This window comes from Amblyraja radiata, chromosome 16 (assembly GCF_010909765.2).
Source record: "Amblyraja radiata isolate CabotCenter1 chromosome 16, sAmbRad1.1.pri, whole genome shotgun sequence".
Lineage (NCBI taxonomy): Eukaryota > Metazoa > Chordata > Chondrichthyes > Rajiformes > Rajidae > Amblyraja > Amblyraja radiata.
In genome coordinates, this window is record NC_045971.1 from 27088254 (window position 1) to 27160342 (window position 72089).

The 72089-nt window shown below is 41.9% G+C and overlaps 1 protein-coding gene across 1 annotated transcript; it reads left to right on the top strand.

The window, feature by feature from the left end:
* Nucleotides 1-20582: 20582 nt before the first annotated feature.
* Nucleotides 20583-50255, top strand: slc35b1 (solute carrier family 35 member B1). Its single transcript, XM_033035365.1, is given in 9 exon segments — nucleotides 20583-21066; nucleotides 27971-28071; nucleotides 28815-28945; nucleotides 31311-31341; nucleotides 37484-37644; nucleotides 38680-38806; nucleotides 42983-43089; nucleotides 45489-45642; nucleotides 48179-50255. Coding segments are annotated over 9 exon segments (1095 nt in total). The 5' UTR covers nucleotides 20583-20833; the 3' UTR covers nucleotides 48229-50255.
* Nucleotides 50256-72089: the final 21834 nt, after the last annotated feature.

The following is a 72089-nucleotide window of genomic DNA, read 5'->3' on the forward strand; positions in this document are numbered from 1 at the left end:
AAACATGGAAGCAAACTTAAATAAGTTCAAAACAAAAATGAAATGACAATTTGGTCCAAAAGTGTGCGCACGGTGGTGCAGTGGTAGAGTTGCTGCCTTACAGCGCCAGAGGCCTGGGTTCGATCCTGACCACGAGTGCTTGTCGGTACGGAGTTTGTACGTTCTCCCCGGACCACATGGGTTTTCTCCGGGTTCTCCAGTTTCCTCCCACACTCCAAGACGTACAGGTTGTAGGTTGATTGGCTTGGCATAAATATAAATTGTCCCTAGTGTGTGTAGGATAGTGTTAGTGTGCGGTGATCGTTGGTCGGTGTGGACTTGGTGGGCCGAAGGGCCTGTATCTCTAAACTAAATTAAACTAAACTCAAATCTATCAATGGTAGTTAGCAGTGAAGCTTCAGTGCTTAAGCCCTGCCCTCCATGTCAGCTACATACAAATATCCAATAATTTCTCTCAGCACAGATTCACCCTTGTTGCTATACACCACTTCAATGGGTTCTCTGGTTCAAAGAGGCCACATGAGTGCCATTGCTGCTTTGTGCACAAAATGTATTAACTCAATGACACTGTGAATGTACTGATTTGACAATACTCTGAATGTATAGATCGGACAACACCATGAATATAAAGACAGTCTTCTTCTCTTTGTGTATGACGTGCACAGCCTAAAGTTGTAGGTCAACTTGTTCTCTTTGATCTTTTTGTTTGTGCATGTCGGGTTGATTGCATTAGTTGAAACAGGGTGGACCACGTGAAGGTTGCAACCTCCCACCTCAAGACAGTCATGAACCATTTCCATTTATAAGTTCTAAGTTTCATGAGCAGTTAGGCCAAATGGGCCCATCAAGTCTACTCCACCATTCAATGATGGCTGATCTATCTTTCCCTCTCAAACCCCATTCTCCTGCCATCTCCCCATAATCCTTGACACTGTTGATAATCAAGAACCTATCTATCTCCACCTTAAAATTATTAATTGGCTTGGCCTCCACAGGCTTCTGTGGTATATATTTTTATGAGTAAAGTTTATTGTTTAAGTAAAAAATATTCAAATGTTCCCTGGTGGTAGCCTTGTAGTGTGGTCAGGTTTAGCTGGCTGGACAATCATGATCTCAGAGCTTCTCTCAACATGTATGGAGACCACATGTTGCTAGTTACATTACCAAACAAGCCACCGGAGATATTTGATGAGTTGATTGAAAGTACATACAACAATATGTTTGATTCCTCACATGGACTGACCTCCATAATGCTTTCAAGAGAGAGCCAGATGGAGCTCTTAAAGATAGCGGAGTAAAGGGATATGAGAAGGCAGGACGGGGTACTGATTGTGGATGATCAGCATGATCACATTGAATGGCGGTGCTGACTCAAAGGGCCAAATGGCCTACTCCTGCACCTATAGTCTATTGTCTATTGTCTATCTGAAGGTGCAGTTTATGTGGAACGATGAACTCAAAAGATTCTGTTTTATTTTTCACCATGTAGATTGCGACATATGACGAATTTCATTTGCCAAGTCAGTCATACAAATAAAAAAGCAACAGAACACACAAAATACATTTTAACATAAACATCCACCACAGTGACTTCCACATTCCTCAGTGATGGAAAGCGAAAAATAGTTCAATCTCTTCCCTTCTTTGTTCTCCCGCAGTAAGGGGCCTCGAGCCTCCCGTTGACGGGACGATCTTACTCCCGTAGCTGGCGGCGGGCCTCCTTGTCGGGTGGTGATCAGCTCCTGCATCGGGGGGATTCTCAGCTCCCCCGCGCCGGGTGATCTGACCCCGGATCGGGGCTGTTCGAACGTCTTGCGGCCTTCCGGAGCTCCCGACTCGGTCTCTCCCGAGACTGCGAGCCCTAAATCCACTGGCCGCAGTTGGAGCAATCCCAGGCAAGGAATCGGCCCCGGTGGTAAGTCCACGCCTTGCGGTGGGGCTTTAAGCAGTCCCGAGCAGGCCTCCAGCTCCATGATGTTAAGCCGCAGAGCGACTGGAGATACAATCCGAAAAACAATCGCATCTCCGGCAAGGTAAGAGACTGAAAATAAGTTTTCCCCGACCCCCTCCCCCGCCCCCACATAAACAAACCAGGGAACATTTACACAAACTTTTAAAACACACTAAAAATAACAAAAAGAAGATAAAAAAACAGACAGACTGTTGGCGAGGCTTCCAATCGTACGGCGCCCCTGGTGTTTCAATGGTTCAATAGTTCTTCATTACCACAGTTGCCGAGGTATAGTGACATTTTTTGCACACAGGTTAGTAATTTAGTACAATACATAAACACAATTGCAGATTGAGTACAAAGGTATAGAACTAGTCCACTGAGGACATATACACGAGTCGCCACCTTTTGGTGCCATTTTTGTAGTCCAAGTTGCATGTCAAAGTGCAGCTGGCCATAAAAGGCCTGTTGTCTGGCTCATTATTTTCTGCAATATATTCTTCATTCCATAACCTTGACATATTCATATAGTACTTTTAACATAGAAACATAGAAACATAAGTGCAGGAGTAGGCCATTCGGCCCTTCGAGCCTGCACCGCCATTCAATATGATCATGGCTGATCACCCAACTCAGTATCCTGTACCTGCCTTCTCTCCATACCCCCTGATCCCTTTAGCCACAAGGGCCCCATCTAACTCCCTCTTAAATATAGCCAATGAACTGGCCTCAACTACCTTCTGTGGCAGAGAATTCCAGAGATTCACCACCCTCTGTGTGAAAAATGTTTTCCTCATCTTGGTCCTAAAGATTTCCCCCTTATCCTTAACTGTGACCCCTGTTCTGGACTTCCCCAACATCGGGAACAATCTTCCTGCATCTAGCCTGTCCAACCCCTTAAGAATTTTGTAAGTTTCTATAAGATCCCCCCCTCAATCTTCTAAATTCTAGCGAGTACAAGCCGAGTCTATCCAGTCTTTCTTCATATGAAAGTCCTGAATCCCTGGAATCAGTCTGGTGAACCTTCTCTGTACTCCCTCTATGGCAAGAATGTCTTTCCTCAGATTAGGAGACTAAAACAGGTGGGGGAAATATGCCAAGATGCTTTCAGGGAGTATTTTCAAGCCAAATCTTGACATCAAGATGCGCGTGGAGATTATGGTCTAAATTGTAAACCTACCTCAGTGTCTGAACTTGGTGCCTGTCCCGCAGCACTGACCTGTCCTTCAATGCAGAGGGGCCGGCAGTGCTGCTCTTTGTCCTTGAGTGGTTTACCCATTAGGCAGAGCAGGCTCCTTACTGCAAGCAAGCTGCAGCCCCACATCTTGTGGCCCAGACCTAAGAACAACCGGGTGGTCTTTGACACCGAGCTGCCATCAACCAAATTTTGGAATTGTAAATGTCTCTGATTTTAAAATGGTACATAAACATATTTAATTATATGTGCCTTAAAACCTCAGCAGTTAATCATTGATATTTTTTAAATCTTAAAATTTGACAACTTAATAAACCCCCGGCCTTCAGCCTTTTAATAAGGTTGTTAATCCCTTTCAAATAAATGTGGTTTGCTGTTCTGCATGTTAGCCAAACTTCCATCATGTTGAACTAAGGATTGGAAATAGTTGGCATTTCTAATGGAAATATCAGCTAACGTTTAGCTCAAGCTGAACCATTAGCACAAATGAATTTCGGGGAACATACAGTATTAAGGGTGGGTAGAGAAATAGAGGGAGTTAGGTCGTGAATTACAGAGCTTAGACATTTTGAATTGAAAACATATCTAACTGGTTGTGGAGCAATTACATTTGGACAAAGCAGACATTTTTTTCTACGAGATTCAATTGTCACTGGTCGGCCCTGCTCTATTCCTCGTGCTTTAGCATTCACAGGCCAATTAAACCATAGAAATTATTTTTTTTTAAAGGAAAGATATAAATGAAAGAAGGTGATACCTTGGTGGGATGTTGTGAGTGAGATTTTAGTTTGAGTTTACTTTAAAGATAGAGCATGGAAATAGGCCCTTCGGCCCATTGAACCATGTTGATCATCGATCGCCCGTGCACACTAGTTCTGCGCTGTCCCACTTTCTCATCCAATCTCTACATACGAGGGGAAATTTTTACAGAGAGCCAATTAACCTACTAACCCTACGGAACACCAGAAGGAAACTAACATAGTCACAGGGAGAATGTGCCAACTCTACAAAGACAGCATCCGAGGTCAGGATCGAACCCGGGTCTCTCGTGCAGTGAGGCAGCAGCTATACCAGCTGTGCCACTGTGCTGCCTCAGGTGTCTGTAAAGATTTGCAACAACCACAGTGCCTGCAGTGCTCTCACAGTGGAGGTCAGAGCCACCCTCGGTTTTAGAAATCATACCTTAGAGTCTTTGCAGGCTGCCTCTACTGATTAATGCCAAATAAGTCAATTTGCTGCTCAGGTTTTAAACAGAACTGCAGAAGTCAGGAAAAGCTCTACATGTGAAATGGGGAGCCTTATATTTTTGATAAATACCACTTCTCATCCACTCAAATATAATAGGGGCAGACACAAAATACTGGAGTAACTCAGCGGGTCAGGTAACATCACATATTGTGGGAGGGTCCCCTGCCGAAACGTCACCACCGGTGGCACATTAGCGTAGCGGTAGAGTTGCTGCCTTACAGCACCAGAGACCCGGGTTCGATCCTGACTACGGGTGCTGCCTGTACGGCGTTTGTACGTTTTCCACGTGACTGCGTGGGGTTTCCCCGGGTGCTCTGGTCTCCTCCCATCCTCCAAAGACGTACAGGTTTGTAGGTTAATTTGTATCGGTAAGAATTGCAAATTGTCCCTAGTGTGTAGGATAGTGTTAAGGGGCTGTCCCACTGTACGAGCTAATTCAAGAGCTCTCCCGAGTTAAAAAAAAAATCAAACTCGTGGTAAGCACGTAGATGTACGTAGGGGGTACGTCGGAGCTCGGGACGTCTCTTAGCGGCTCGTAATGCTAACGGCAGGTACTCGGGAAACGCGGTAAGCTCGTGAAGACTCGTGAAGATTTTTCAACATGTACCGAGTACCTACGAGCGGCTATTACGTAATTCTCCGAGTTCGAATCAGGGGAACTCGGGAGAACTCTTGAATTAGCTCGAGCAGTGGGACAGCCCCTTTAGTCTACAGGGTGATCACTGGTCGGTGTGAACTCGAAGGTGGAAGAGTCTGTTTTTGTGCTGTATCTCTAAACTAAACTAAACTATCCATGGGCGCCAGAGATGCCGCCTGACTTGCTGCGTTACTAAATAAAAATTTCTTTATTTATATAGCACATTTTTAATCAACTTGCATTGACCCCAAAGTGCTTCACATAATTACATTCACACACACAGGCAAAGGTGGGTGAAGTGTCTTGCCCAAGGACACACACAGGCAAAGGTGGGTGAAGTGTCTTGCCCAAGGACACAACGACAGTATGCACTCCAAGCGGGATTCGAACCAGCTACCTTCCGGTTGCCAGCCGAACACTTAGCCCATTGTGCCATCTGTCATCCCGTACTATAGCATTTTATGTCTCTCATCGGTATAAAGCAGCATCTGCTGTTTCTTGTTATTACATTCAAACATGATAGGGGTTTTTGGTTGTTGTTCCAAGGCTTCCCAAAATGCTGGTATGGATAAGGACACTCATGTCCTGACAACCATCTTCTCTGCCACTGTCTGACATCCAATGGAGGATGTCAGCCACATGCATTGTCCTCCAGATGTCAGTGCAGGCTCTTCTGCTACTCCTCCCTTCACCTTCACAGACACTGAGACCCTCCCTCTCGTTACTGTGTAGGAAGGAATTGCAGATGTTGGTTTAAACTGAAGATAGACGCAAAAAGCTGTGAAACTCAGTGGGACAGGCAGCATCTCTGGAGAGAAGGAATGGGTGACGTTTCGGGTCGAGACCCTTCTTCATTACTGTGCTAGGAGCTCATTCATTGCCTCCTCTCTCCATGGGGGTGAAACAACACTGGTTGTGATAATTCCTTCTGAAGTCCGAGCACTGAAGGAGCTGCTGCTCATACTGGAAACTCAACCACTAATGCCTGAATTACTGAAGTTAATGTTACACAATAGAGCTCGTTAGAACTGTTTTGGATTTGCTTGTTATTAATTTTTTGCTTTTTTTTACAGCTTCCTGAAATGAAGAATGTCGCCATTTAAAATGATCACTTTTAAGTTGGGGGGGGGGGGGAAGATTTAATAGCAACCTGAGGGGCAACATTTTTACACATATGATGGTTGGTGTCTGGAACGATGGTTGGTGTCTGGAGGAGGTAGTTGTGGCAGGTAGTATTGCAACATTTAAGAAACATTTAGATAGGTACATGTATAGGATAGGTTTAGAAGGAAATGGGCCGAACACAGCAGGTGGGACTGGTGTGGATGGGACAGGTTGGTCGGCATGGGCAAGATGGGCTAAAGGGCCTGTTTCCACACTGTTTGACTCTATGACACTAAGAAACCTGTGCGTTTTAATGCAGTGAAAATGACAGCAATAAGCTCTTAGTGTCATTGCCACCAGTTACAATTTTTGCTAGCAGTCCACTGACAGTGACTTTTTAATTTTATTAGCATAAAACTCAGCTAATTCTTTCTCTTGTTGTGCAGCCACCGAGATAAGGAGACATTTGCAAGCGCAGTGGACTTGTAAGTATAAGACACAAACATGTGCAGCATTTTCAGTTTTAATGTAACATACATCAAGTGCTACAGTTTTAAACTAATATTTAATTTCTCTGAATTTCAATTGGTAGATATGCTCCCACCAAATATAAGTTAGTTCTGAAAGTTTGAACTTGCTGCTTTTGAAATGATGGCAGACTGCTGTTTCTTGCAATGGTACAGCTAGAATTTTCCATTGAAGGAAACTGTACCTTCCAATAAATTAAATTTTTATCCATTCTTCGTGCACATAACCCTGCCTGAAAATGGTGACAATACACTGAACCAACAAATTCCAAGTCTTAGGAGAAACAATGTTTGATGAACAAGGTTTTCGAGGAGATGTTTTAAACCTGAGATTTTCAGCAAGGTATTTCCAAGAAGCTGTTGAGAATAAAACCGTAGCTTGCATGGTGGGCATGAATTAAGTATATGAGGGGGAAAAGCTTTGGTTTGCGACTGGGTGGCGCAGCGGTAGAGTTGCTGCCTTACAGCACCGGAGACCCGGGTTCGATCCTGACTACGGGTGCTGCCTGTAAGGAGTTTGTACATTCTCCCCGTGACCTGCGTGAGTTTTCTCCAGGATCTCCAGTTTCCTTCCACACACGAAAGATGTACAGGTTTGTAGGTTAATTGACGGTATAAATGTAAATTGTCCCTAGTGTGTGTAGGATCGTGTTAATGGGCGGGGATCACTGGTTGGTACAGACTCGGTGGGCCAAAGGGCCTGTTTCCACGCTAAACTAAACCAGACTGATGGTGGAAAAATGTTACGGCAAGAATGAAATTCAGAAAAATTTAGAATTTGAAGATGTATAAATATGTATGTAAACATTTATAATAAACTATTCTGTGAATGGTTGGGTGATGAATATTCATGTCCAGGTTTGTTGGTTTGTTTGTAAGGCAAGATCATCAATTGAGACTGAGTGCGATCTGCCATGCTGCATGCTGGATCACACCTGATAGTTGGATAATCGCTATCTAACAGCCACAGCTACAATGTTTCTTACAGTTGAAACTGGCTCCTCCCTGCTGTAAACAACTCCCTGGTTAATCCAACATTTACATTCAACTAGCTCCTGGTGGGCAGAATTCCTTACCATCAATAAGACAGGTACTGCTACACATAGACACAAGGGACTGCAGATGCTGGTATCTTGAGCAAAAATACAAAGTGTTGGGGCAACTCAGCAGGTCAGACAGCATCTGTGGAAGGAATTAACAGATAACATTTCAGACTAAGGGTCCCGACCCAAAATGTTGTCTGAACATCCCCTCCACAGAAGCTGCCTGGCCAGCTAAATTCTTCCAGCACTTGTTTTTTACTGATACATTTAGTCAGCCTTAAGTCAGGGTCTCTCTGAACATCCCCACTACAGCTCATTGCAACAGCGCTAATCCTGCTACTCAAATGATCTGTGGTTACAAGAAGTAAAGATGGTTAATAACTGTGTTGTGATTGTCCACACTCACAGGCAAGACCTCCCTGCTCAGTCTCCAACATCTGAACCTTTCTTTAGACTTTAGACTAGAGATACAATGTGGAAACAGGCCCTTCAGCCCACTCACTCTGCACCGACCACCAATCATCCCATACACCTGCACTATCCTACACACACACTAGGGACAATTTACAATTTTACAGAAGCCAATTAACCTACAAACCTATATGTCTTTGGATTGTGGGAGAAAATAACCCAAAAAAACCCACGCGGTTACGGGGAGAACGTACAAACTCTGTACAGACAGCACCCATAGTCAGAATCGAACCCAGGTTTCTGGGGTCATTAGGCAGCAACTCTACTGCTGCACCACAGTGTATTTCAAACTACATCAGAAATACTATATAACTTTGCAATAGCTTTGTCATCCAATTGAGCAATAACTCTGGAAATAAGCTGTAAAGAGTCATCAAAATTATTTCACTTCCAGCGATGCTGTTTTATTTATCTTGTAGGTGGCAGCACCAACAACAGCAACAGATTGAATCTCTGGAGCTAATTGGATATTTCAAATCTAAAGCCTCCAATTACAATTATATGTTTTATCTCTAGATTCCTTACAAGCTAGTTGAAATTAACCAGTCAAGTGTCAAGAATGTTTCAGCTTTATTTGAATTTTAAATCTCTCTGTTATTGCAAAGCAACTTTTATTATTTACTGGCTTTGCAGTTTGTTTTTGAGTCGGAATAATCATTGTGCTGCTTCATAATTCACAGTAGGAGGTACTCACGGAATAAAATATCTCTGGACATTTATTTGACTCACTTTCCTCTGAATACGTTCATGATAAGACAGTTTTTTTGCAGCCTCTGGAAACACCTTCATGACACCTCCTGCAAGAAACTAATCTCCATTAGGTATGCAACCATTTAACAAAAAAATATTTTTAATATTTTTATTCGAAGCAAACATATTACGGTAAAGTATAGTTACATATTATAGTAAAAAACTTTTCATATACATCAATCATACATTATTAAAATTTTCAATTGTCGATTAATTCTGCTTCTAGTGTTTTTTTTATATAGATAGAAAGAGAGAGAAAGAGAAAGAAAGAATTACACATATCAAAAAAGAGAAAAGATGGAATGAATTACTTATAATACGTCATTGGAGATAGGTTCGTAGATTATAAAGTATAACTTTTCATCTAATCCTGAGTTCAAGCTTCAGTTGGGTTTTCGCGCTGGCCAAATCTATCCCTTCAAATAATTAATGAATGGAGCCCATATTTTATCAAAAAGTTCTTGTTTGTCCATTAAGAGAAGTCTAATTCTTTCTAGATGTAAGGTTTCCGACATTTCCACAATCCACATTTTAATTGTGGGGGTTATAGGGACTTTCCAATTTTTAATATTAATTTTTTCCCAGTATTATACTGTAATCGAGGAAGTTTCTTTGGCTTGTTGTGAGTGTTAAACTTTGTTCTGATATTCCAAGTATTATTAATTTTGAGTCTGGATCCAATTTAGTATTAACAACTTCAGAGATTGTATTCAACCATTTTGTCAACCATTTTCAGGCCTTGCGAATGGTTCAATTTATTGCCGCATGTGAGAAGTCCTAATGCAGTGAAATTACTTTTCATACAAGTCATATCCCTCCATTCACTATATCTATATGGCTATCTAAAAAGCTCTTAAATGCCACTCTCGTTTTTCCCTCCACCACCACCCCGAAAAACAAATTCACCCTATCTATGCCTCCCATAATTTTACATACTTTTATATACTTCTCTCAGGTTTCCCCACACTCCAGTGTTCCAGCGAAACCAATCCAAGTCTGCCAAACCTCTCCCTGCAACTGATACCCCTAAACCTTTCCAAAGCCTCCACATCCTTCCTGTATTGGAGTGACCAGAACGGCAAGGCCTTTTCTGCAATCTCTAAACGTTTCTGATGATCAGAGATATTTAGGAACGGTGAATATATATATTTTTTAATTATTGAAAATAAATTAAAAACATTTTAAATTTAATCCACAGTCAACTTACCTAAATTAATTGAAACAATTGCATTAATTAAAATAGACAAAGACAAAACCTGTTAATGAAGCTGAGCAATCTCATTCAATGAGGAGGTCTTTCCTCAAGGCTGTGGCTGATGTAGGATGAGGAGCCAGATATGGACTGCAGCTGCAACTTTGCTCAGTAAGGTTAGGAAACACATTTACAGTAATTAAGATCAATAATCTAGGAACCACATCTGGATTCAGCGGTGAGTCCAGAGACAGGGGGGAAGTCAAAAGGACCAACATCCAAACTCCAGTGCGTGTTGTACTTCTGGATGACCAGGTAAAATCGATGTATGTAACATTAGGCTTGTGGCCACACCTAGCCCATTTGACTCTTCTTCTGGCCGGCCTCAGGAAAGTGAGTGTGATCAGGGGTGATGAAATGAATGTGAATAAAAATACATTTATTGTTTATAACGGTGTGTATTTTGTCAGTGTTTTTATTTTTTGTGGATTCTTGGGCACCATTGCTCTTTACTGAAGGGCAAAATCACTTGCTTTATTTGTGAGCATTATTGTAGTCCAATGTGATTTTCTGCTGATTGTGATGTCAAAACAGCGCCATTTGTTCATGTGGAATCAATATTAGGAAAATCACCATCTCCAATTTTTAGAAATGTGTTACTACTCCTTTGCTAATAGTTCTCCAACTTGAAGTTAATTATTGACAACTAATTTGAGATGTCATTTTGCAACAATGTCTTGGATGACATTTATAAGTTGTATGAAGTCTAAAATGTAGAGCTCTGCCTTCATTTGAATGAAACCTTCTCATACAATAATTGCTCCCGTTTTGATGATTGGTGGAGGCAACCTTGTGACTCTGATGTCTAATTTTAATTGGAATCAATAGCTCCACGAAGAGCATAAGAATTAACATTATTCATATTTGCATTTTTCAAGCTCTTTATCACAACTCTCAGAACAATGTAGAGATGTTTGCATTGCCATGATTTTATGTTGACAAAGATGTTTCTCAACTTGTAGAGCTGGCATTTGAACTGAGTAAATTGACTGGTAACAGACCACTTGACTTCTATGTTCTAAAGTGCACTGCATTACTGACCAGCTCCTCTGACATTGTTTGTTCCAAACATCTCCGTAAATCTACACCTTGTGCCTGCGAGTTCCACTTGATCAACTACTTTTTTTAAACTAATGTTAAAGACTCTTTTTGGGTCTGAAGGTTGTTCTAGGCATGTAATAAATGTTTAACCCAGGTGCAGCCGTTTAAGTTACATGCATGTCCCATGGTACTGTACAGAAATATTTATGTTATAAGACATGCTGAAGAAGCAATTAGACAGGTACATGGATAGGACAGGTTTAGAGTGATATGGGCCAAATACAGGCAAATGGGACTAATGTAGATGGGACCTGTTGGCTGGTGTTGGCAAGTTGGCAGAAGGACCTGTTTCCACACTGTATGACTCAATGACATTCATGTGAAGTTTAGGGTCTCATTAGATAGAGGTCCAAAATTTGAAAACTTGATTGTGAAATATGATAATTCTGGAATCCAGCTTTAGAGTTGTACAGTACAAGAACTGGCATTTCAGCCCAACTTGCCAACCAATATTGCCAGCGTTTTACCCACACCTCTCAATAGTTATGGTGTCTAACAGATTTTTTTAATCAGTCTTCATAAAGCTGTAACATGGTTGTAGGGCTACACATTGAACATAGAACAGTACAGCACACAAACAGATCCGTTCGCTGAACAGTGTGCTAAATTATACTAACCCTTTCTGCCAGCACATGATCCATATCCCTCCACTCTCTGCATATTCATGTGCCTGTCAAAAAGTGCCTCAGATGCCACTATTGTATCTGGTTCCCACCACCACCCTGGAAATATATTTCAGACACTTACCACTTTCTGTGTGAAAAGGTTGTCTCACACATCTCCACCCTCGGAAAAAGATTCTGACTCTCTACAGTATCTATGCCTTTCATAATTGTATAAACTTCTATCAGGTCTCCCCTTAACCTCCAGAGAAAAAAATCAGGTTTGTCCAACTTCTCCTTCTAGCTACTACCCTCTGATCCAGGCAGCGTGCTGGTAAACCTCCTCTGTACATTCTCCAGAACTGCACACTAAACTCCAGAATCTTTTTTACAGGATATTATTTGAAGATCGCAAATTCAGCTGAGTTGTAATGAGAGCAGAATGCCATCACTGGAGAAGGTTGTATTGCATCCAATTACTTGCTGACAAATAAGTTCTCTTTGGCATAATCAGGATCCTTTCCCAGCCAAGACAAATCCAAACATTGAAAGAAATGCATGGAAGACAACAATTTGTTGACGTATTGTAACACAGAACGGCTAAGCACAGGAACTGATCCTTTGGCCCACATGATGCCAAGTTAAACTGATCTCATCTGCCTCTACATGACCTCACATCCCTCTATTCCCTGCACTTGTGTCTATCGAAAAGCCTCAAACACCTCCATCGTATTGCCTTCACCACCGTTACCTCCTGAATTAGAAGGATTCGAAAAAATGTATAATCAGAAAGTAGATGGATGGGACAGGGATTCTGGACTCTCATCTACTCTTGGCAACCTTGCAATTCCTTATTGATCAAGAATCTAAATATTTATGTCTTAAAAATACCCAAACACCCAGTTGCCTTTGATGAAGAGAGTTTCCAAAGATCCATGACACTCAAGAACTCACTCGTCACCACATTAAAACTGGTGATTTAAAATAGTGCCAGTTCTAGGCACTGTCAAGACCCCACAGAATCTTAATGTTCAATAAAGTTAAGGGCCTGTCCCACTTTCACGAGGTAATTCATGAATCCTCCCAGTTTTCCCCTTGATTCAAATTCGCAGAATGTTCGTAACGAGTCCATAGGAGGTCGTAGGAGTTCGTAGATATATCGTAGCGGCTCGTTATGCTAGCCGTAGGTACCCGTGGCATCAGGTAAATCGGGAAGTTTTTTCAAGCCCGATAAAAAATGTCCACGAGTAAAAAAATGGTTGGATGAAAGAATTTGCAACTATTTACTCGTAAGGAGGACATCGAAATAGTCATGGGAATTCATAGACATACTCGTATGAGTTTGTAGGAGTTCGTGAACATAGTCGTGGAAGGTCGTAGGAGTTTGGAGATTACCACGATCTTGATTTTATTTTAGGTCCTTTAAACTCGGCAGAGGTTTTGAATTTAATCGTGAAAGTGGGACAGGCCCTTTACAGCGCCAAAGACCCTGGTTTGATCCTGACAACGGCGCTGTCTGTACGAAGTTTGTACGCTCTCTGTGTGACCACATCGGATTTCTCTGTGTGTTCTGGCTTCCCCCACACTCCAAAAACGCACAGGTTTGTAGATTAATAGGCTGCAGCAAAAATTATAAATTGGCCCTAGTGTGATTGCTGGTTCGGTGCGGTCTCGGTGGGCCAAAGGACCTGTTTCCGTGCTGCATCTAAACTAAACTATACTAAATTACAGATGCTGTTATAGACGCACAACGCTGGAGTAACTCAATGGGTCAGGCAGCAAATCTGGAGAAAAGGGAGACGTGACAATTCAGGTCAGAACTCTCCTTCAGAGTCCGACCCGAAACGTCACCTATTCCCTCTTCTCCAAGATGCTGCCTGACCCGCTGATTATTCCAGCACTTTCTTTGAGGCTACCTCCAGATGGTTTCTGTCCGTCTTAAGCTAAATATTAGAGTTCTGTGCAATGAGTTGGTCAACAATCTTTACATCCTTTGAGAAGGTGCATTATGCCACTGTTGTCGCAGGCTTCATCAGCAAGTGTGTAGAGGACAGTATACCAAAATAGATGATAATTTCAAGCCCGATAAAAAATGTCCACGAGTAAAAAAATGGTCGGATGAAAGATATTGCAACGTTTTACTCGTAAGGAGGGCATCGAAAATAGTCATGGGAATTCGTAGACATACTCGTATGAGTTTGTAGGAGTTCGTGAACATAGTCGTGGAAGGTCGTAGGAGTTTGTAGATTACCACGATATTGATTTATTTTTAGGTCCTTTAAACTCGGCTAGAGGTTTGAATTAAGTCTGTGAAAGTGGGACAGGCTTCTTTACCTCTACCTCTCTCTCTCTCTCTCTCTCTCTCTCTCTCCTCTCTCTCTCTCTCTCTCTCTCTCTCTCTCTCTCTTCTCAAGACGAGCGATACAAAGTTAGCCTGTCTAACCTTTTCTCAGGCTACATACTGTAAATGTGCGGTGTTTCCCTCAGAGAACTGGCACATCATCCCTAGGCATATTGCAAACTACTCACCGACAGATAAATCTGCAAGTGCCTGTGCTTCCCTCTAACCTGGTTAACTTGCTCAACCCCATCAAGGCTCGTTTCCAAACTGGTGTCAGGTCCCGTTACAAGGTGTCCCCTGCCACCCCCACCCCACCCCCCCCCCCCCCCTCGCTGTGATGCTTTGTGCAGGTAAAGCACTAGAGTATGGACTCATAGAGCATACAGGGTGGAAACAGACCTTTCAGTCCAACTTGCCCACACCAACCAACATGTCCTAGCTACACTAATCCCACCAGCCTGCATTTGGCCCACATCCCACTAAACCTGTCATATCAATGTACCTGTCTAAATGTTTCTTAAAGGTTGCGATACTAAACCGTCTCAACTACCTCTTCTGGCAGCTTGTTCCATACACCCACCACCCTCTGTGTGAAAAAGTTACCCCTTGGATCAATGAATGGAGAAAGCACATGGTGAAGAGCCCAAATAACTATTTATTCACGCAAAATACAAGTAAAACGCAGAAAAAAGTATCGACCATCAATGAAGCAGTACAAAATAACAGGTTTCACGCCCCTCTGCGTATTCGAGCCTCCTGTCTGCTCTGGCTGGTGCCAACACACACCACTGTCCAAGCGCTCTCTCTCCCTCGCTCATTGGTGAAGCTCTTTTCTCTCCCCAAGATGAAGCTCATGCTCTCCATGGTAGAAGCATGTATTTATATAATAATTTTTATCTCTAAGAACAGTAGGTGATTATGTGTCACCTCCTTGGTACTTAAATGGCATGAGTTACAATATGTGTCCTATCAGACACCGAGCTAGTCTGGGATGTCTCTGGGAAAGCAAAGCTTATTTCAAGGACCTCGCAGGTGTCCTCATGATCCACTGGTCCCTTTGAATTAGTCCAAACATTCTTCGACAACATCGACTTGTTTTTTCCTAAGCAGGGTTTGAAATGTGGTGCTGCCAATTTAGCTGACAACTCCATTTTAGCTCACATAGTCTGTTTAAACCCCCTCACCTTAAACCTATGTCTTCTGGCTCTTGATTCCCCATCTCTGGGCACGAGACTATGTGTGTCCTACCCAATCTATTCCCTTCATTATTTGTCATTCCTCTCATGATTTTGTACGACAAATATTTGGCAAATACTTCCTGAGATTCTTCAGTGTTGTTTTGTGGTGGGGCAGCCAGAATATATAAAAATATTTATAGATGGACCATTTTGTTGTTCTGTAGGAATATGTATCTTCAAGGCTCCGCGGATAACCAGCATACTTTTATTCAATAATTCCCCAGGCATAGCAAGGTTCCTGGCCTGATGACCACAAGGTCAATAAGCATCTTTCAGCTTTTGAGACTTTGAAGAGCTGGTTTAGTGAGGTACTTGACAGTATTTAACATTGATTTTCTTGTTTCTTGTCATTAGACACAAAATGCTGGAGGAACTCAGCGGGACAGGCAGCAACTCTGGAGAGGAGGAATGGGTGACGTTTGGGTCAAGACCCTTCTTCAATCTGAGAGTCGGGGGAAAGGGAAACAAGAGATATAGATGGTGATGTAGAGAGATATAGCACAAGTGAATGAAAGATAAGCAAATAAGTAACAATGTTAAAGGAAACAGGCCATTGTTAGCTTTGCTTGGTGAGAACGAGAAGCTAGTGCGACTTGGGTGGGGGAGGGATGGAGAGGAAATGCAGGGGCTACTTGAAGTAAGAGAAATCAATATTAATACCATTGGCTTGTAAGCTGCCCAAGTGAAATACGAGATGCATTTAGCCTCACTCTGACAATGGAGGAGGCATAGGACCAAAAGGTCAGTGTGTATGGGAAGGGGAATTAAAGTGTTTGGCAACCGGGAGATCAGGTAGGTCTAGGCGGACTGAGCGAAGGTGTTCAGCGAAACGATCGCCCAGTCTTTCATTTGGTCTCGCCGACGTTAAGAGTCCACATCTTGAGCAACGGATGCAGTTGATGAGGTTGCAGGAGGTGCAAATGAAACCTGCCTAACCTGAAAGGAGTTAGGAGTCCCTGACAGAGTCGAGGGAGGAGGTATGGGAACAGATGTTGCATCTCCTGCGGTTGCAGGGGAAGGTACCTGGGGAGGAGGTGGTTTGGGTGGAAGGGATGAGTTAACCAGGGACTTGCAGAGGAAACAGTGTTTAAGAAGGAACTGCAGATGCTGGAAAATCGAAGGTACACAAAAATGCTGGAGAAACTCAGCGGGTACGCAGCATCTATGGAGCGAAGGAGATAGGCAACGTTTCAGGGCCGAAACCCTTCTTCAGAGGAAACAGTCTCTGCAGAAGGCGGACAGAGATGTAGACGGGAAGATTGACTAGTGGTGGGATCCTGTTGGAGGTGGTAAAATGTCGGAGGATTATGTGTTGTGTGCGACTACGGGGCAGGGGAGCAAGGGCGGAGCTGCGGAATATCGAGGAGACACGTGTGAGGGCCTCATCTATGATGGAAGAGGGGAACCACCGTTCCCTAAAAAATGAGGACATCTCGGATGTTGCAGTTGCAGCGTAGATAGAGGAACTGGGAGTCGGGGACGAATCTTTGCAGGAAGCAGGGTTTGAGGAAGTGGTCAAGATAGTTGTGAGAGTCATTGGGTTTGTAATAGACATCAGTCGATAGTCTATCTCCTGTGATGGGGAGACGATGAGATCAAGAAAGGGGAGGGAGTTGTCGAGATGGTTTCTTCGGTAAAATGGTTTCTTCGGTAAAAACCAGCATCTGCAGTTCCTTCCTCCATATTTCTATTGTCCTTTACCTCCCCCCTCGACTCCGTTCAAGGACCCAAGCAGTCGTTCCAGGTGCGACAAGAGGTTTACCTGCATCTCCTTCAACTCATCTATGGCATCCGCTGCTCTAGATGTCAGCAGATCTATATCGGTGAGACCAAGCGGAGGTTGGGCGATCGTTTCGCCGAACACCTCCGCTCGGTCCGCAATAACCAAGCTGACCTCCCGGTGGCTCAGCATTTCAACTCCCCCCTCCCACTCCGTCTCCTCCATGGCCACAGCGAGCAACACCGGAAATTGGAGGAACAGCACCTCATATTCCGCTTGGGGAGTCTGCATCCTGGGGGCATGAACATTGAATTCTCCCAATTTTGTTAGTCCTTGCTGTCTCTTCCCCTTCCACAGTCCCCCTGCTGTCTCCCTCCCATCTCCCAGCCTTCGGGCTCCTCCTCCTTTTCCTTTCTTGTCCCCGCCCCCCCACCACCCGATCAGTCTGAAGAAGGGTTCGGCCCAAAACGTTGCCTATTTCCTTCGCTCCATAGATGCTGCTGCACCCCGCTGAGTTTCTCCAGCTTTTTGGTCTACTTTCTATTGTCATTATTGGGTGCAAGGGTTGATGTAGATGATAGAGTTGATTTGCAGTGATTAGTCCAACAGTCATTTCATAGCAACAGTCATTTCATAGCATGGAAACAGGCCTTTCAGCACACCATGTCCATGTCGATTATCAATCACCTGTTCACATGAGTTCTATGTAATCCCGCTTTCTTATCCACTCCCTACACACCAGGGCCAATTTGCAGAGGCCAATTCAAATACAAACCCGAACGTCTTTGAAATGTGGGAGGAAACCGGAGTACCCGGAGGAAAACCCATGTGGTCACAGGGAGATCGTGCAAACTCCATACAGACAGCACACGGGTCAGGTTCGAAAGGGGTCTTTGTTGCTGTGATGCAGTATCTCTACCAGCTGTGCCACTCATTTGCCTATAATATGCTTGTGACCAATTACTTGGGACACAAATATCTGTTCTGGGGATGTGGCCAGGAGATTGGTGCCACAGTGGCACAGGGGTAGAGTTGATGCCTTACTGCGTAAGAGACCCTGGTGCGATCCTGACTTCGGGTGCTGTCTGTATGGAGTTTGCACGTTCCACCTGTGACCGGGTGGGTTTTCTCTGGGTGCTCCGGTTTCCACGATCCAAAGACGGCAGGTTTATAGGTTAATTGGCTTCTGTAAATCACCCCTAGTGCCAGTATAGAACTAGACTGTATGGGTGTTTAAGAAGGAACTGCAGATGCTGGAAAAATCGAAGGTAGACAAAAGTGCTGGAGAAACTCAGCGGGTGCAGCAGCATCTAAGGAGCGAAGGAAATAGGCAACGTTTCGGGCGGAAACCCTTCTTCAGACCCTGTATAGGGTGATTGTTGATCAGCACCTTCTCAAGGCAGCACAAGTAGGTGCTTTCAGAGGTGGGGAGGGCTATTTAGGTGATGCACAAGGCTAAGTCCACCATTCTCTGCAGGCTCTTGTATTTTAGTGTATTGGAAATGCCACTCCAGGCCATGATGTAAGCAGTCAGGAGTAGGGGGTAAGCCATTTGGTGTGGAGACGGGGAGACACTTTTTCTCACAGAGAGTTGTGAGTCTTTGGAATTCTCTGCCTCGGAGGGCGGTGGAGGCCATTTGAATGGATGCTTTCAAAAGAGAGCTAGATAGGGCTCTTAAAGATAGTCGAGTCGGGGGATATGGGGAGAGGGCAGGAGCGGGGTGCTGGTTGTGGATGGTCAGCCATGATCACGGTGGGTGGCGGTGCTGGCTCGAGGGGCCGAATGGCCTACTCCTGTACCTATTGTCTAGTGTCTATTGACTCGGTAGGCCGAAATGCCTGCCCCATACAACACGATCCCACGTATTGTGTACCAATCTTATTTAAATAAGAAAGTGTTGTTGAGTGAATTGTGTAAAACAAGCAGAATTACCCTACACACTTTCTACAGTTTCAGGAGAAGATTTTCCAGTAAAACCTCTCTTCTCTCAGCTCGAGCAGTTTGATAAAAGTTCCCTGCCAACTAATTTCTTAGAACCAGCTCCCCACACACCGAGACACTTTCTATACCTGGCCCCCTCTGCTTGTCTATTCCTTTCACCTCACTGAACCTGAGAGACTGGTCCACCTCTTTGTTTCACTCCACCACTCTCTGCACCCACTCTCAGCTACACCTGGCCTCCTGAAAGCACAGCTTCCTGGAGACACAAGGAGAAACAACTAACGTTACTTTCAAGAGTCAGCAGAAATACAGCACAAACATTTCTCTCCGTTTCACTCTCTCCATCACCTCTGGTGCTCTCTACCCATCTTGCCTTCTCAGGTAGACACAAAATGCTGGAGTAACTCAATGGGACAGGCAGCATCTGTGTAGAGAAGTAATGGGTGACGTTTCAAGACGAGACCCTTCTTATAGACAATGGACAATAGGTGCAGGAGTGGGCCATTCGACGCTTCGAGTCAGCACAGCCATTCAGTGTGATCATGGCTGATCGTCCCCGGTCGGTTCCCCGCTCCTGCCTTCTCCCCATATCCCCTGACTCCCAATCTGGCTCTCTCTTGAAAGTATCCAGGGAACCGGCCTCCACCGCCCTCTGAGGCAGAGAGTTCCACAGGCTCACAACTCTCTTTCAAGAGAGAGCTAAATAGGGCTCTTAAAAATAGCCGAGTCAGGGGATATGGGGAGAAGGCAGGAATGGGGTACTGATGGGGCTGATCAGCCATGATCATATTGAATGGCGGTGCTGGCTCGAGGGGCCGAATGGCCTACTCCTGCACCTATTGTCTATTGTCTATTGTCTATTCTGTAGAACATGCGCAAATGTTTTGAGAGAGTACTCAATGATATGCCAAACCTCTAAGAAACTAGAGGCACTGGCATAGCTTCTTTGTGATTACATCTACGTGCTAGCACAGGTTTTCTGGGAAGCAAACAGAAGCAAAGATCTTATAGCTCCACTCAATGTACACATGACAATAACAGGGCCGCCTCCCCTGCCACGTGATGTCCCATTCCACCCACCACCCCCCCACCCCCCGGCCCGCCCGCCACCACGTGACACTGCCGGCCTTCCGTCACCACCTCATCGCCTCCCCCTCCCCCCCCGTCACGTAACACCGCCTGCCCTCACCACGTCTCTCCGGCGCCTCCCCCCGCACCACGTGGCGCCACCTCCCCGTGCCACGTGATTTCCCCAGGCGTTCGCGCGCACGCCGCCTCCCGGCACCACGTGACTCTGCCTCCTCCCCTCCTCCCCTCCCCCGCTCCACGTGACCCCCAGGGGCACACTCGTCGCTGGGAGTACGTGGCCACTCCGCGCGCGCCTGCCTATCACCGCGCACCACGACAACCCCGGGCGGGCACGCGCACCACGACAACCCCGGGCGGGCACGCGCACGCCGCAGCGCGAACGCACCTCAACCGCCACCCGAGGACCCCACGCCCTGCACTTTGAAGTCCTGAGCGGCGCCGGTTTATTTATATCTCCTCTGTCTCAGGTTTAAGATCCTCCTAGCAGTGCCTCCCGCCCACCCTTTCCGCAAAACGTTTGTTTGTTGATAGTGGAAGGCGAAGGGGAAGAGGGGGGAGGTGAGTGGGCGGGTCGGATGCAGCGGGCAGACAGGCAGGCGGCGGGGCTGGGTCCTGGCGGCTGATGAGGCCGCTGCTGCCGGTTGCCGGGGAGCGGGAGCGGGAGCGGCCGGTGCTGCCGCCACCGCCACCGCCGGGCCCGGGCTCCGTGTCGCTGCTGCTGCCGCCGCCATTGTCGGGGAAGCCCAGCGCCGCCGGCTCCATGGACACCGTTCCCAGCGACCGCATGCGCCTCATCTTCTGCTTCCTCGCCGTCTTCGTCTGCTACTTCTACTACGGCATTCTGCAGGAGTCCATGTGAGTGGCGCCGGCAGGGACGGGGAGGGAGGGAGGTTTACACCGCTGGCTGGTTTGCTCACAACAACAGCAACTTTTCACTGTGCCTCCGTGCATGTGACAATAAACACACTGAAGATGCTGGAGTATCTCAGCGGGAGAGGCAGACTCTCCGTCTGAAGAAGGGTCTTGACCTGAAACGTCACCCATTCCTTCTCTCATAAGTTATAGGAGTCGAATTAGGCCGTTCGGCCCATCAAGCCTACTCCGCCACTCAATCATGGCTGATCTATGCTCCCTCCTAACCCCTGCCTTCTCCCTGTAACATCTGACACCCGTACTAAGATGCTGCCTGTCACGCTGAGTTACTCCAGCTTTCTGTGTCCATCTTCGGTGTCAACCAGCACCTGCAGTTCATCCTTAGAGAGGGAGGTTTCCTCATACGGATGGTGGGGTTGTCCGTTGTGCAGAGCTGCTGTCGTGCGGGGATGCTCCCCTCTCTACAGGCCCAATGGGGGAATGTATCTTCCCGTGAAATCCTATGTTGCACTATGTAGTAATCACAGGGCTATCGTGACATTGGGATCTAACTCGTAAGTGATAGGAGCAGAATTAGCCCATTTGGCCTATCGAGTCTACTTTGCCATTCAATTATTGCTGATCTATCTTTCCCTCTCAACGTCATTGCCCTGCTTTCTCCCCATAACCCCTGATCAAGAATCTGTCGATCTCTGTCTTACCATTGACTTGGCATCCACAGCTGCCTGTGGCAATGTATTCCACAGATTCACCACCCTCTGAATAAAGAAATTCCTCTTCATTTCCTTTCTAACGGTACGTCCTTTTATTCTGGCGCAATGGCCTCTCGTCCTAGACTCTTCCACGTGGAAACATCCTCTCTATATCCACACTATCAGGCCTTTCACAATTTGGTACGTTTCAATGAGGTCTCCCCTCGTCCTTCTAAACTCCAGCGAGTACAGGCCCAGTGCCACCAAACGCTCATCATATGCTAACTCAGTTATTCCTGGGATCATTCTTGTAAACATCCCGACCCTCTCCAATGGCAGCACATCCTTTGTCAGATATGGGGTCCAAAACTGCTTCTCTCTGCAAAGGCCCAATAGAGGAATGTATCTTTCCATGTAATCCTATGTTGCATCATGTAGCAATTACAGCATTGTCGTGGCATTACAGCGTAAATATAATTCAAATCTTTCAACAATGCTTTATTGTCACGTGTAGCTAGGTAAAGTGAAATTCTTTGTTTTGCAAAGTAAATAGGTCATACAAAGGAGAGTCAGTGGATGTTGTTTAACTAGATTTTCACAAAGCCGTTGATATGGTGTTGCACGTGAGGCTGCTAAGGAAGATGAGAGCCCATGGTATCAATGGGCAGATACACTAGCATGGATAGCAGGTTGGCTGCATGGCAGAAGACAAAGAGTGGCAATAAAGGGGGCATTTTCTGGTTGGCTGCCAGTGACTAGTTCAAGTGAGTTTATTGTGGACTAGTGGAGTTCCGCAGGGTTTGGTGCTGTTGCCGCTATTCTTCACCTTGTATATTAATGATTTGGATGAGAGGATTGAAGGCTTTGTGGCCAGGTTTGCGGATGATACGAAAATAGGTGGAGGGGAAGGTAGTGCAGAGAAGGTAAGGACTCTGCAGAAGGACTTGGACGGGAGAGGGTTGGGAGAGTGGGCAGAGAAGGAGCCGATGGAAATAGAGTAGCGAAGTGTGGAGTCATGCATTTTGGTAGTAGGTATAAAGGCGTAGTTTATTTTCTAAATGAGGAGATAATCCAGAATCGAAGGTACAAAGGGACAAATGTTAATCTGCAAGTCAAATAGATAGTAAAGAAGGCAAAAGCAATGCTAGCATTTATTTCAAGTGGACTGGAATAGGGTGATTTCACGAAAGGTCACTGGAGCATAGATCCGCACCCACGTGACCGAAAATTTAATGGAGTACATGCTTCAACTTCCGGTACATGTTAGTGAAGGGAAAACACGCACTTTCACGCCTGTTAAAAACATAGAAACGGCCCGTTTTTGAGCTGCAATTAACTGTACAACGTCGGGGTGACCGTGAGGAACAGCTACCTAAATTACAGTCCAAAAAAAGATAGAAACTAAGGTAAATTCAAGAGGGAGCTGAAGGTGTCAAAACAGCGGAAGTGCTAGCGGACATTTGCTGTGGAGATTTAAAGATCGAAAATATCGGGAATTTATCGCGTTTGCTCGCTGCATTTCATCAAAAGTAAGGCATTATTGACTTTTTATCTTTATTCATTTGTTATATGAAAAGTATTAAAAGTTAAAAATCTGTCAGTAAAATTGCAAAATCGCCCATGGTTTCTCCAGGTGGGTTTTAACATGCAAAATGAAAACGCTTCTGAAGCTCCATTTACCATTTAAATAATCGTAAACTATCAATGCGTTTTAAATAAATTGATAAATGGATAATTGTCAGCTGTAGTTGGACAAAAGCAGGACATTTTATTATTTAGCCAAAATATATTTCTCAATATTTCTGTTTAAAGCCTGCACAATCACCCAAACTACTTATTATTTATTTATCATCTAATAACAGACAAGCCTGCAGCATGGAATGATGTCAACAATCCTGCTTGGGCACCCACTGTGAGCAGGATAGACAATGTGCACAAGAACGCCATCAACTGCAGAGCTATAGATGCTTGAGCTGCAACCAAATCTGCTTTAATACTCTCTTCTTGTTGCACGTGCATGGCGTTCCCATTCCTTAGCTTGCATCTCAGTAAAATTTATTTCAAAACGCATTGATAGTTTACGATTATTTAAATGGTAAATGGAGCTCAGAAGCGTTTTCATTTTGCATGTTAAAACCCACCTGAGAACCATGGGCGATTTTGCAATTTTACTGACGGATTTTTAACTTTTAAATACTTTTCATATAACAAATGAATAAAGATAAAAAGTCAATAACGCCTTACTTTTGATGAAATGCAGCGAGCAACGCGATAATTCCCGATATTTTCGATCTTTAAATCTCCACGGCAAATGTCCGCTAGCACTTCGGCTGTATTTACACCTTCAGCTCCTCTTGAATTTACCTTAGTTTCTATCTTTTTTTGGACTGTAAATTAGGTAGCTGTTCCTCACGGTCACCCCGACTGGTACAGTTAATTGCAGCTCAAAAACGGGCCCAGTTTCGATGTATTTAACGGTGTGAAAGTGCGTGTTTTCCCATTCACTAACATGTACCGGAAGTGAAGCATGACTCAAGTTCAATTTCGGTTCACGTTGGGTGCGATCTACTCTCCGTGACCTTTAGTGAAATCACCCTATACAAACACAGGGATGGAATGCTGAGGCTCTATAAGGCGCTGGTCAAGCTGCATTTGATGTATTGTGAGCAATTTTGGGTAACGTAATGAGGAAGGATTTGCTGGCCCTGGAGAGGATCCAGAGGAGGTTTACACGAATGATCCCAGGAATGAGTGGGTTAATATGATGAGTGTTTGATGGCACTGGGCCTGTACTCGCTGGAGTTTAGAAGAATGAGGGGGGACCTGATTGATACGTACCAAATAGTTAAAAGGCTTAGATAGTGTGGATGTGGAGTAGGATGTTCCTACCAGTGGAGAGTCTAGGAGTAAAGGTCATAGCCTCAGAATTAAAGAACATTCTTTAGGAAGGAGATGAGGAAGAATTTATTTAGTCAAATGGTAGTGAATCTGTGCAACTCTTTGTCACAGAATGCTGTGGAGGCCAATCAATGGCAGAGATTTTATTACAAATTTTTTTTTAAATTCACTTTAGGGAAGGAGACCTGGTGGGGGAAAAAAACATGTACGGATAGTGCTATGATTACATATCTATTGTGCTGCTACAAATAAAAATGTAATTGTTCATTTCAGGACATTTGACAATAAAATGCTCTTGATTTGAACAAAACCACTCGAAAACAATATTTGCAAATATACACCATTGTTCAATTGATTATATTAAAACATTTTGATGAAATTCTGCCTGATGTGAGGAAGCATTGAAAAGCTCTTTTGAAAATGTAAATCTCTGGATAATATGCAAACTCCTGTCCTGGAATAAGTCCTTCTTCCACGTTACTTAATCTGTATGTTCAAAGTTGCATTTGGGCTTTGGCCCTGCATTTGCTGTGGTATCTCCATAATTCGTATTTATTTGCATGAATATTATTTGATGGTTTAGTCCCCACTAAAATTATTGCAAATCGACCAATTTCAAGCATTTTAATGTTCTGTAGCTGATGCGTATGACAGTTAAACACTTGATCCTTAATTGCACTCTCTTTATCCTTGTATTTGTGGGACACAACTTGGATGATTAAACGGGTGGGCCAACTAGATTAGCTGTTTACTGTCAGACATGGATCACACAAAACACTATCAAGCACTACTCTGCTAACTCATTCTCAGCCTGAAGAAGGGTCCCGACCCGAAACGTCACCCATCCTTTTTCTCCAGAGATGCGCCTGACCCACTTTTTTTTTTTTCCCAGAGAGGCTGCCTGATCCAGCATTTTGTGTCCATGTTTGGTATAAATCAGCATCTGCAGTTCTTTGTTTCTAAGTCAAACGGTTTTCTTCTTCCGCGATCATCCTGAAATGTAAATAACTCCTCGAAAGACTTGATAGCAACCATTCTTGAAAAGTTAGCTCATATCTCTCCAATTCTTCCCCATTGATGTAACAAAATGTCCTAAGCTTCATGCTATTGGCTTATTTCTTATTTTCCTAAAGTGCCAACTTTACCAACACTACCAACCTAGCCATCATTCCCTCATGCTTTTACAACTCCTGCCCCACCATGTGATGTGTTAAGACTTTGGTTGTTGTATGCTGAATATGGTAGAAAACCACTTATCACTCGTACCCACATATGTTACTGATCCTTCTACATGCAGACGGGCTGAGTCATTATCCAAAAATGTAAAACAATCCTTAGTAAATGCCTAACTCATCTTTTGCCTTGAAAAGGGTGGTTTTGTCATCGGGGTAATGGGAGGAGCCTGAGAAATCTTGCAAAAGGTTTTTTTGCTGTATATTTCTGATTACTTTTACCCTTCATTAGCTTAGCTCTGAACTTGCAACACTCTGGTTTTACTCCTCCTTTCCTCAACTCTGCTTCAACCTCATCTTGTCTTGAGTTCCACCATTTGATCTCACAATCCTACGTCCTAGACAACCATGGTAATCAGTTTTTTTTTTTTGTTTAACACGTGACGTAATTGCCCGCATATCTGGGCCCCATCCTTTTCACATTCCTATTTAAAAACTTTGCAAACAGGTTGTCATTCTCGCAGCAGTACTGAACGGCTTCTAATCAAAATTATGGAAGACTTGTTCTGCGAATGTCTGTGGTGTACCATCTCTCATCGTCATCCTCAATTTGTCCCAAAACTGGTTAGGCCGCAGGCCGCTACGGAGATGTCACTAGCTTTAAGACAAAGGTCTTGATAACATAATTCAACATGTGTTTTGTTGGACATGATGGGATGAGAGTAGATTTAGAACCTGCTGCCAGGTAGAGGGGAGGGAACAGATTTATAGTTAGAAGTACACCTAACTCCTTCATCAAAACACACAGTGGCATCTGAGAACTTTTGAACTTAATCAACCAACATGCCCAAGCCATTGATATGTTTATTCAGTATCTTGTTGCCTTTGGTAATGAGTTGGTGGTGAATTGATGCCATGATAATAAATTAAGAGACCCACCAGAATTTTGCCTGTCTGGTCAATTTTCTCTGGTTTAACTGCAGCCTTTCTTCAACTCTGTTTCTGTTAATTGTTTATTGACAGTTGTTATTCCAACAACAGATAAAATCTTCCTCCTCCAACACAATGTGTGGGTCACAACAAAATAAACTTGGTACTGAGTAATTCCAGGTTTCTGAGATTTAGCCTTTAAGGCAGTAGTCAATCTATGCTCTGTTGATGTGCATTTTGGGTGCGAGTCCAACTTGGACAGGGAATTGTGGTAGTTGCTCAGTCATTGTTATACTGGAGGCCTTTTGCTGGCTGTGTGGAAGCATCTGGCAGGTTGAATGTGGGAACCACAGATTTGGAGAAATTTTTGGAGGATTCGATATTTGAGGAAAGTTGAGGAAAACATTTTTACTTGAATTAGTTGGAGATCAGAAACTTTTAAACACATTTAAAGGACAGCTGAATGAGCAGTTAATGTCTTTACAAGAAAGGTTACAAGCCAAGAAGGGGAATATGGGCTTAATCGCTATTGCCTCGGTTTCAAATTGTGTGGAAATTTGATGAAAGGGATGTCTTCAGTTGGTGAGTAATATAATATAATTATAAGATTATTAGGATTAATTATATGATTATAGATACATTTGCTAAATGTAAGCTTTACGACAATCAATTCTTTCCTGTAGCCATAAATTATTTATGTAAGTAAATTCCCCCTAGTGTGTGCAAGGAGTGGATGAGAAAATGGGATGACATAGAACTAGTGTGAATGGGTAATCAATTATTGATGTGGGCTGTGGGCCTGTTTCCATGCTGTATCTCTAAACTAAAACTAATTCTGATTTATTTTTCTCGGGTTTGATTAGTTTAAGATGCAAGGAATATAAATGAATTTGATTTGTTCGGTTAGAGCTAGAAAGTCTTATGTATTGAACCCACAGTGAATGTGCTTGCGATGCACATGACAAATTGGTTCACTTTACATACTTCCCCAATCAATTTGATATCAAGTATGTTAGTGAAAGCAAATAAGGTGGATGGTACTAATCTGTTAGAACAAACAAAATACTGGAAATAGTACATCAGAGAGAATCTTTGGAGAATCTGCTGAAGAAAAATTCTGCGTATTACAAGCGTTTTCTGTTTTCATGTGGAATTGGTTAACTTTGCGTACTTAACCAACCTTCTTTGTTCCAGAACAAGAAGCAAATATGGAGACCAAGAAGAATCATTCGTATATGCAAAATCGCTTGTATTTGTCCAGTGTGTTATTAATGCTATTTTTGCCAACTAAGTAAGTAATTTCAAGTTGCATCAAAAAATTACATGAGTTCACTAGATGTTCTGTAGTGGATAATGGGCAACATCCTTTACCTGTAGTCATTAACTGAGCGATAAGAAAATAAAAGAGTTACAACTGTTTTAGATCAAAGACTGAAATTGTATTTTTGACATGTGCAACAAGGCATAGGAATGGGATATTGCTTGATGGCAATCAGGGAACAATTACAATTTAAATCAAATGTTCTGGAAGTACATTGGGTCCAGAACCTGAAACGTCACCGATCCTTTTTATCTGAGATGCTGCCTGACCCTCTAGCACTTTGTGTCTATTTTTGGTATAAACCAGCATCTACAGTTCTTTTTTTCTACATCTTAATATTATTATAACCCTGAGGTTGGTTTCTTTTCAATTGTTCCTGACAAATAAGAATCTCATAGTGGCAAATAGATTGGTTTTAATGCTAGGTCTGATTCACAAAGTTTGAATGTTATCGAAATCATCAGAGAAACAATAAATAGCTATTTCAGGCCTATTTATAGATATACTCTAGTGAATCTGAACTATTTTTGGTAGACGTTTAAAATGATATATTTGTTATATATAAGTTTTATGACTATCAAGTGTCTTCTAGCCATAAATAATTTCTAGATATATAAATATGTTTGCCCAATGATTGCACAATTGACAGAATTTAATATTTTGAAAGACTGTACTCTTTGAATTGTTTTAATAAAATATTTGTGTATCTTGTTCTAGTAATACAATTATTTGAAAAGCCATCAATTGAACGGACGCCACACTGGCTGTATGCAGTTTGTTCAATGTCTTATTTAGGGGCCATGGTCTCCAGTAACTCTGCGCTCCAGTATGTCAACTATCCAACACAGGTTGGTATTGGATGTTATGTGCAATTTGAAAGAAAATATAACCTTGAACCCCATAGATATATTTAGTTTTTTAGTTTAGAGATACAGCGTAGAAACAGGCCCATCGGCCCACCAAGTCTGCATCGACCAGCGATCCCCGTACACTAAGGGGGCTGTCCCACTGTACAAGCTAATTCAAGAACTCCTGAGTTTAAAAAAAAATCAAACTCGTGGTAAGCACGTAGAATGTACGTAGCAGGTACGTCGTAGCTCGGGACGTCCCTTAGCAGCTCGTAACGCTAACAGCAGGTACCCAGGAAATGCGGTAAGCTTGGGAAGACTCGTGAAGATTTTCAACATGTTGAAAAATGTCCACGAGAGCCCCGAGTACCCACGACCGGCTATTACCGTAATTCTCCGAAATCGAATCAGGGGAAACTCGGGAGAACTCTTGAATTAGCTCATACAGTGGGACAGCCCCTTAACACTATCCTACACACATTAGGGATAATTTACAATTTTACCAAGCCAATTAACCTTCAACCTGTACGTCTTTGGAGTGTGGGAGGAAACCGGAGCACTTGGAGAAAATCCTTGCAGGTCACGGGGAGAACATGCAAACTCCATACAAGCAGCACCCGTAGTCGGGATCAAACTCGGTCTCTGGCGCTGTAAGGTAGCAACTCTACCGCTATATCACCCATACTTGAAAAGAAATTCCTGAAATATTTTCCCAAGAGCTGTTTTCTAGGATGAAGGATATATAGTGATTCATCGATTAGAAATATTCAATGTATGAAATTTTATCTAACAAAGCACAGCCCTTTGTACATTCAGAATTTACCGTATTTGAAGTTTGTGGATGTAAATTTAGCGAGCAAATTGACACTCACAACATCAGGTATCTTAAGTATAAAAAATTCTAATAATTGATTTGAATTTCCATGCCCCCACCACTCTCCACACACCTTTTAAAGTTTGCATTTCTCTGAATAATATTTTTTCCAATATTCTGACAGTGATTGGTTGCATTTCTTTTCTTATAAATTTGCTATGAAGAACAAAGTATCTGGTTTACCAGGGGGTAAAATGTATTCTAAGTAATCCATTAACCAATTCTACTAAAATGGATTACTATTTATGGGTTCGCGAGCCATTGGTTCAAAAGTGTATGATTCCAGAAATGCTATTGTGCTTTAAAGTGAAATTGTTGATCTTTTGTAATTTATTGTTCAAATGTGTGCATTCTAGTCGCAAGTTCAATGCAAACACTTTTATAAGGAGAGGTGTAGAGAACATGGAGTTACTTGGCATTTGGAGCAAATAACCTTCAGCAATAAATTGGATAAGCAGTGCAAGATTGTTGTTTGATGCAATTCCTTTTTTCCCCTTTCTTTGACTTGCTGTATACAATAATGTAACACCAACAATTGGAAAATCTCATTGCTCTTCCTTTTTTTAAAGATGCCTCAGTGGAGCATCAGGTAGTGCTGCCGTCATAGTTCCAGTAACCTGAGTTCAGCCCTGATCTTTGGTGCTGCCTGTGTTCAATTTGCACATTCTCCTTGTTAACATCTTGACATCCTACAAAGCTGATGGTGGTTTGCCAGTTATAAAAATCGTAATTGATTTCAATAGGTTTTAAGTGTCTGAGATTCAGCGATATTCCCCGTACTTAAGTAATTTTCAATAAGACTAACTAAAATGCAAATAACTTTTATTTAAAAGCATTTTTTTAAAGTGCTCCTTACTGTTTCATTTGCCTCCTAATCTTGGCCTCTCAGCTGATCCTGAATGTGGAGGAATTCTTCCTGTCTTCTGACCCAATATAATGCTGGAGAATACGTCAGAATCCACCTTTCACAACACATCCCCATACGGAGTCCCACAGCTGAGAAAATGGACAAATTGTCCACCAGAATATGTTGGATGGAGGGTTGTGAATCTGTGGAATTCTCTGCCTCAGAAGGCAGTGGAGGCTGATTCTCTGGATGCTTTCAAGAGATATTTAGATTGGGCTCTTAAAGATAGCGGAGTCAAGGAATATGGGGAGAAGGCATGAACGGAGTACTGATTGTGGATGATCACAGTGAATGGCTCGAATGGCCGATTCCTGTTGTCTATTGTTACTCTATTCAGCCCTGGATTCGCTTCAGTTGCAATGACTGAACATTGACAATCTTGTTCTGTGCCTATTCCTCTGATTTTTGTTTTTAACATATTACTTGAATTGGAAACATTCTGCCAAATAAGACATTTTCTAAAGTGCAAATTGTGATAATTCATGTTTAATGTATGCTTCATAATTTATTTAATTTTTAAATGCACCCAAAACATTTTTTTTTACATTTTGTTATCAACTAATGGGTATTTTTTTCTATTTTAGGTTCTAGGAAAATCATGCAAGCCCATTCCAGGTAAGTTAAAATGAAGCGAATGCAAGAACCTGAACTGATTAAGTCCTCTTTTGATGACAATTTGCATGATGTACATGGTATTTAGCTGTATGGCAATATTTGTACCGTGCAACATTGCCAAGCGGTTTTCAACATGATTAACCAAACCAAATAATCTTATAATGGGAGTGGGTGCATGGGAATAGAACAACTGCAAGTTTCCTCCAAGTCACACATACATCTTGAAAAACAGTTTTGCCATTCCTTCTTTATCACTGGGTCAGATTACCCGAACACTAACCATTAGCAGTGTGCAAATATCTTCATCCTAAATACTGCAGCTGTTCAATGTGGCCATTGAGTCATAGTTGTTTAGTTGAGTCATCGTTGTTCAGAACAGAAACAGACCCTTTGGCTCTTTAATGTTTGGGACAAAAACCCATCATTCACATGTGTTTGTAATTGCTAGGGAGTGTTTAATTGCCTCCTTAATGCAGGTATAAGAGAGCTTTCGGCACCTAGTCTTTCCTCCAGTCTTTCCATCACCTTTGGAAACTTTTATTGCTGTTTATCAACACGAGGTCCAAAGTTGTGCCAATGAAAGTCAAATAAACCATTATGAGACTGAAAACAAGAATAAAACTGTTAGAGACATCAGCCAAACCTTAGGCTTACCAAAATCAACTGTTCAGAACATCATTAAGAAGAAAGAGCGCTGGTGAGCTTACTAATCTACAACCTCTACAACATATGACAGAAGAATTCTCTATAATAAAGAAAAATCCCCAAACACCTGTCTGACAGATCAGAAACACTCTTCAGGAGTCGGGTGTGGATTTGTCAAAGACCACTGTCCACAGAAAACTTCATGAACAGAAATAGAGACTACACTGCAAGATGCAAACCACTGGTTAGCCGCAAAAATAGGATGGCCAGGTTAGTTTGCCAAGAAATACTTAAAAGAGCAAGCACAGTTCTAAAAAGGTCTTGTGGACAGCTGAGACGAAGATTAACTTATATCAGAGTGATGGCAAGAGCAAAGTATGGAGGAGAGAAGGAACTGCCCAAGATCCAAAGCATACCACCTCATCTGTGAAACACTGTGGTGGGTGTGTTGTGGCCTGGGCATGTATAGCTGCTGAAGGCACTGGCTCACTGATCTTCATTTATGATACAACTGCTGATGGTAGTAGCATAATGAATTCTGAAGTGTATAGACACATCCCATCTGCTCAAGTTCAAACAAATGCCTCGTAGCTTTTTTCGCTGATAAAATCAGCACCATCTATCAATCTTTATCCCCTGTACCCGAATCCCCAGCATCTACTCCACCACCTACCAAGGCCCCTCCTTTCAACATCTCCACTGACCTCCTTACCCCTCCTCCACACTGCTTCCTCTCCCAGTTTGACCTGGTCGCCCCATTGAAATCTCCAAACTCATCAGCTCTTCCAAACCCACTACCTGCTCCTTCGACCCTCTCCCCACTCCCCTGCTGAAGTCCTGCCTCCCCGTTCTCTGCCCCTACCTCACTAATCTCTTCAACTCCTCATTGTCCCAAAGAATTGTCCCCTCCGCTTTCAAAACTGCTGCTGTCACACCTGGTCTTGATCCCTCCTCTCTCATTAACTACCGCCCAATCTCAAACCTCCCCTTTCTTTCAAAAACCCTGGAGCGTATCGTTGCATCGCAACTTCATTTCCACCTCCTTGCGTATAACCTACTTGAACCCCTCCAATCTGGCTTTCGCCCCCTCCATAGCACAAACTGCTCTCCTCAAAGTCCTCAACGACCTCCTCACCTCTGCTGACACTGGTTCCCTCAACATCCTCATCCTCCTCGACCTGAGCGCAGCCTTCGATACAGTGAACCACAACATCCTGCTCACCAGACTCAAAGATCTCGGCATTGAAGGCTCTGCACTCAGCTGGCTCCGTTCCTACCTTTCCAACAGATCCCACTTCATCTCTCTCCACAACCACACCTCTGCTACAGCCACAGTCACTCAAGGCGTTCCCCAAGGCTCCGTACTCGGCCCCCTCCTCTTCATCATCTACATCCTCCCCCTTGGTCAGATACTCCGCCACTTCAACCTGGACTTCCACTGTTACGCCGATGACACCCAGATCTACCTCGGCACCAAATCCCCCCCCTCTCCCATATCAACTCCTGTTTGTCAGCTATAAAAACCTGGATGCAACATAACTTCCTCAAACTCAACAGCGATAAGACAGAATTCCTCCTCATAGGCTCCAAAGCCACACTCAGCAAAATCAATAACTCCACTCTCACCATCGACGGCACCACTGTCTCCCCATCTCCCAAGGCCCGCAACCTTGTCGTGATCTTTGATTCCACCCTCTCCCTTGAGCCTCACATCCGCCATGTCATTAAAACCTCCTTCTTTCATCTCCGCAACATCGCCAAACTCAGACCCTCTCTCACACCTCCCGCTGCTGAAAGACTCATCCATGCCTTCATTTCCTCCCGACTGGACTATTGCAACTCACTTCTCCTTGGCATCAGCTCCACCTACATCAACCGACTCCAACTGGTCCAGAACGCAGCCGCCCGACTCATCACCCACACCAAATCCTGGCATCACATCACTCCAGTCCTCACACAACTTCACTGGCTTGCCATCTCCCACCGGATCACCTACAAAATCCTGATCCTCACCTACAAAGCCCTCCACCATCTGGCCCCCCCATATCTCACTGACCTCCTCTCCCGCTACCAACCCTCACGGTCCCTCAGATCCACATCAGCCGGTCTCCTCTCCATCCACAAGTCCAACCTCCGCAGTTTTGGGGACAGAGCCTTCTCCAGGGCAGCTCCCAGGCTCTGGAACTCCCTCCCCCAACTGATCCGCAATTCCAGTGTCCCTCAGCCATCTTCCAGTCCCGCCTCAAGACCCATCTCTTCACCTCTGCCTATCCTTAGCCCCACGTCCCCCTCCCTTTTCATCTGTGCATTAATTGCCTCATATTGTGTTTTGTATTGAATTCTGTCTTTACTTTGTGTACTAGTCATGTCTCTACTATTTATTTCATTCCCCTTACATGTTTTTCCTCTACCTGCTAAATTTTTGTAAGGTGTCCTTGAGACTCTTGAAAGGCGCCCATAAATAAAATGTATTATATTATTATAGCTCATTGGCCTGCGGTTCATTCTACAGCAAGACAATGATCCCAAACATGCTGCTAAAGCAACAAAGGAGTTTTTCAAAGCTAATAAAATGGTCAATTCCTGAGTCGCCTAGTCAATTACCCGATTTGAACCCATTTGAGCATGCCTTTTATATGCTGAAGAGAAAACTGAAGGGGACTAGCCTCCAAACCAACCATAAGCTAAAGATGTCTGCAATACAGGCCTGCCAGAGCATCACCTGAGAAGACACCCAGCAACTGGTGATGTCTATGAATCACAGACTCCAAGCAGTCATTGCATGCAAAGGATATGCAACAAAATACTAAACATGACTACTTTCATTTACATGACATTGCTGTAGCAATGTTACAAAATTTTGAGATTTAAAAAATCAAGTCTGCAATTTATCCCATCAGATAAAGCATAAAAATAAGTTTAATTTGACACCTAATTCACTTTCATATCTCAAGTATTTAAAAAGCTATGGTCATTTTCATACTGGGAAATGAGCATCTTGTTCCCTATTGAATTTCTATGGACATAACAAAAAAGCTGTGATCGTGTGCAGTCAAAAGCCCATAACTTTCTTAAAAATTAAGAGAACTGAATGAAATTTTCAGTTATCATAGATTGAAGCATTCTGAAACAAATATAAAATAATCTTACTTGGATGACCTGAAATTAAAGCATATAATCAGTTAGTTACCTAATTGTAGCTAATTTCAGACTTCAATTACTAGATCTAAACATCTATCCATTTCTTAATAAATGATTAACATTTTTAAATAGCATAAATGTCCAAATAATATTCACAAATAATTCACAATAAAACATGATTTTTAAATCACATTTACATTAATTTATAGACCAAATGGAAGGAATTCAGTGTTCAATTGCTGTAAATAAATGCCCATTTAAATCAGCTTTCCAGTGGGTCCCTGTGGAACGCGCTGGTTTAGAACGTTCACATTGCGGTAGATTTGTGCCCCAAATGCCAGGAAAAATACTGCGGGATATAATGGGCCCAAAATGAGCTACTCGCAATATTAAACTTTGTATAAAGGGATCTTTAGAAGCCCTTTTTAATGTAAAAATATACAGCATACCTTCAGTTATTTGCTTTATGAGACCCTGCGGTTGCTGGTGGTCGCGGGTTTAGAGATTGATTTTTAAACTACTATAACTATTTTACGAGGCCTTTAAAACTAATAATAGCTTTTGCGACGGGGTCTTTCAGCGATTTTTCGTTAATAATTAACTAGGCTGAACATCTTCGATTTGAACAGCCTAGAGAAAATCGCGTTTTAAACCCGCCCCCTCTAAACGGCGCCAAAATCGCGCACACCCGCAGCGACAGATTTTCAGCGACGCTTCAGGTAGGCTTTGCAACATACCTACATTGCTGTATCCCAAACATTATGGTGCCCTGAAATTTCTACATGGTGAAACCAAAATGTGTAAAAATGGCCTTTATTAAAATCTGACAATGCATTTTAACCACATATGATTTTTTTTCTATTACAAATCTCAAATTGTGGAGTACAAAGGCAAATAAATAAATGATGGGTCTTTGTCCCAAACATTATGGAGAGCACTGTACATGTTGCCATTTTTGTTCGTCTATTTTAATTCCATTTGCCTAGCTTTCCTATTTTTTGTGTTTATCTATATGCCTCTGAAACTTGCCTTTATCAAGAGTCAAGAGTATTTTATTGTCATATGTTCCAGATAGTACAATTAAATTTTTACTTGCAGCAGCACGACAGAATGTCAGAATGCTGAGTATAAGTGTCAGGAAGTCGCATTGCAGCTGTATACAACTTTAATTAAGCTACGTTTAGAGTATTGTGTGCAGTTCCTGTTGCAGCTCTACAGGAAGTATGTGAAGGCATTGGATAGGGTACAAAAGACGTTTTTTCAGGATGTTGTCTGGTTTAGAGAGTATTAGATGGAGAAGTTGAATAAACCTCAAGACCGTTGGAAGCTGAGGAGGAACATGACGGAATAACTAAAATCCTCCAAACCAGGCAGCATTCTAGTGAATCTTCTCTGCATTCTTCACATCCTTCCTCAAGGGCATTTGAGGGGATGATGATGAATGCTAGTTCTACCAGCATTAACAAAGTCTTATGTATGTATATTTTAAAAAATCCACTTTACAGATGATGTAGTATTTTAGTGAAGTAAATGAATGCATCCCATTCTGAGAGGAGCGTCTTAGAATGGAATGCAGAGCGATTTTGAAGGGAGATGGGATCCAGGAAGACACAACTGCCATATTGAGACAAAGAGAGAGGAATATTTCATAGACTGGATTTTCAGGGACAGATGACCTGGAGTGTGTGGGCTCAGAGGTAGTGGAATGCTATGATAATATAACATTTTCTGGGTTTATAGAGAATGGGGATGGCTGGAGATCATTGAAGTAACTGTGGAAATGGAAGAGACATGGAGAAGGGTTTAAGTGGCTAATAGACAACAAAACTGAGTTTCTTTTGTCCATGTGGACATGAACCTGCCAGTTCCATTTAATTCTTGAAGGCAGGCTGGATCAGCATTTATTCTCTTTGTTTAATTGCCCTTGAGAAGTGAGCAGTGTGCATACGTTCATGATTTTAACAGAATACCCAAATTGACAATGCTACTTGTGGGTTTAAAGCAAAATCCAATGACAAATTTTGCACCCAGTAGGATGAAGATGTAGGTAGTTTTCAAAATTGCCCTGTCAAATAATATTAACCCAACATTATGCTCCTGTTCTCTAAATGCACATTTTCTATATGCTGATTAAAGATTAAAGTAAATGTGTTGACGCCATATTTGGTTACAGAAACTCTGTTTTGAGACTTGAAAACTTTTCATCCTAATCCTATTAACTGTTTTCCTCTCCATTGATGCTAGCTGACCTGTTGATTATAGCAAGTTTTATTTTTTAATTGCGAATGCTGCAAGTTTTAAATACTCGAGGGTGGATTTTCTTTTAAACCTTTACTTATTTTAATTTATATTACAGTGATGCTTTTAGGAGTCATTATTGGAAGGAAAAGGTACCCCTTGGCCAAGTATCTTTGTGTGTTGCTCATAGTTCTGGGAGTGGCTTTATTTATGTATAAACCCAAAAAAGGGACGGACAGTGCAAATGACCATATATTTGGATTTGGGGAAATACTATTAGTAAGTATATGCCTTTTTCTATTGCATTTAAAAAAAGAATGCTTGTTTATATTATGCATTAACTTTCATTGTTAGCAAATACTTCCCTGCTGAATAAGCGAGCCTTAAGTTAATAATGACAAAGGAAAGAGTTTGGGAAGGATAATATGGAATTAAAATATGTTTAAAATATATTTTTAATAAAAGTTAATATTTAAAATCTAATTTACTAATTTCACATGTTTTTCCTCTTCCCATTCTTTAACTGTCAGTTATTTCTACTCATTATTTTTGGAACAATGAAAATCCAAAAATAATTCTTATTTCTTTATTCATAGTCCATTTTAGATAGGACTAGCTTTCAAAAATCACTGCTCCAAATTCATTTTTAGAGCCTTTCTGATGTGATATTCGGCAAGCATGTTCAAATTTCAAAGGCCTATACAAAATAAAAATCAGCTGTGATGTCTTGCATCTATACGGATAAAAATATTCAATTAAAATTAATAGCATGTTAATTAGCCATTAATCGCCACAGCTCAGAATACAACTGCAATTCTGCTGATCTCAATTGCTTCTGTAGAATTCCTAAAGAACTGGGTACATATTAGTTTAGAGATACAGTTTGGAAACAGGCCCTTCAGCCCACCAAATCCATGCTGACCATTGATCACACATTCCCACTTGTTCAATGTTATCCTACTTTCCCACTTCCTACATACTAAGGGCAATTTGCAGAGGCCACTTAACCTACAAACCTGTCTGCCAGTTTCATTTAAAATCTTGCTGTCCGTATGTAAAATCCTACCCTCAGGAGTAATATTTTGTGTGGCCCAAAGTTGCCATTTGTCTCTTGTGTCTATTCAACCATTCTAGTTGGGTATTCTTCCTCAAGTATTCTGCTGATAATACCATTAATCGAGCTGGTGGTATGTATATATTTTCCAATTAGAATTTCGCAATATTAAGTATCACTTCCTGTAATTTGCTTATTTGTATATTTTTATTTGTATATTTCATTTATTTATTCAATGGATGTTCCATTCTTTTTTCTAGTTGGCCTCCTTAACTTTGGACGGATTGACTGGAGTAGCACAAGAACATATGAGAGCTAATTTCCAGACTGGTTCAAACCAGATGATGCTAAATATTAATGTTTGGTCCAGTTTGTTGCTGGGAATAGGTAAAAATATTATTTTTCTTAAGACCTTATTGAAGTGTATCATTCAACCAAGTAACATGGAAATATATGGAGCATAGAAATTGTAAATCGAGAGCATGTGAGGATGAGTAAGCTGACAAATGGAATGGATGCCCCAGATGGTCCCTTAGGCAATAATTAAATTTTTAAATTATTTTTAACAATTGTAATGCCTTGAATCAGCAACTGATCAGCCATGATCATATTGAATGGCGGTGCAGGCTCGAAGGGCTGAATGGCCTACTCCTGCACCTATTTTCTATGTTTCTATGAACCTGCTATTCTGTGAACGGTTTAATCTACTTAACATTTGTCACAGGTGTCCCACACAGATTCTCACCCTGGTTGAATGAACTAAATGAAAGAGTTAAAGCCTCTATTGACTTCAATGCATTTAACTTATTTTCAGAATTGTTCATGGTAGCTATTTTCAAATGTCCCAGTGCTTTGGTTACATTAATTTCTATAATTGTAAGCTAGCTCAATAAATGTTAGCAGCTCAAATACAAGCCTTGAGAATTATCTGTGCTTTGCATTCATCTGATAAATATTTATTTCTTGAAATTTCCGCACATTTTTATTTTTGACATTCCATGTATAAATAGGTAAAATCGACAATGTTATGGAATCATTTTAAAGGCCTTCTGTGAAGGTCATTCTCTCCACACACCTGACCAACCAGTAATGCCTTATCTTAAATTTTGTGTTGCTATATATTACCTGCTACTGGATATGTGAAAAAAACTTAAGGATGCAAGTTTTCAGTGCTACCACTTCAATTCATGTATTAAGGCACTTAAAATTGGCAATATCTCTTTCAGAGTATGATTTTAGTTTGTAATAGAAAGCTACAACACCTGTGATATAGTTTGCCATTGCACTCTTGCGACTGGTTTTCAGGTTTGTTCTATGTCTGAGCTTTGCCGTATGTGCACAAGGTTCTTCCTTGAGAGTGAATGTTTAATGTAATGAGAGAGCAGGTCAGAGGCGCACACAGTATTCAAACATTGTGCTGAAGCTGTATTACACTGTACTCTGCATCTCTATTGAATGGAGTGAGATCAGTTTCCAGAGTGGTATTTTTATTCTGACTTGGGTGCCCTCAGATTAGATAAGGACTTTGTTTCCAGCTTTGGGGGAAAAGATGTCCATTTAGTAATGGAGAAATACACCTGTTATACATTTTATAGCTTGTAGAATTATGCCATAATTCAGTTGCAATTGGTACGGTTACAGATTAAAAGAACCAGTTTGATGTTATTTAATTTTTTTTGCAAAATGTAGTTCGATAGTTTTCAGTAACCTGTCTTGATGGATAGATATGTGCTCCTCTAATCCAGAAGAGGGTGCTGAATCAAGGGTTCTGAATTCTGAAGGTTTTTTCGAACCGAGCTTCAAATTTGAACTCTAATTCTGTGTGGTACATAGTGAACTTTTTTTTAAATCTTAATTTGTTGCATGAGCTGTGGCTCATTCTTGTATGATTTCATTTTTTGGATTTTTGTTCCAATCTGGGGAGTTGAACATGAAGTGTAGGTTGGCAATCCGGTGCAGAAGCAGTGCTGCACAATGGGAGGTGCTGCCCTTCAGATGAAATGTTATATTGAGGCAATGTGTGCTTTCTTGGATAGACATAAGATTACATGTGTTATTTTAAAAAGATACTATTTAAAATATCCTACTGTTTTTTTAAACTCTCAATCAACATCAACATGTATGATTTAAATATATCTTGCTATAATAATATAACTTGTGTGCAGATTGGCTGCTGAAATTCCTGCATTGCAATTTCTGCATTTAAAATAGTAAATTTCTTGGCTATAACGAAAAGGGATCTTTTAAGATTGTGAAAAGCACTATTTGAGCAGAGTAGAAAAATAAGCATTTGTTAACTGGAAGAAGATTTACGATTTGTATTAAACCAGTTAAAACATTATTGCGAGCATTCTGGCATTACTTTGTAGCCGAATCCCTTCACTGCAGGTTTTTGCTCTCACAGATGATCATTTTGAGTGCAAAACCAGTTTGTGCTTAACCAGTTCTCAAACATGCGATGATTATGGGACAGCAGCCCCATTTAACATGGCATGGGAGTGCTTTATCTTTAGCCTTTCAAATATGCCAAATGGCAGAATGGGCAGGAGTGGAGGTGTTCTCCCAGATTCAACAGCGCAGTGACCTCAAACTTCCAGCAGTATTCAGTTTATTGATAGTCATGCTCAAAACATTTTAAAATATTCTTTCAGAGAAGGGAGTTCAAAACATAATGTCATCATGTGAAACATTGCTGCAGTTTGTTGTATAATTTAATTTATATGTTAGTGAATGATATTGACAATTCAAAATATCTTTAGCAATCTTTTGTATTGGAAGGAAAGTAGACCATTCCAGCAGGGATGTTGAAGATAAAATAGTTGCTCTGAAATAATTTAGCTAAATATATTTGTATTAACATAAGTTGTTGAAAATATTTCATTTCCCACATGAAGTGCAGTAGGGTCTGTAAATAATCGCTCCTTAGGAGCATACTCTTCGCCAATGATTTTATTATCTTCCGAAGCAGAGTCTTTCCAGGTGTCTGCTTCCTCCGGGTGCTCCGATCTCCTCCCACATCCCAAAGACGTGTGAGTTTGAAGGTTAATTGGCCTCTCTCAATTGCCCGGAGTGTAGGGAGTGATGCGAATGTAGGATAATATAAAATAAGTGTGAAAGGGTGATTGATGGTGGGCATCGACTCGGTGGGCTGAAGGACATGTTTCTATGCTGTATCTCTTAACTGAACAATGTTCACCCGCACAGAGTGAAAAATCAGCAAAGGATCTGGGGAAGCTTGGCTTTGCTGAACTATTACCTGATTCCACACTGTATCTCAATCAATTCATCAATCAATTTATTAAACACATGTAGATTTTATAGCTATCCTGATTCGTGAGGGGGAAATAAACAGCTTGTGCTGGTATTTATGGCACACAGTTAGCATGCTATCAAATAAATTATAAAGAAAAGTATATTTTCTATCTACATTAAATTTGTAACTGTGAAGGCTTGAGATATTTTACATTATTTGGTACTTCAGTTTTATTAAATGTAAACATTTGAAGTATTAAAATAATTTAGCACTTGTGAGAAAAAAGGAGAGGCTCATCAAACATCCTATGTTTTGACCTGCAGGTTGAAGCAGGGTATTAGAAATCTGAACATGGAAATTATTATTTTTGTCAAAACTATCAGTTTTCAAACAAGCGTATTATTTTCTAATTGAGTATTTTCATCCTACGTTAATTTGTTATAAATGTTAAATGGAAATTCCCATTCAATTAAATTGGCTTTGTAAGGACCCCCATGGATTTTAATTTCCCTTATTGGAAATCTATTTAGGTGACCTACAGGATATACTTGTCAAAAAATGACAAGTGCTCGAGTAATTTATTGGGTCAGGCAGCATCTCTGGAGTACATGGATAGGTGACGTTTCAGGTTGGGACCCTTCTTCAGGTTGATTGTGAGGTGGGGAAAGAAAGCTGGAATAGAGTAGGGACAGGACAAGGCTTGGCATGCAATAGCAATAGGTGGATATGGGTGAGCGGGAGGGCTGTTGAATGGCATATAATTGGACAACGGCCAGAGACAAGGTTGGAAATTGTACCCCTACGCCCACACCTCAGCAAGTTCCAGGTCACGTTTCCAGGGGATGCCATCTGCCTCACTGAACAGCTCTAGCAGTAATCTGGCAATTGATGTCTTTTTGTAACCCATCATCTGCTGTTCGTTGTTTCTCCAATATCCTTGTTTAGTTTAGAGATACAGCTTGGAAATGGGTCCTCCTTTGGCAGACTGAGTCCGCGCCGATCAACGTTCCCTTGTACACTAGTTCTATCCTGCACACTAGGGACAATTTACAAAAGCCAATTAACCAACAAACCTGCATGTCTTGGAAATGTGGGAGGAAACGGAGCACCCAGAGAAAACCCACGCTGTCATAGGGAGAACGTACAACTCCGTATGGCAGCACCAGTCAGGATCGAACCCGGACCTCTGGCGATGTTAGGCAGCAAGTCTATGAGCTTATGTAGTATTATTTTAAAATTTATTCTTTCATATTCTACTTGACGTTACAATTCGATAATTGTTTCTTTAACATTTTGTTTTAATCTTTCAGGAGTACTTTTCACTGGAGAAATATGGGAATTTCTGAATTTCACTGAACGCCATCCCAGTATTCTCTACAAGATACTTCTGTTTAGTTTAACTAGTGCTCTGGGCCAGGTCAGTATCAGTTACATTATACCAAAGGTGTCCAAAATTAAATTACTTTCTGAACTTGTTTTCATACTACAAGTGGCTTGTGGTTGTAAAAAAAACATTTGAATGAGCTTATGGAATTTGGCATTTATTCTTTGGCCTGATGACTCCTGAGAAGCTGGTGGTGAACCATCTTCTCTAGCTATTGTAATCTATTTTGAGAACTGTTGGTAGGTAAGAGTTCCCGAATGTTGCGTTATGATGTATTTCTAATGGGGAAACAAAGTCCTACAGAGGGGAATTTGCATGTGATTTTTAAAATTTCAGTTGCTCTCTGCCTTTGTCATGTGATAGTGGTCATATGTTTCATAAATTATGTCAAAGAACTTTAGTTGGTGTGCTACACTGTACCGTCCTGTGTCATTATTGGATTAAGTGAATGGCGGACTCAAGCAAAGCTGTTCTTATATGGATGTTGATGAGTTGCTTGAATGGTAGAACTGCATTCATCCACACAGGTTACACTTGTCCATCGCATTCCTAAAGTGTGCACTGACACAGAGAAAGGAAAATGTGGAGTGAAGATGATTTGCTTACTGACATGCTTTAACCATTATTTTTGCAGCTGGCAGATTCTGGTTAATTGTGACTCTTCTGACTCAAGAAGAGGATGTCAAGGAGTTGTTGTCGTTTATGTTAGATAATCTTTATGCCAGGCTTGGGTTCAATCTAAATTTTTTACCATCTGGCACAATTTTCTGCAAAATTCCAAATTGTCAGTGGTCCAAATTGTTAGAATAGTGGCAAAGGTGGAGCTGCTGCCTCTCGGCACTAGAGACCCGGGATTGATCCTGACCTCGGGTGCTGTCTCTGTGGAGTTTACACTTTCTCCCTATAGCTGCATGGGTTTCCATCTGGTGCTCCAATTTCCTACCATATCTTAAAGAAATGCAGCTTTGTAGGTTATTTGGCCTCCGTAAAATGCCAAGTCCATGCCGGTTGTGGGCGACGGAAGAGATCGGGAGCCTCGTGGGTAGAACGAGCACTTGGGAATCTGGACTTTGAACTTGATAAAATGGCTCCAAACATGGCGGCGCAGGCATTATATGCAAAATCAATTTCACAACGTAATGTTTAATTGCATATGTGACGTTATACAGCCATTGAACCCCTAGTATGTAGGGAGTGAATGAAAAGTAGTCTAACATAGTGTAAACAGGTGGTCAGCATGGAGTTAGTGGGCCTGTTGCCATGTTATATCTCTAGGCTCTGAAGCTGCAGTTTATGAACAAAGATCTCCCATTTCTGACATTGTTGGATAATGAAGATAGTTATGTCAAATCCTCTGAGGAACAAAATTTAGGTTCTCTCTCAAAGGCTCTACCAAGACATTCCTAGATACATGGAACCCTTTCTTGGAACTTGTTAACTCTCTCAACTTGTCCCCGGACTCGAAAGAGGACTGAGTGCTCTCCACCATTGTTCTGCTCTACTGCAGCTGCTCTCCCCTTAACCCCACTCCCCACACTTATTTATTTAATTACTTACTTATTTACTGTTATTAGTGGTCCCTTTTTTCTTTTTTTTTTTTCTTTAGTACTTTTTGTTTCGTTTATCTTACCGTATTTGTGTGGATGTGTGCGTATGTGAGTGTTGTTTGTCCCCGTTTGGTTCCGACCTGATTCGGGTAGGTTGAAGGTGGGTAAGGGTAAGGGCTTTGAGGATCGCTTACATACTGCTGCACAATTATGCCTTGACTGTCACTGTCTGTTATCATTGTATGTATGCAAATTGCTGTGAAATTCAAATAAAAAGATTTAAATGAAATCCTCTGAGGAACACCTGTGGCAAAGTCATTGGAGGAGTGGGGGGGAGGGGAGAAGGTGATTAGCTTTCAGCAACCAGAACTATCTGGTGAACAGTGTTTTATATTCCCAGTTGATATTCAACGACTTCAACCTTATCAGAACTCCATGATGTCAAGTGTAGTGAACCGTGTCTCAACCCTTCTTCATTCTAGACCGAGACTGTTGGTGAAAGTCTGGTGTTGAATATTCTCGGTAAAACACAAATTTCAGAAACAGTGATCAAATTAATGGTGATTAGGTGTTCATTACAGCAGTGTTCACCAAGACGTACATAATTTCAAAAATTAATAATGTACTGATGTGGTTGTCGACAATATGTGTGTACGATACTGGTGTGAAGTTATGAGAATATAAATTATCTTTTTAAAATGATATCCCCTTCATGATGTGTTATTCTACAAAATGTACCTGATATCAGCCTTTATTATTCAGCATTGGCCAGGGTAGGGGACTATTGGTACCAATGAATTAAAACTCCAGTAGTATTGTTTACAGAAATGCTGTATGATTTGGGAACAGAAAAAAACAACTTTATTCCATTTTATTCCCTTCCAGAGTTTCATCTTCATGACTGTTGTTTACTTTGGACCCCTGACTTGTTCAATCATTACTACAACCAGAAAGTTCTTTACCATCCTTGGTTCAGTGCTTATTTTTGGTAATCCCATTACCTCATTGCAATGGGCGGGAACGGTTTTTGTATTCTTAGGTAAGTATTCTTAGTAGTCTTAGGTAAGTGACACAAACTTTTGCTAGAAGTCTGCAAAACCCACCTCCCTTTCCCTGGCTGGTTTTACTAAGGAGATGCTCCAAGTGGAGGGTTAAAATATTTGGCTCTGGCAGCAATACCAATGCTGTGGTTTAGCCATTGTAATGGAATGTACACAACAAAAGTTTTTGATTCCAAACAAATTCATTTGTTGAGGGATATGCATATCTTGGAGATTTGAAAATGTATTTGCTCATCTTTTTTAGACATGGTTTAAACATGGATTTAACTAGTATATATATAGCTGAAACATTGATTCAACATGATGTATAATTTTTATTCATTTATTACAATGGGTTCTAGTTGTGGGTCCAAGTCCATAACCATGTGTTGTCTTTGTGAATTTCAGTTTGGAAGTTTTTGCATGCTCATTTGTTTAAGGGTGAAGAAGAGGTCTGCTGAAAATGCTGTCTGGATTACAGGGTATTAGCTATAAGGAAAGGATGTACACACTCAGATTGTTTTCTCTGGAGTGTCAGAGGCTAAGCAGAGACCTGATAGAAGTATATAAAATCACGTGACGCGTAGATATGGTAGGCAGTAAGAACCTTTTTTTCCAGGGTGTAAATGTCAAAGACAGGCGGGCATAGGTTTAAAATGGGAGGCTCAAAGTTTAAAGGAGATGTTGGGGAGGTTTAAAGTCATAGAGTGATACGGTGTGGAAACAGGCCCTTCGGCCCAACTCGCCCACAGCAGCCAGCAATGTCCCAGCTACACTAGTCCCACTTGCTTGCCTTGGTCCATATCCCTCCAAACCTGTCCTATTCATGTACCTGTCTAATTGTTTCTTAACCGATGGGATAGTCCCAGCCTCAACGACCTCCTCTGGCAGCTTGTTGCATACACCCACCACCCTTTGTGTGAAAATGTTACCCCTCTGATTCCTATTAAATCTTTTCCCCTTCATCTTGAACCCATGTCCTCTTGTCCTCGATTCCCCTGCTCTGGGCAAAAGACTCTGTGCATCTACCCGATCCATTCCTCTCATGATTTTGTATACCTCGATAAGATCTCCCCTCATCATCCTGCACTCCATGGAATAGAGACCCAGCCTACTCAACCTCTCCCTATAGCTCACACCTTCTAGTCCTGGCAACATCCTTTAAAATCTTTTCTGAACCCTTTCAAGCTTGACAATATTTTTCCTATAACATGGTGCCCAGAACTTAACACAATATTCCAAATGCGGTCTCACCAACGTCTTATACAACTGCAACATGACCTCTCAACATCTATACAATACTCTGACTGATGAAGGCCAAAGTGCCAAAAGCCTTTTTGATCACCTTATCTACCTGCCACTTGACCTTCAAAGAACCATGTACCTGTACTCCTAGATCCCTATGCTCTACAACACTACCCAGAGGCTTACCATTTACTTGTTTGACGCCCCAATATGCAACGCCTCACACCTTTCTGTATTAAATTCCATCAACCATTCCTCTGCCCACCTGGCCAATTGACCCAGATGCTGCTGCAATCTTTCACAACCATCTTCACTATTAGCAAAACCACTAATGTTTGTACCATCAGCAAACTTACTAATCTTGCCCTGTATGTTCTCATCCAAATCATTGATATAGATTACAAACAGTAACGGGCCCAGCACCGAACCCTGAGTCACAGGCCTCCAGTCTGAGAAGCAACCTTCCACCATCACCCTCTGCTTTCTTCCATGGAGCCAATTTGCTATCCATTCAGCTATCTCTCCATGGATCCCATGCGATCTAACCTTCCAGAGCAGCCTACCAAATGCCTTACTGAAGTCCATGAATACAACATCTACAGCTCTGCCCTCCTGAACCTTTTTGGTCATGTCTTCAAAAAAAATCTATCAGATTTGTGAGGCACGACCTCCCATGTACAAAACCATGCTGACTATCCTTAATCGGCCCTTGCCCATCCGAATGCATGTATAACCTATCCCTCAGAAAACACTCCAGTAACTTCCCAATTACAGATGTTAAGCTCACCGGCCTATAGTTCCCAGCATTTTCCCTGCAGCCCTTCTTGGAAAGAAGCACAACATTTGCCACCGTCCAGTCTTCATGCACCTCTCCTGAATTTATGGACAACTCGTAAATTTCAACTAGGGCTCCTGCAATTTCCTCTTTGTTTCCCGCAACGACCTTGGATATATACACAGCATGCTGGATGCCTGGAATGTGCTGCTAGGGATGTAGTGGAGGCAGATACAATATATGCAAGGAATGGAGGGATATGGACCATGAGGAGGCAGAGAAGATTACTTTAACGCAAGGTCATGTTCGGCATGGAGCTTGTGGGCCAAAATTCTTGTGTTGTACTGTTCTATGTTAACTTTGATTATATGCTTAGATATTCATTTGACAAGTAAATTATTTTTAAATGAAGGGAAATGCCTCTTATTAAACCAACAATGCACAAAGACAGTAGCAAGGGCAGTTCGTGTTTTATGAGACTGCATTCTAATTTTTATTTTCTCTTCTCTATTTAGGTCTTGGTTTAGATGCAAAATATGGAAAAACAACCAAAAAAAATCAATAGATACTGAAGAAATTATTCACTCGAAGATTTTGATCGCCAAAAATGCTGCCTGAATTATGTTCATTGACATTTTTCAAAGTTACATGCTCCAGTTGTAAATTGGTTTAAATATTTAGCTCGTTTTACTTTTTAAAATAAGCATTTACTGACAAGCTCCATGTGTCTGTTTATTTCATGATGTTGCACTTCATGCAATACAAAACGTGGTGTGAGGCTCCGTTAGTGCTATCATCAGAACTTTAGAACTAGTTATTCTACAAATTTTGTCTGATTCATAACTGAGAAAAAAACAAATTTCTAAACTGACATTGTTAAATTTTGAAGTGTAAAAATAAAACTACAGATGCTGGAATTCTGGAAATGGCCTCAAAATGGCCAACAGGTCACAGAGTATCTGCAGAGAGAGAGAGAGAGAGAGAGGTACAATTTCAGGGCAATAACTTGGTGAAAGGTCATCCTGAAATATTAACTCAGTTTCTCTCTTCATGGATATTATTGTATTTGCTAAGGTTTCCCAGCATATTCTGCAATTGTGTATATAGTCCACATACAATCATTTTACTGAGATTAGTTTTTTTTAATAGTCCTTTGAAAATAAGTCAGAAACGGCTCTTGGGTTTTAAAATTACATTTATATACTTCCATAAGAAATAATGATTCTGCACAATGTATATATGAAAAATTATAGTTCAAACTAATTATTTAAATGCCTTTTTTTTAACAGTCTTTAAATGTTTATTTCAATGTAACGCCCAAGTATTTTAACAGCTTCAATCTTAAAAAAAGATTTGCCAAAATCTAATAAGGGGTAACACAATTAAGAACTGTTAGATTAAAATACAATCACCCAATTGAAAAAAGAATTGATATACATTTCTCAAAGTGTTCATGTTATTTAGATAACTTATCTCTCCTCTGATGTACAAGTAGTTGTAAATTGCTATGTGACTCTAAATATGAGCATAGATGAGCAGATCTATCATATATGAACATGTTTATCATGTATTCTTAAATGCACTATATGCAAAATGATCTTCAGTTTTAGCTACTGTGTTGGTGAATGGAAGTACAGTACATGTTAGGAAATTAGTCTGTTATTATATTTAATTCAGGTCATCCCATGTTAGTGAGCCATCTTTTCTTTGCCCACTTCCCACTTGACTTACGGAAGTATTACAAAAGCAATTTAATATCTATTTTCAAAATAAAAACTTAAAATTAGTGCATCTGTTGCAATCTACTGTGTACATTGTGGAAAGAAGGAACTGCAGATGCTGGTTTACAAAAAAAAGACAAAGTGCTGAGGTAACTCAATGGGTCAGGCACTATCCCTGGAGAATATGGGTTGGGACCCTTCTCAGACATGAGTTTAATTGTTTGTATCATTGAAAATACACAAGTAACTTGGTTTCTTATTGTTAGGTTATGCTTACAGAATACTTGCAATGTAGCTTTTAGTATGGAAACTAAATTGCTGCCCAATGTTGAATATGGATTTGTTTCATGCTGTGGTGTCCACTTTGGCTTCATCCTCCATGTGAACAGCAGCACTAATCCAATGTATCCAAATTAATTCTGGGAACTGCAGATAAATAAAGTGAAAGCTTTTCATGAAAAAGAATTGTAGCAGCAACTGACTCAAAATCACTCTCAGGTAGCATTCCGACTTTGAAATAAGGGATACACTGAATCAATATTTTCTTTTAACAGCATTTTTGCCTTGTGTCAGAAGATGTAACTAATTTATGATTCACCAAGTACCTACTGAAGTGGAATTATATTCTGCTGTTTTTTTAATTCCTAGAAACAAATGATTGAAGCACTTTTGGTTTATGGTATTTTTAAGTCACTGATGTAAGTAGCTGCGGTTAAAATTGCATTAATTTTATATTTTAATTTGGCATGAGCTGTATTGAATCCAATGTTTTCTGGCAGTTTTAGTGATGCAGCATGTTTAAAATCAAAATATATTGGCATTTTGTGTTTTGGGGTCTCAGTCTAACAAATAAACTGATTTAGATAAGAGACTTCTGTAGTAGAGAATGTTCTTTCATCTCTTACACAAGGACCAGTCAGCACTTCACTGGGACCCATAGATCCCGATTCTATTGTGTAAAGAAATAGCTCATTAAATTCTGATGAACTAGGCTGATGATTATACACTTTGTCACAATATTGAGTGTGATAATCATTACAGTCTAACCTTCTTGTAGTGTACTGCATCTGTCTAATACTCTGACCACATTCACATATAACATCTGGCTGTTAATCTATCTGGAATTCAAACTCTATAGATCCTTGCATTTCAGTTTACCCACATTTGTCGGTGCAAGCTACATCCCAAATTTATACTTTGAATTCAGAATATATTTACGACTGAGTTATTTATAATCTATCTCTGATGATCAGCCATGATCAATGATCAGCCATGATCAATGATCAGCCATGATCATATTGAATGGCAGTGCAGGCTCGAAGGGCCGAATGGCCTACTCCTGCACCTAATTTCTATGTTCTGATCTACAATTAAAATGCAAATAATTAAAATTTTACAACTTAGAATCATGTTGGTTTCTTACCTTATTTATAATTTATTTTGCTTTCAGACTGAGTGCAGTTTAAGGTTGCACCTGTAACGTCTGAAGTTTCTGTTCCTTGAGAAATGTTCTCAAGGCCAAAACTAATTCCCAGAAGCAGTGATAGACTTTGCAATAAGTGAAGTGACACTTTCAGTTCACGGCTTAAAATCTATTGAACTGGATTTCAGTAAATAACTTTGTTAACATGCAAGTAGTTAGACCTTATGCAATCTCAACTGGACGGTCTCAAATGTAATACCAAAAGGAAATGTGTATAGTAACAACTGCACTAAAAACAACAAATGTCACTGCTTTTACAAAACATAAATCTTAATTTTAGGCTCATTCATGACTTTGAACAATAAGCATTTTAAATTTATTTCTGCCACACCCACACCTCAATGTAAGTCTCAGCTATAAGGATGCGAGACTGGGATAAGAACCTAGGCTGCCAGATGTCCAGATGGGAACAAGATAGTTTAAAGATCTGTAACGACTTGTGCTTTATTGCTATACTTTCTCTGTCCCTTGATATCATTGTGGCGTTTAAAAATCGATCAAGTTCAAGCCTACAAGATGACCAGTAACTTTCACAGATTAGAAATCTTTATGCAATACATCACATGCAAATGAGGACTCCTTCCATATTACATTGCCCCAGATACTCCCCTGGCTCTCAGTATTTGGACTAAAATGAATTGGAACTTGCCATAGAGCAAGGAGATCATCAGAGCTCGGACAATGCTGTTTGGTTTTATAGATGACTATAATATTGCGTGTGTGAATTGTTTCTCCCAAACCACCATCAGTCATGCTCAATAGACCAAAACTTCCAGGAGTAGTTTGGGAACCATGATACACATGAATACAAAGTAGCAACTGAATTAGCTAAACAATGAGCCCATCATAATTTAGCTATCGTAGATGTGATAGGAACAATATATCTATATAATTAAAAGCGTCATCTTGACCACTTCCTGTTTGTGCTGTGTATTGATTTTAGAAAAAAAAACGCTACCACGTATGGCTGTAATTTTTGGCCATCTTACAGTCCTCAGCTGATCAGATCCCTCGCCAGGAATCCCTGGAGAGGAGCTATGACCGCCTGCCCTGCAGTCTGCGGTGCTTCTGGCTGCGGCCCGGCGCGGACTTTAAATCTTCGACCGCCGGCCTGCGGCCTACACCATCTTGAAGCCGCGGTCTCCGGTGGAGAGGCAACGATTCAGGACTTATTCAGGACTTACCTGGACTTACCCTGTCTGTACATCTGGACGCCCGCAGCGGTGACTGTGGAGGGTTGAGGTCCCGACCACGGGGGAAAATGGAGGAGGACTGGCCAAATTTTGTGCCTTCCACCACAGTGATGAATGCTGTGGTGGATGTTTGTGTACATTTTTTTTATTGTGTATTGTGTGTTCTTTTTTATTGTATCTCTGCTGGCAAATTCATTTCATTTGCACACGTGCAAGTGACGAATATAACTTGACTGATTGAATGAGGATTTTCCCACCAATGAAAAATAAAAGTTATTAGTGTTTAAAAAATCTTGAGATCCTGTCGCCTGTCAATCACCGCCATGAAGGTCACGCCCCTTCTGGGGTGGGGGCGGGGCTATAAAAGCCCAGATGTTGAACGTGGCTCAGTCTCTGCAAGATGGTGAGGAGAGGCCATGACTCTCATTCTGCTGTGAATCAACTCAACTCAACTGTGAGTGCAATGTACTTGAATAAATGATTTGTTAGCCCTTGGTGACAATGAAAAGAGTTGTTTGGCCTGCTGCCCTGCCTGTACTTGAAATGTTTTATTTATTAAATCCGAGTGTGTTTAGTTCAAAAGTCCTGCTCAAGAAAGTTTACTGTTGTGTGTGTGTGTGTGGTGTCTGTGTGAGGGTGTCTGTGTGAGTGTGGTGGAGGGTGTGTGTGTGAGGTCGATGGTGTGTGTGAGGTGGAGAGTGTGAATGTGGGGGGGTGACTGAGTGAACTGCCACCACAACAGCCGTGAATGACTGGACTGCCAGCCTACCAGCCATGAGAAAGTGAACTGCCAGCCCACCAACTGTAAGTGACTGAAGTGCCAGTCCACCAGCCATGACTTAGTGAACTGCCAGCCCACTGCCATGACTCACTTAGCTGCAAGTCCAATAATCCATTCAGTCCACAATGTCCATATTAGCCCTCTGAAACCAGTCCCTTCAGCCCACAACACCTATACTAGTGCTCCAGAGATCCACGCAAGGATAGACTTTCCTCCTTCATTGCTGTGATCTGTAAAAAAAGATGAAAATGTCTAAAATTGATTGTCCACCCTCTCCCCTTCTCTCACAGAGTCTGTAACCTGTTTTCAGCAGAATTTCTAGCTGTTTCTGAGCTGCCAGCCCGCCAGGCCTGAATGACTGAGCTGCCAGCCCAAGAATCCATTTGGCCCACAGTCCATACTAGCCCTCTGGAAACCAGCCCCTTCAGCCCACAACACCCATGCTAACACTCCAGAAAGCCTCCTCCCCCCTATCCCCCCCCTCACTTCGCACTGGCCAGGAATATTGGCATTGGTGGAGAGGTGGAATATTGCATTAGGGGACCAGCCCTCCCATGTGAAGCTGGGACCCAACGGGTCCCACTTAGTCTAGTATATAACTAAAACTTTCATCTTGTGTATATATATTTGTTTGTAGGTATGTTCCAGAAATACAGCTAAAACAGCTTAGACAGCCGCGGGACTTGCTAGCGCCCGCCGGGGGCTTTGACTGACTTCGGGAGAAGAATGGAGAGCAGGGGAGAGACAAGACTTTGCCTTCCATCACAGTGAGGAGGAGATTCACTGTGATGGGTGTTTGTGTAAATCGTGTTGGTGTGTGTCGTGGTTCTTTTCTCTTGTATGACTGCAGAAACCAAATTTCGTTTGAACTTCATGTGAGGTTCAAATGACAAATAAACAGTATTGTATTGTAACAGTACACGATGGCGCAACAATTTTAGACTCACCATTCACCTGGGGTGTGCAGTAGCAAGTTTTGTTCGATTTGACAAAGTAATTCCCATTAAAAACTTTAATTTTCTACCCCCTGGGCCTGTTGCGCTACCACTTGTTGGCCCCGTCAGCCGTGTGTGCGCAGTTGAGGGAGGGTTGCTGGGTCCGCCTCCATTTTCAGATCGCCATTTTGACTGGCATCACAATGGGGACCCAACGGGTCCACGGGTCGTTTAGTTCCTTCTAAAATCATGTTGCGATCTCTAAGATTAACTGGCATTAGCCAGGGCAGCTGTTAAATTGATGCATGTGGTCTCACTGTGCGCTGATTATAGAGATGCAAAATAATCAAATGGCTCTTGTTCTTGTTAATTACTAGATCTTGGAAAATGAATATGCATTACTATGAAGTGCAAAATTGGGCGCAGCTGTGACGCATCAGTAGTTGAAAAGGTTTTGGACAATCGCTATGTGCTTCTGCATAATGTTGGTAATTGAATGAGGTATGGGAAGGTCACTAGTGTCTTGAAGCTGTAGTCTGGGAGGTAATGCGAAGGGAATCCACAAATAAGTGTAACTCTGGATGGGAACTAAATCCACCACTTTTACTGGTTTTAAGTGATGTCGCAATGAAATAAAATAAATTTTTGTTTTTATGTAATTAGTCAGCCAACTAAAAATTCCACTGTAGTTATTTCATATTGTGAATTATTTAATGCCCTTATCATTTCTGGTGCAGTGCATTTTAAAAGACTCCAGGTTTGTTATGTTTCTTTCAAAATTGGTTGAAGCCAATTAATCTGCATAATGTTATCCACTCAATTTGCTTTGCAGCGTTGAAATTCTGATAGAAGAAAGTGAACAGTGGAAAATTCTTCATTTGTGCAGCTTTCCCTCAAATATTTTCTGTCCTTCAAGTTGGGCAGTAACCTTTCATGTGAAATCTACAAGATAGAATTAAATGGCAGTCTGAAGAAGGGTTCTGACCTGAAACGCCACCTGTTCCTTTTCTCCAGAAATGCTGCCTGACCCGTTGAGTTACACCAGTACTTGTGTTTATCTTCAGCATGTTTGTCAGAAATGAAATTCCTAAAAATATTTTGAATTTATTGCTGGTTACTTGAGGTTCGAAACATAAAAGATGCATTTTCTATTTGCACATTATACAAGCATGCATTTCCTGATGCACGGTTACTTTTTTCCTGTAAAATGCTATGTAAGCTTGATGAAATTGACTCAAGTAATATCATCTAGCCTTCAAGTGAACTTGCATCAGTACATATAAAATGCACAACGTACAAACAGGCTATGCTGTGTTTATGTTACTTTCTCAGCCCCTTCTGCGATGATTTCAGTCTCAACTCGCAAAGGGAGTTCAATTTCCTTAAGTCAATTTTTCAGGATCTGGGTATTTTCATGCACCTGAAACCCATATTATCCTTGGTGATACCAAAGGTGGACATATTGTCTGGTTTGAGAGGCGCGCTCGAAGTGGACCAGCTGATTGCAGGTTGTACATACAGCACTCACTGTTCACTGACGGTGGAAGGAGTGAAGGTTTAATGTGAGGGAAAGGATACCAATCAAGAGAGCTATTTTATACAGAGTGGCATTGAGATCCTTGAATGTTGTTAGAGCTACACATATCCAAGCCAGTGAAGACTATGCCTGATTTTTGCCTTGTAAATGGGGGAGATCTTTTGGGATATCAGATGCTGAATTACAAGCCATCCAGCTTCTGACCTGCTCTCGTACCCACAATATTTATGGGTCTCAAGAAGGGTCTCGACCAAAATTATTATCTACCCATGTCCTCCAAAGATGCTGCCTGACCTGCTGGTTTACTCCAGCATTTTGTGTCATTTTTGCAAACCGGCATGTGCAGTTCCTTGTGTCTAAATTAATGGGGCTGGTCCAGCTGAGTTACTGATTGATGGTGATTCCTTGAATGTTGATGGTGAGTGTTCCATGTTGGTAATGCCACTGCATGTCAAAAACAGCTTGTTTGGTGATGATGGTCTTTGCTTGCCAGGGCTTGTATACTCTGGAGTTTAGAAGGATGAGAGGGTATCTTATCGAAATATATAAGATTGTTAAGGGTTTGGACACGCTGAAAGCAGGAAACATGTTCCCGATGTTCGGGGAGTCCAGGATCAGGGTCCACAGTTTAAGAATAAGGGGTAAACCATTTAGAACAGAGACAAGGAAACACTTTTTCTCACAGAGTTGTGAGTCTGTGGAATTCTCTGCTTCAGAGGGCGGTGGAGGCAGGTTCTCTGGATGCTTTCAAGAGAGCTGGATAGGGCTCTTAAAGATAGCGGAGTCAGGGGCAGGAACGGAGTACTGATTGGGGATGATCAGCCATGATTACATTGAATGGCGGTGCTGGCTCGAAGGGCCGAATGGCCTACTCCTGCACCTATTGTCGATTGTCGATTTCTGCGATGTGCAATTTGCCACATATCAGTGCACGCCTGAATATTGACAAAGTCTTTGCTGCATTCTGCATGAGCTGTAAATGGAAATGAAACTGAAACTGAATTTGCAATCACTAGCAAACATCAGCGTTTCTAACCTTATGATGGTAAACAATGTCATTAATGAAGCAGTTGATGTTGGTTGAATGAAGAATGGGTGACGTTTATGGTCGAGACCCTTCTTCAGACTGATGAAAGGTCCCGACCAGAAACGTCACCCATTCCTTTTCTCCAGAGATTCTGCCTGGCCTGCTGAGTTACTCCACCATTTTGTGTCTATCTTTGGTTTAAACCAGCATCTGCAGTTCCTTCCTCCCCTAGATTCATACAGCAAGGAAATATACTCTTCGGCCATGTCGACCAAGTTGTCTATCTGATCTAGTCCAGTTTGGCTGCGTTTGGCCTATTTCCCTCTAAACCTTCCATATATGTGTTTTTAATATAGTTGTCTTAATGTCTTTTAAATGTTATCATCATACCCACCTTTGGCAGCTTGTTCCACATACCCACCACCTTTTATGTGAAAAAGTTGCCCCTTAGACCCTCTCACCTTAAATCTCGCCCCTAGTTCTAGACTCACCTATCATGGGGGAAAAAAATATCTATGCCACTCGTGATTTTATACACCTCCATAAGATCTCACCTCAGTCTCCTATGCTGCAGGGGGGAAAGCCCTGGCCCCTAGTTATAACTCATGCCCTCTAATCTCAGTTATATCCTTATGAATAATTTCTGCAATTTTCTTCACTGACTACTGCACTGCCAGTCTTGGTGTCATCTCTAATACAAAGCATGAATTCACCCTCCACATTGTATTAATCAATACCTTTTCTTTGTCTCGACATTAAAAACAAACTTTTAAAAAAGTGGATGACCTCATTTTTTCACACTGTGTTCCATTTTCACATCTTTGTGCAGATGCTGCTTGGAGTTGTTCTGCATCCTCCATGCCAACCAGCCCCGCATCATCTGCGAACTTGAGCATGTTATACATGTTATCCCTTCATACAAACAACTTGTGAAGAACTGGAGCTGCAAAAAGTATTTAGGCAGTTTAAGGGAGTGAGTAAGAAGTTGGCAGCAAGGGTATGATGCTGGAAGAGATGAGGTTACCCACATTGGATGAAGAATAAGAAAGCAAATTAGTTACTTAGAGTAACGAGACACTGACTGGCTGAATCCTGGACCACTTTCGTATATTCTCATGCTAAGGGGAGTAGATTAATGACCCAAATACTCTCTTGGTTCCTCACAATTTTATACATATTAGTTATATCTCACATCAGCCTCTTTTGTTCGGAAAAAAATTCTAAACCCAGTCTCTTTAGAGCGGTGCTGTGGTGCAGTGGTAGAGTTGCTGCCTTACAGCACCAGAGACCCGGGTTAAATCCTGACTATGGCTGCTGTCTGTACGGAGTTTATACGTACTTCCTGTGATTACATAAGTTTTCTCTGGGTGCTCTGGGTTCCTCCTACATTCCAAAGATGTACAAGTTTGTAGGTTAATTGGCTTCTGTAAATTGTAAATTGTCCCTTATGCGCGGGATAGTGTTGGTGTACAGGCTGGTCGGCGCTGACTCGATGAGGCCAAAGGGCCTGTTTCCACGTTCTATCTCGAAAGTGTAAAGTCTCAGGAGAGTCTGTCCACAGAACTATAAATTTCCAGTCCTGTAAATCTCTTCTGCTCACTTTCTAATGCAACTCATCTTTATGGCATTATAATGGCAAGAGCTGTAGGCAGCATTGGAGTAATTGCCTATACTAGCATTATCTTCCAACTCTTATATTCCATATCTTGGCTAATAAGGGAAAGCATCCCAAATGCATTTGTAACCATCTCATTAAAGCTACCCTGTTGTATTTAATGATCTGTCAACATACATTCCCTTAATGTGTTTAGTGGGAATAAAAAGATTGCAGAATGCTATCTTGGTCAGTAAAGTTAAAGTTAATAATGCTGTTTGGTTTTAAGGAAAATGTGAGACCTGATTATGTCATTATGATGCAGTTGCTCAAGATATACCATGTTCAGCAACCATGATGTTCTCCTGGGATTAGACATTGTTTAAGGTGAGGGATAACTTTTTTACACAAAAGGTGGTGGGTGGATGGAACGAGCCCCTGGAGAAAAAAGTAAACTCGTTATTGCTGTCTATATCTCTTGGTCTGAAGAAGGGTTTTGACCCAAAATGTCACCTATTCCTTTTCTGCAGAGATGCTGCCCGACCCGTTGAGTTACTTCAAGTTTTTGTGTCTATCTTAGGTTTAGAGGGTGTGGGCAGGTGGGATTATTGTGGATGGGGCACGTTGGTCTGCATAGGCAAATTGGGCTGAAGGACCTGTTTCCATGCTGTATGACTATTATTTTCTGATTCACATCTGCAGGAACCACTAAGATTGGCTGCTTGGGTTTGGGATCAGCATGGAGTTAGTTACAGATCTGGGCCATCACGCTGACAATCAGAACTTCATCAACATAATTGCTTCCATCTGCTAACATGATGTTTATTTCCCATTTAACAGATGCACTGGCTAGATATTGCAAACACGCAATGCTTTACGGATCAGATGGGCTGTACTTACTTTTAGTTTAGTTTAGAGATACAGCATGGAAACAGCCTCCTCAGCCCTTTTAGTCCACGTCGACCATCGATCACTCGTTCACACTGGTTCAATGTTATCCCATGGTCTCGTCCACATTGGGGCCAATTTACACAAGCCAACTAACCTACAAACCCACATGTCTTTGGGATGTGGGAAGAAACCGGAGCATCCGGAGGAAAGTCATGTGGTCACAGGGAGAATGTGCAAACTCCACACAGACAGCATCCAAAGTCAGCATCAAGTCTGGGTCTGTGAGGCAGTGGCTTTATTACCTGCGCCACTATGCTGCTCTACAAATGAGCTGTAACTCTAGTATTCTTACTGCAGAATAAAAAACAACAGCATTAAATTGTCACCCCATTGACATCTCTGCTTTAGAAAATCCAGAGCTAATGACAGCCAAGTAGCCTCCCGCAATGTCAGTGCCTGACAGTGCATCATATCTTGCAATACATTATGACATGAAGCCTTTTGAAGATGTGATTATGACAAGCTTTTGATTACAGATCAGATACCAGGGCAGCACAGTGGAAGAACGGTAGTGTTGCTGCCTTACAGCGCCAGAGACCCGGGTTCGATCTTGACTCCAGGTTCTGTCTGACGGAGTTTGTACATTTTCCCTGTGACCATGTGTGTTTTCTCTGGGTGCTCTGGTTTCCTCCCACATTCCAAAAAGGTGCAGATTTGTAGATTAATTGACCTCTGTAAATTGCCCTTAGTGTGTAGGATAGAACGGGTGATTGCTGGTCGGCACAGAAGCGGAGGCCTGGTTCGGCAACTTTAATGCCCAGGAGCGAAGAAGACTGCAAAAAGTTATGACCACTGCCCAGTCCATCACCGGCTCTGACCTCCCCACCATCGAAGGGACTTACCGGAATCGCTGCTTCAAAAAGGCAGGCTGCATCATCATAGACCACACCACCCTGGTCACACACTCATTTCAGCCCTGCCATTGTGAAGAAGGTACAGGAGCCTGAAAACTGTAACGACCAGGTTCAGGAACAGCTTCTTCCCTACAGCCACTCAGCTATTAAACACCACAACATATAGTAGCAATGTTACAACATTTTGAGATTTAAAAAATCAAGTCTGCAATTTATCCCATCAGATAAAGCATAAAAATAAGTTTAATTTGACACCTAATTCTCTTTCATGTCTTCAGTATTAAAAAAGTTATGGCCATTTTCATACTCGGAAATTAGCATCTTGTTCCCTATTGCTTTTCCATTGATTTAACACAAAAGCTGTGATCGAGGACAGTCAAAAGCCCATAATTTTCTTAAAAATTAAGAGAAGTGAAAGAAATGTTCAGTTATTATAGATTGAAGCATTCTGAAACAAATATGAAACAATCTTACTTAGATGACTTGAAATTAAAGCATATAATTAGTTAGTTACCTAATTGTAGCTAATTACAATATTCAATTACTAGATCTAAACATCTATCAATTTCTTAAGAATAGATGAACATTTTTAAATAGCCTAAGTGTCCAAATTACATTCACACAAGAATTCACAATACAACATAATTTTTAAATCTCATTGTCATGGATTTATAGGCCAAATGGAAGGAATTTAATGTTTAATACCTGTAAATTAATGGCCATTTTAAATCATCTTGCGAGTGGGTTTTTCTGGAACACGATGATTTGGAACGTTGCGGTTGCCGTGAATTTAAACTCCATATCGGCAGGAAAAATACTGCCGGTTCGTATGGGGAAAAATCACCGTTTCGCAACGTAAAATGTGAATTAAAGGCATCTTAAGGAGCACTTTTATACATAAAATAATCGGCTTCCATTTACCTGTCCCGTACGTGAAATCCGTCCCAGTTGTCGGCGTTGACGGCTTTAGAAGCTGATTTTAAAATTACTCCAGCGCTGAACCTGTCGGGCAATTAAACAAAAAAAACAGAGAACTCCCGTCGGAATGATTCTTCAGCAAAAGCTTGCACTCCAACGAAATATAATCCAGGACAAGGTAGGAGAAACCCGCATTTTAACCCCGCCCCCCTCCTCAAAGGCGCCAAAATCGCGCACACGAACAGTGGCAGAATTGCAGCGCCGCTGAAGTTAAGTATTGTAACATACCTACATATAAGCTCTGAACTACATTGACTATTATTGTTATTGCACTATTATTGCTTTTTGTTGTTGTGTACGTGTATGTGCATATATAAATATTTGTGTGTATTTGTGAGTATATGTGTGTGTGTGTGTATATATAAAGACACACAAAACTTTTTTTTTCTCTCGTTTATTATATTGATACTATGTTCGCATATTCTGTTGTGCTGCTGCAAGTGAGAATTTCATTGTTCTATCTGGGACATATGACAATAAAACACTCTTGACTCTTACTGAAGTACCTTCACTTCACTTCACCCGCTATCACTGATATTGATGCACAATCGTGAGTATTGACTTGGTCCATGAATATCTGCTTCCTCACCTTGAGTTTGCCAACACTTATTTTGACCCATGCGGTACAGTATTTGGAGCTATATTTTAAGTACAACTTTGAAAAGTTGCAAGTGTTTATCTTTTGTTTGGATGCAGCTTTTTAATTCCAGCCATTACCCTTTCAAGGATGCTTATTTCCCAGTACTGTCCTCATGTGCTCAAGCTACAGTCTTTGTAATTTGGAAGCAGCAACCTTGCACAAATAGCAATGTGATAATGATAAAATAATCTATTTTAATGATGTTGATTGAAGAATAAGTTAGAGAACATTATCCTAATCGGAATTCTAAATATATATGATGTTCTTGTTCCTGTTGATTTTAAGGGCTAATTCTGTGGTCTCATCTGGGAGCTAAACTCAATGGGAGCTCAATGAGGCAAATTAAGAATGCACTTAACCATGCTCTGCAGACTATTAAAATAAATTGATAGAAAATCATAGACTGTACTCCTGCACTTCACCCACTATGAACACGGGATATTCAAGCAACATCGCATCAACCTACCCTTGCAATGATTGAACATGCACTTGATAAATACTGTGAAATTAATCAAATCTGTTCATGAAATGACCCTTCACCAACCTTTACAGAGGTGATATCACCTGGGAATTTTGACGTATCCATTGTGTGAACAGGAGTCTCCGTTGATGCAATGATACTGTACTGTTGCATGTACCTGGGTACAGAGACATTCTTTTGTTTTTGCTTACAATCCAATAAGATTATACAGCAGACTTTGCCCAGGCAGTACAAAAAGAGTCGCCATGTTTCTGCCACCGACAAAGTCTCAAAAGTTCTTAGTGCAGACTTATTTTCTTGTGGCGGACTCCCACAGGACTCCACCGTGGCGGACTCCACCGCTGGGGCCCACCTTGCTCCTGGTGGCCCCCTGTTGGGTCCCTCCTTGCTCCTGGTGCCCCTCCCCTACTGCCGGGTCCCTCCTAGCTCCCGGCGTTCCCCCCACCCCCTCCCCCGCTGGGCCCCTCCTTGCTCTCGGCCCCCTGCCCCCCAAACCACTGTAGAATTGTGCTGTTATAAAATAAATAAATATCAACACAAGTCTATAGGAAGACACGAAGTGCGGGAGTAACTCAGCGGATCCGGCAGCATCTCCGGAGAACAAGGATATGTGACATTTTGGGTCGGGACCCTTCTTCAGACACACTTGGAGGATTGTGTTCAGTTTGGTCACCCTGTTATATAGTCCCGATCTGAAACTTCACCTATCCGTGTTCTTCAGAGATGTTGCCTGACCCACTGAGCTACTCCAGCGCTTTGTGTCTTCTTTTGTAAACCCGCATCTGCAGTTCCTCGTTTCACACATCTGGGTTTTGTTCCAAAACCACGAATCAATGTGAATCAAATACATTAAAACAGCCTGAATCAAATACATTTTATTTATTAGTTCATGGTATACGGGCACAGCTGGCAAAGCAAGCAGTAACTGTTCACCCCCATTGCCCCTGAGTGTGGGCCACCTTTTTGATCCTCTCCTGTCTGGTCTTTCGAAAGGCCACTGTCAGTGTTCCATCGTGGCGAGTCTAGGACTCGCCAATCTTCATTAATAATAAAGATCGCATATGTCAGCATTCCATGTGGAGTTAGACGTTTAATGCTGAATACCTGCCCTGAACACAGTGTTCCCCTTGAGGAACTCTCTGTCTTCTATTTATTAGAACATACAGTGTGTAGGAAGGAACTACAGATGCTGATTTAAATCGAAGATAGACACAAAAAGCTGGAGTAACTCAACGGGACAGACAGCAGCATCTCTGGAGTGAAGCAATGGGTGACATTTCAGCTCCAGACCCTTCGTTTGAAGTAGGGTGTCGACACTGAAACGCCACCCGTTCCATCTCTCCAGAGATGCTCCTGTCTGTCCCGTTGAGTTACTCCAGCTTTTTGTGTCTATAAAAAAGGTACACAGCAGAGGAAGAGGTCCATCGGCCCACAATGTCTGTGCCAAACATGATACGAAGATAAGATTTGTTCTTTTCATATCTTTCATTTATTTGTTCTTTGTACCTTTTCATACTTCTCGTTTCCCTCTCCCCTGACTCTCAGTCTGAAGAAGGGTCTCGACCCAAAACATCATCTATAGCTTTTCTCCAGAGATGTTGCCTGACCCGCTGAGTTACTCCAGCTTTTTGTGCCTATAAACTAATCTCATCTGCCTGCACGTGATCCATATCCCTCCAGAGACTGCAGATCCATGTGACTATTTAAAGCCTCATAAACACCACTATTGTTTCTGCCTCCACCACATCCCCTGGCAGCATGTTCCAGGCACCAACCCTCTGTGTAAAATAACTTGCTCTGCTCATCTCCTTTAAACTTTGTCCCTCTCACATTAAGGTTATGCCCCCTGGTCTTTGACATTTGGTTCCTGAGAAGAAGGTTCTGACTGTCTACCCCAGGGGTGGGGAACCTGCGGCCTTCTAGGCCATTAAGTGCGGCCTTTTGAATGAATCCAAATTTTGTAGAACAAATCCTTTTATTTTTATTTAATAAGGAACTGCAGATGCTGGAAAATCGAAGGTAGACAAAAATGCTGGAGAAACTTAGCGGGTGAGGCAGCATCTATGGAGTGAAGGAAATAGGCGACGTTACGGGTCGAGACCCTTCCTCAGGTCTGAAGAAGGGTCTCAACCTGAAACGTCACCTATTTCCTTCGTTCCATAGATGCTGCCTCACCCGCTGAGTTTCTCCAGAATTTTTGTCTGCCTGTTATTTTTATTAGTATGTTTTTGTTCGTCTTTTATTATTTTTAGTTTAATCTTAAAATGAACGTATTTAAAATACCAAAGAGTAAAAGAAGATTCACCGAAATAATCCTCCCCGACTGGTGGCCACAGTTAAAACATTAGTAAGTCATGAGGGCTATTTTAACAAAATAATGTACATTTTGAAGTATATCTAATTGAAGTTTCTTGGATGCGGCCTTATTAGATTGCAGCTAACTTAATGCGACATTCCAACATGAAAAGGTTCCCCACCCCTGGTCTACCCTATCTCTGCCTCTCATATTGAATTGGTGCATTTGAGATAATTATTTCTCTCAAAATAACATTGCTTCCTTCAGACTTTTTAAAGTTTGACTCATCACAACCCTATGGGAAAGAAGTAAAGAGGATCACAGCATCTGATGTGGGTATATGGAACGAGCTGCCAGAAGAGGAAGTTGATGCTGGTATTAGAACATCATTTAAAGGACATTTAGACAAGTACATGGGGAGGAATGTGGGTGGAAACCGGAGTACCCGGAGAAAGCCCACGCAGTCACAGGTAAAACGTACCAATTCCGTACAGACACCACCTGTGGTCAGGATCGAACCAGATTCTCCGGCGCTGTATGGCAGCAACTCTACCCCTGCCCCACCGTGCCTTCTAACTGCAATGATCTTTTACTTCCATGATTCAGAGTCATGAATTTCATTGAATCATCTGTTGCAGTTTCAGTTTATAAATGTACTGAATGCTGCCAGGGTTAGAGGGTACAGTGCATTCAGAAAGTATTCAGACCCCTTCACTTTTTCCACATTTTGGTACGTTACAGCCTTATTTTAAAATGAACTTAATTCTTTTTTTTTATCATCAATTTACATACAATACTCCAGAATGAAGAAGGGAAAGCAGTGGTAAATTAAATTGATTGGACATGATTTCGAAAGGCACACACCTGTCTATATAAGGTCCCACAGTGACAGTGTATGTCAGAGCAAACTTTTAAATCTCTTCCCTGTACGGGGACCCGACCTTTTCCCTATCGGGTCTCCGTTGTCGTTGGGGCCTAGCACCGTGGAGCGGCCTCCAACCGGAACGACCTGGGGGCTCAAGTCACGGTGTCGGCGGAGTTGCGGACCTACCATCGTGGAGCTGGCCGGCTTCGGAGCGTGGAGGGCTGTGGTGGCACGCTGCTGCAACCCGACTACGGTGGATGGTGACATCAGGAGCTCGCTGGTCCCCGGTGGGAGACTGCTTTACGGAGCACCAGCAATAGCAACTCTCCCGCCCGAATTGCGGGGTTGAAAGTGACCTGGAGCGGGGCCTTACATCGCCCGGCACGGCTTAAACAGCCGCAGGACTTGCTAGCGCCCGCCGGGGGCTCCAACATCAAGACCCGGAGCAGGGCCTTACATCGCCCGGCGCGCCTTTAAATGGCCGCGGGACTTGCTAGCGCCCGCCGGGGGCTTTGACTTTGACTTTGACTTTGGCATCGGGAGAAGAATGGAGAGCAGGGGAGAGACAGGACTTTGCCTTCCATCACAGTGAGGAGGAGATTCACAGTGATGGATGTTTGTGTAAATTGTGTTGGTGTGTGTCTTGGTTCTTTTCTTGTTGTTTGACTGCAGAAACCAAATTTCGTTTGAACTTCATGTGAGGTTCAAATGACAAACAAACGGTATTGTATTGTATTATATTGTATTGTATTGTATTGTATTGTGGCAAGTCTGTGAATGTCCGAGAGTGGCCCAGCCAGAGCCTGGACTTGAATCCGATCGGACATCTCTGGAGGGACCTGAAAATAGTTGAGCGTCAACGCTCCCCATCCAACCTGACACAGCTTGAGAGGATCTGCAGTGAAGAATGGGAGAAATTACTCAAATACAGGTGCCAAGCTTGTAGCATCATACCCAAGAAGACGTGAAGCTGCAATCGCTGCCAAAGGTGCCTCAACAAAGTAAAGAGTCTGAATACTTATGTAAATGTGATATTTCAGTTATTCATTTTTAATTACTTTGCAAACATTTCTAAACACCTGTTTTTGCTTTTTTATTATGGGGTATTGGGTGTAGATTGATGATTAAAAAAATGAATTTATCTATTTTAGAACAAGGCTGTAACGTAACAAAATGTGGAAAAAGTGAAGGGGTCTGAATGCACTGTATAAGCTACAAGGAGAGGTTGGATAGGCTTGGATAGTTTTCCCTGGAATGTCACTGGTTGAGGGGAGACCTGATAGAGGTATATAAAAATAATGAGAGAAATAGATAGGATAGACAATCTAGACCTTTTTTCCCCGGGTGCCATTGTCAAAGACTACAGGACATAGATTTAAAATGCGGGGCGCAAAGATTAAAGACAAGCAGGACAAGGTTTTTTTTACATGTGGGTGCCTGGAATGCGCGGACAGGGGTGGTGGTGAAGGCAGATACGATTGTGGCATTTAAGAGACTTTTGGTTAGGCACATGGATATGCAGGGAATGGAAGGATATTATTGTAGCATCATGTTCAATGGGCTGAAGGCTGTAGTTATATGTTCCATAATACCCCATAATGCTTCTTAACAATTTATTACCTGAGTTATGAAGTCAAAAGTTTATAGTTTATTGTAACTAGAACTGTATTGTTGAAGGAAATGTAAAATTTGACAGGCGAGGAAGTATTTATTCCTCTGAAATTAATTTGAAGAGAAGATTGCCGGATCTAAGACCGCAGAGCTACCATTACTTTTGGTGTCATCTGCTGTTCTCATTGTCTTGTGTTTGACTTTAGCTGAAGAGGAATTGATCCTGGCAAGTTAATCCAACAAGTGACTGACAACAAAGGTTGGCAGCCTCCAGCTTTGCAGGAATAATCCATCCACAGTCCCCCTGTAAAGGCAACAAACGGCTTTTGTTCAATAAATACCTAATGACTTTCCCCTTCCCTCAATGTATTAAAAGAGACATTTCCTATTAGTGGCTGTGATGAGAACTTAAATAGAAGCTGTCAAGGGGAAACCAATGCACAGATGCTTTGGGGGGAGATGTCAAAGAAGTGATGTGTAGTGAGCTCAGAACAATCAGCATCGTATACCATTCAATCCTAATTGAAAAACCTGTAGGGTCTTCAAAGGCCTTCTCATTTAGGATGCTTGCATCTCACCTGCATCTATTTATTTTTTCACACACATCAATAATTATGCTCAAGAATTACATTAAGTTTTGTTTAGTTTAGTTCAGAAATACAGTATGGAAACTGGCCCTTCGGCCCACAGCAATCATTGATCGCCCATTCACACTAGCTCTATGTGTTATTCCACTTGCTCATCCACTTCCTACACACTAGGGGCAATATACCGTTAAATTAACCTACCAACCCGCACAACTTTTTATGTGGGAGGAAACAGGAGCACCCGGAGGAAACCTACGCAGTCAGAGGGGGAACGTGCAAACTCCACGTACACAGCACCCTAGGTTAGGATCGACTCGGGTCTCTGGCACTGTTAGGCAGCAGCTCTACCAGCTGCACCACCGTGCCGCATGTATACCTTTCAGCCTATCGTGGTAGGAATTTTTTTAAAGTCCAAAATAGTTCTGTTTGGTACAATATGCAACTCTAATCTTCTGCCAAAAATATTAAATGTCAGCGCCAGCATATGTAATATGTGCAAAATGAATTTTGCAGAGCAGTTGCATATGTGACAAATAAATCACTATTGACTATTGAAATTTGTAAAAGTGTAGATGACAGTTTTATAAATTAATTGATGTTTAAGTTGATGAGTGAATGTAAAAGAATATTCAATGGAACTAAATATTGGTGTTGGCTTTTTAGGAACAGAGCATCAATACATTCTCACTTCCCTAGCTTCATTATTTGTGAATGTTGATTCAATTTGTCACTTGGAATTGCTTCAATTGTCCTTGCTTTACAGTCATTACTGCAGATGGTAAATTGGTGTGGTTCTAAACTGGATTTGGACTTCTTTAGACAAAGAACATTTCAGAAGATGCCCAAACTCCTCTCCAACTCCAAAGAGCAGACCATTGCATCTGAGCCACTTCCCCCATTTGGCACGACCTGGTTTCTTAATATCCTGGAGTTAGGTGAGACCTCCGAGCTGATTCTGTGGCTTCACGAGTTTCTCAGCAAGTTCACGCTCATCATGAGACTGCTCCAGAAAAATAAACCGGCCCAATTCGTCAATGCAGTAGCATCATGATCAAAGTAATAGGACATGGAGAAGTAGACAGGAGGCCTAGAGCATCAGCTTCATAAGTCATCTGACCTCTGCCTCACAGTCAGGGTCACAATTCTGTCGCATCTGGGAGCACATTTCATCAGCGAAGGAAGAAAAAGCTAAGAAACGGCAGAAAGTTACTCACTTACTAGAATGGTGTGGCCCACATGTGTGAAAAAGGACCTCCATTTGTGGCCAATTACATTTCCGAGATGGATTGCACTGTCTTCAATAGTTGCCATATTGAAGGAGCTGCCAGAGGAAGCAGTAGAGGTGGGTACATACAATACTCAAAAGATATTTAGACAGGAATGTTGATAGGTTTAGTGGGATCTGAGCCAACATGGGCAAATGGGCACTCGGGTATTCCCCTTTTTCAGCATGTGGGGGGAGGGGTCGGGGGAAACTTTTTTTTTCAGTTTCTTACCTTGCCGGAGATGCGATTAATTTTCGGATCGCATTCTCCGGTGGCTCTGCGGCCTACCATCGATGGAGCTGGAGGCCTCCTCGGACTGATCTTGGGCCCCACCGCGGGGCTTAGACTTAAATCGGAGTCGATCCCTAGCCTTGGATTGCTCCAACCACGGTCTGTGGTCTTTATAATGGGAGCTCGCAGTCTCAGGAGAGGCCGTGGATGTCGGGAGCTTCAATGTCGACTAGCCCCGACGCAAGGTTTGATCGTCCGGCGCGGGGGAACTGACATCCCCCCAGATGCAGGAGCAGATCGGCTCGAAGCGGAGGGCCCACCGCCGGCTACGGTAGCCAAGATCATCCCGTCAACGGAGGGCTCGAGGCCCCTGACCGTGGGAGAGCAAAGGGAAGAGATTGAATTTTTTTTCACCTTCCATCACAGTGAGGAATGTGGAGGAGTCTCTGTGGTGGATGTTTATGTTAAAATGTGTTTTGTGTGTTCCGTTGCTTTTTATTTGTATGACTGACTTGACAAATGAAATTCCTCGTATGTTGCAAATCATACTTGGCTAATAAAGTATTATTGTGATTGTGATTGTGAGCAGCCTTTCAGATGCACTGTGAAGTTGGACTGGATGGACTTGCGATGGACTGGCTTCAAGGTATCATCATTGGATGACATCTTTGATCATCTTGTTGAATATATTTTATGAAAATTATGATCCATAATATTTTTGTTGTCTATTATTTTGTAGGAAAATTACTTAGCCAAAAAAGTTGAGTTTACAAAAGATGATAATAATGTTATTTATGTTCTGAGGAAGGCCACTACACAAATTATCTATTTTCTTCTAAATAATGTGTAGGAAGGACCTGCAGATGCTGGTTTAAACTGAAGATAGACACAAAACATTGGAGTAACTCAGCAGGTCAGACAGCATCTCTGGAGAAAAGGTGATATTTCAGGTCGAGACCCTGCTTCTGAAGAATGCTGTTTGACTGATTTGTGTCATCCTTTCTGTTATTTACTTTTATTAGTTCCAATTTTTAGAATGTTCAAAGGGAGAGGAAAGTTTTAATTGAAATTTATACTGCAGCATTACTAGAATACTACATATAGGTTTTAATTACATATGCCTCTTAAGTTTAATAAAGAAATAAAAGCAATTTACTACTCAAACATTCTTAAGATGCTTCAAAAGTTTAAGCTGAAAAGTAACCTAAAGTTGCTTGAAGCTTATTAACCAAATGGAAGAATAATTTAAACTAATTTTTTCCTTTTTACGCATTCTACATTTCTCACTCATGAAACCTTTACTTCTTAGAGCCACAGAATATTTTAATTACTATAATGAGCTCTTTTAAGTCCAACGCTGAAATTCTCAGAAGATCAAACTTTGCACATTAAAGCACATTCAGACAGATGTGTTTTATGTTCCATCTGTTTGCATGTTGGCTTCTAAACTCAGCAGATGGGACTATTATCTCCCCTTGGACTGCCAACTTCCTCCGTTGCCTTTTTAAGGCTAATTTCATGCAAATTATGCATGAAGTTCATTCATTTTTTTCTTTTGCCAATATGCCACACTAGATCATAAAAAAACACACACACATCTTCCATATGAAATTAATTCATAAACTGAAATCTTGTTTTAAATTAAACTCTTCATGAAGGTTTAAAAATGTGCTTTATAGCAATATAAACTTTATTTTGTGACGATCAAATCAAATTCCTTTGCTTTTGCTCTTTACTAAATGTTTTACATTTAGTAGTGTAGGAAGGAACTGCAGATGCTGCTTCATATGGAAGATGGACCCAAAATACTGGAGAAACTCAGCAAGCTAGGCAGCATATCTGGAGAAAAGGAATACTGTAGGTGCCGGTTCGGGTCGGAACCCATCCTCGGACTCAAGAAGGTCTTAAGAAAGGTTTTGACCCGGAATGTCACCTATTCCTTTTCTCCAGAGATTCTGCCTGACCTGAGTTACTCCAGCATTTTGTGTCTATCTTATGTTTACTCTTAGCAGTATTGACGTGCACATGCATTTATGGTTAATTGACAGAGTTCCGATTTCTACATTGACTCCCCGCATGGTGAGTTCTTGGTTACACTTGATGAGACTGATGGAACAATTAAAGGAAACATGACTATTTCTCCCCTCCCACTCCACCTCCATTCCTTCCTCTAGCTTCTCAATTCATAACTTTTCAATTATTTTTGTCTCATACCTTCTGTCTTTTAATCTCTAGCTTTTGCCCCAATCATCTGCCTATCAACCCCCCCCCACCCTCACCTGTATCAACCTATTACCTGCCACGCTTTGTCCTGCCCTTCCTTTCTTCCACATCCCACCGCACCGCCCCACAATTAGCCCGAAGAAGGGTCCTAGCCCAAAATGTCACCTATCCATGTTCTCCAGAGATTCTGCCTGACCCCCCCCCCCCCCCCTGAGTTACTCAGCACTTTGTGTCTTGTTTGGAAACTGGTGATCACCCCGTACACTAGCACTATCCTATACAGTAGGGACATTTTTACAATGTTACTGAAGAAAAATTATCCTACAAATGTGTACGTCTTCAGAGTGTGGGAGGGAAGTGTGGGAGGGAAGTTGAGAATCTGTGGAATTCTCTGCCACAGAAGGCAATGGAGGCCAATTCACTGGATGTTTTCAAGAGAGAGTTGGATTTCGCTCTTAGGGCTAACAAAATCAATGGATATGGGGGGAAACTGGAATGGGGTACTGATTTTGGATGATCATCCATGATCAGATTGAATGGCGGTGATGGCTCGAAGGGCCAAACGGCCTACTCCTGCACCTATTTTCTATGTTTCAATGAAACCTGAGCACCCGGAGAAAACCCACGCAGTCACAGGGAGAACATACAAACTCCTGATAGCACCCGTAGTCAGGATCCAACCCAGATCTCTGAAGCTGTAAGTCAGGAACTCTACCACCGTGCTGCCATGCCACCCTACTCAAACCAGGGTGACCCTGTTCCACCGAGGATCAGGAGGTACAGAAGCCTAAAGTCCCACACCACCAGGTTCAGGAACAGCTACTTTCCCAGATCAGGTTCGTGAACAGGCTCTTACAACCTTAAAAAAACCCACAAAGTGCTGGAGTAACTAAGCAGGTCAGGCAGCATCTCTGGAGAACATGGATAGGGGATGTTTCAGGTCAGGACACTTCCTTAGACCTAGTAACATCATCGATCCATGTTCTCTAGAGATGCTGTCTGATCCCCTGTTACTCTTGCACTTTGCGTCTTTTTTTGTAAACCAGCACCTGCAGTTCCTTGTATTTCCTTTACGTCTCTAATTTTACCTCAGCGTCAGAACACTACGGATCACATCTTGCATTATCATGAGCTTGATTTCTAATTTTGTATTTATTGCACAAATGTCTTATT